The sequence below is a fragment of the Natator depressus genome, chromosome 5 (assembly GCF_965152275.1).
Source record: "Natator depressus isolate rNatDep1 chromosome 5, rNatDep2.hap1, whole genome shotgun sequence".
NCBI lineage: Eukaryota > Metazoa > Chordata > Testudines > Cheloniidae > Natator > Natator depressus.
The window spans coordinates 105,749,869-105,821,957 of record NC_134238.1 but is presented as its reverse complement, the minus strand read 5'-3'; positions in this window follow the sequence as shown (position 1 = coordinate 105,821,957).

Below are 72,089 nucleotides of genomic sequence, written 5' to 3'. Positions count from 1 at the left end.
TGAATTTATTTTAAATTTTTTTTTTTAGAGATACACCCAGTCAAAGGTATGGATATTGTCTGAAGAAACTCCGCTTCCTGAAAACAGTTGCTTTAATACTACAATGCCATTTATGAAATTTAAACTAGCCAAAAAAAGAAGTGTGAGTATGGCTATTTTGATTGCATGGAAATTAAAAGGGTAGTTTCAGGAAATAAAATACCTGAAAACCGACTCTCACTGTTGAATATTCCCCTCCTTTCCATGTGCATATGAAAATAGCCATTCTAATCACATTCTCCCCTGTGTTGTAAGGTAGCCAACATTTATGACAAACCATTCAGCAAATGTCTGGCAAAATGTTTCAGTAACAGGGCTTATAAAACTGCTGGCTGTTTCATTAATCAGAAGAGGAGCTGTGCAGATATTGAAATAACTCCTCAAAAAATGGCTAACATGCCATGCTGCAACATCATTCCTAGAAACAGTGCCTCTAGGACTGATGATAGAGCACCAGGAAATTACTTGCTTCTGGCACTGAAAGACTGTGGGTAGAAGCACCATTTCTCAGAAGCTGTGCTCTCAGGGTTCCTAGACAGTCTCCATCACCAAAAAGGCATTTCCTTTCCAAACAATACCATCTTGAAGCCAATCCCTTCTCTTCCCTCCATATGCAGGCCCATTAACCTAACTAGGGGCATCCTGAACCTTGGGTCTTTTCTTTTGCTCCCCTGATAGCCTCCTCTAATGTTATACTGGTTCCCACCAGGCAGGTTCAGATGGGGTAATGAATGAAAAGGGGTGGGGGAAAAGCAAAGCAAGAAAAACAAAATCCAAACTTTTTCTAACACCAAATATCATTAATAATTTTCTTGCTAACAATTTTTGTTCTAGGTACTGTATTGATTATGCCTCCAATCACCCTGGTGTCTAAGCACCTCATATATGTTAATGAATTAACCCCACAACACCAGTGCAAGGTAGGGAAGTACTATCTCCATTTTACAGTAAGAGGAACTGAGATACAGAAAGATTAGATGGCTTGCCACAAGAAGTCTGTGGCAGTATGGGGAATTGATCCCAAGCTCTTCTGAGAAACAGTCTAACGCTTTAACTTCAAGACCGTCTTTCCTCTAATTTGTGGAACTAACCAGTAGTTTTAGAGTGTCATATTTCTGTTTCTCACACAGGAAAAATGTTCTTTGATGTTAAGGAGAGCTCAGAATCAGCCCCAGAGTGTTGCTCAGAAACACTCAATCCAAGACAGTTTGCTCCAGGGAGGATGAAAATGAACAAAACATGAGCAAAACTATCAGAGGATTGTTATCTCACTAAAAACATGATATCTGCTAGCAGGTAATCCAACAAGGAAATCCTAAGAAACAGAAAAGTTGTCAGTTTTTAAGCAATTGTTACTTACCATATGCAGGTAGGCAGAATCTAGGATGCCTTTGGTAATTTAATATAGGCCCAAACTCTTTCCTGTGCTTCCCAAGGTAGAGGGGGCTTTAATCAGACAGATTTCCCCTGAGAGCCATCAAAGGGGGGACAAGTGCTATCTGTGTAGCACCATGTTATCTGAACCCCACTTGCTGTAACCCCATGGAGGCTTTTTCTACTAGAGCTCTGTGGGGCTAGGCTCTACAGGAGATAGGGGTAGCAGGAACAAGAGGGGCAGGGGCCTCTCTTCATGGCATTCTACCCCCACCAGATGTGTGAATTAACATATGGAAACATACACTTAAATGAAGGCTACTTCCATAAACTATATCTTCCATATCTGTGTCCTCACCTGGAGACGTACTTGTAGAGGAAAAGTGAGCCTGAGGCCAGACCACCTCATGACTGCAGCACTCTTCTCTTGAAATCACAGTTACATTTCTTGTCCATCCAACCCCTCTAATCCAAAGTGATATTCTGTAGCAAACTCCACATGGTCAATCTCAAACAGGTTTTTAGCCCTATGTGCCCCATCCTTTGCCAAGCCATCCACAGGAAGGAGACAGTTTAGTCCATAATAAATTAGAAAAGATATGCACTGTCTGGGTTCTTTTTTTTTAGAGGGGAGAGATACATCTGTATAATAGATACTTGGCTGAGTTTGTGAGGATGATTTTTCTTCCAAAACTAAATATTTTCTTACCACAACCGAAAAATGGGGGGGGCAGGGAGGAAAGAAGGGTAAGAGCTTACTATCACTTCATGGAGTGATGAAGCAGTTTCTTAGGTTGGATGTTTCTGCCTTAATCTTTTTTTTGCCCTGATCGTGGGAGATCAGTGAACATACTATGTTATCACTGTTTTCAAAAAGAAGAGAAAGAAAGGTGGGTGCATAAATCAGTTCAGATTAAATGCAAACGTGCAATTATACCAGACACTGGAACATGTTTTCCACAACAGCATTGCTCTGTGGCAGATTTCATTCCTGGGGTCTCAAAATGAACTATAAAAGTGGCCAAACTTGGGAAGATAAAGCATTCTTTTGTCCGGATTGACATTTTTACAACCATATTCGTGAATCAATCAATCTATGTGAGTCTTATGTGTCCTGCAACTGCTGAAGTAGTTCCTTCTGTGAAAAGGATGGTAGGTTCATATGTTCAAATGTACCCTGGGATAAATGTTGAGTATAAAAGTAATGCAGCCAAGAGGAACAATAAATAGAAGTTTGATACCTCTAACAAAGAGCAATTGTCAATGCTGGAATGTATAAAGTAACAGTAACTTGAAGCCACATTGTTGTGAATATAGACCAAATTGGAAACTACTATATAGAATAATGTAGCTTTTGCTTCATTAATATTATTCCCCCCTGTACTTTATAGGATCCCCAGAAACAAGTTTTTTCTATATTGGTGGAAAATGTATAAGAAGTTGCTTTTTCACTTAGGGCCTGATCCAACTCAAATTGAAGTCTGTGGAAAACTCCCATCAGGCCCTTACACCACCGTGGATAAAGATCAGAGTATGCATATGTATAAAAGAAGCAAGCAATGATACAAAATTAAATCTGGCTTAATATGAACTTCCCCCAGCTGGCTTGCTCACAACGGGTAGCAGATGCTTGGGGTGTCTGCAGCATACCTGTTTTTTTGCAAAGAATAATGTATGGCTTGGACTATCAAGTGGATAATTAATGTCAGAGTAATTCCTTTTCCTCCTAGAAGCATCTTGAAGAAGCACAAGTGAAATTATCCTGAGTTCAGCATCACACATCAGCTCCTTCTTGCACTGCTAACAGACCAAAGTTCTTAAATGTTATTGCAGGTAAATCTACCATTAATATTGCCTCAGATATGCTGATTCACTGGGCTTGTAGCTTACTTAAATACAAAGCAGTGTTCACATAGCCATGACATTGGGCTGATGAACTCCTTTTGTAGCTGACCGTTGTCGTATGACTGTCACTGTCTGAGTAACTCAGAGCTAGTGGAGGTAAAATGCTCAAATAACAGAACTTAAGAGAAAAATAAGTTGTTGGGTTTTTTTTTCCCGTTTCCCCGATTTCTAAGCACACAAAGACTCTGTTACTTCATGAAGTGAGCTTTTTCTTCCTTTTTTTTTTTTTTTAATGGAGCCTCCTGTCCAGCCTCCTAACTATTTGGAGCTCTTACCTTACCTCTGCTGCCGCTGCAGGGCTTTTAAACTGCAGAATTACCATACTGCCTTAGGCCCATATCCTCTAAGGTATTTAGGCACCTAACTCCCATTGATTTCAATAGGTGTTAAGTGCCAAAACACCTTTGAGGCTCTGGGCCATAATGCCTGCTTGCTGGTTAGTGTTGCACCTGTGGCTCCTAAAATTAGCAACTGGTGGGCTGGCTGGAGCCTAAGGCAGCCTTTTTTCTGAAAGTAGCTGATGAACTCATTCTCACTGTGGATCAGGCTGGAGAGTGAAACAGTATTGCCAACTCATGTGATATATGGTGCTTTTCTAAAAGCCCCTGCTCCTGGAGCCCTGGGATTTCTTGAGACTCTTGGCTTTCATGAACAAAATAGTTTGGAGCTCTTCTGTTCACAGGGAAAACCTTGAAAACATGAGTCCTAAAAGCTCAAAACCAGAAGACAAATAAAAATAAAGCAAAGTTTATTGTTTTTTAAACTCTCATAAATGTATGCGTCCTGGCTCATAATTTTTGAAGACTTAGGGATGGCAATGCTGTAATCTACTATCCTGCTCCCAACCCCAAATCAGCTAGTAGCCTCTACTTTGACTTAAGACTCAAGGAAGAAAGAAACCTAGAGACTCTTTTTTTTCTTTGGCAAATACTAGCCTCACCTCCAAAATGTAGAGAGCTGCACCAATACGATGTAATAATTTAGGGATCTTTAAGACACAAGATTGTTCCTCTAGTGATACAAATTCCTAGGGGGAAATGTAAGACAGCAGCTAAGGGTTTGGATTGGGTGGGGTTAACTGTTCTGGGCTTTTAGCAGTTACAGTTGCCTTTGTATCCTCTACTAAATATAAACTAGATTGTTAAATTAAGCCAGACTTCGTTTTTTATTATTTGAAGTATTTACCACTGCAAAGAATAATGAAACACGGCACCATGCAGTTTATTCCTTAAACAGAGAAGATATAAATAAAGTATTTCCTTTCTGAACAGGGGAAGGGCTAGAAATGCAGAACACTGCAGTGAAAGGAAGGCAGGAGGTACAAGAGGACTAGTAAAACGTTTTTCATGTATCATCAATGTCATATGAACTTGCACACACTAGAAAAGAACAAATTCACAGCACCGAAGGGACTAAAATGTAAGTGGGGGATGTCCTTGGGTGATTGAAGTTGTGAAGGAATGGAGATCCTGTCTCCTGACCAACCCCCTTGAAAGCTTTACTTCATGGGGACTGTGAAGAAGCAACTACAAAGTAAAATTAAAACAAAAATCCAAAGTGAAAAGGGGTGCATGTGTGCTAGGAAACTCATTCTCTGGTATGCAGATATGCACTAGCTCTTCCCCTCCCCATTGCAGAAAGGGTTGGGGAGCAATTTTAAATTGGTAATTTATGTGTTGCAGCAGCATTCATGACAAAATCAGTTGTGGGGTCTGCTTGGCTTCTTAAGAGGTATGAGAAGGTGAGACTATTGACAAGAAAAAGACAGTGAAAGTATGGGAGAAATAGAAGTTGGGGTGTAAAGCAGGAGAGAGAAAGGGGTGTGGGGAAGAAGTCAAAGGGCAGGGTTTATATGGTATTTTCCTTGTTTCTCCTCTGGTCTTCCCTTTTCTACCACATTATTTACCTTCAAAAATGTCCCCTCTTTTATCTCCTTTTCCCTTTCCCCAAAGGCGGTGGGGAGGAAATCAGGGCCCTTCAGCCTTTCACACTAATCCATGGAGCTGGCCATCCATAGAGAGGGGAGCAGACTGTATAATCCCAAGAAACAGTGCAGCATGCAGGACTCTACTGAACACTGGGACCCTGGGAGGAGATAGTTCCTCTGGAAGGTGCTGGTGGGAAGCAGTTGGCTCAAACGCAGTGATGATACTCGCTTTAGCAAAACACACTAAAGTTTGTAATTAGTACAGCATTACAAATACTTAATATCTTAGAGCTGGACCAAGTCTGCATCTAAAATGCGTATACAGCCAGCCAAGTCCATTCTTCTACACTTCCTTTTTTAAGCCAGGACTGAAAGTGGAAATCACGAGAGAGGCTTTCCTCAGGAAATGTTTTGACCTGGCACGAACCAGGAAGTATGGGATGTATCACGAGAGAGTATGATCTTATTAAATAGTCTAGGTCACTTTCAGGTGCTGGGGGCTCTGGAGAAGCATCCAGATTTCTGGATGATAATCCAGGCCAAAGCTCTGAACCTGTTAGGATTCACCCGTTGCAAGGCAATATTCCAGATTGCATTGTATGTAGAACAAGTCTGAGAGGCACTAAAATACTGGAAAAAAGCCTGTATATTTCAAGGGGGGTGGACTGATGGGACCTGATGATGAATCATATCACATTTTGTAATGGCAAAACCAAACAGACACAGAAACTGAAAATAACAAGGAATAACTGACAGTTCCTTTCTTTTTAATGAAACATTAGTGGTGTCTCTTTAACCAGATGCAAAACTTGGGTGGCAGAGATGAAAATAACAGGAACAGGTTTCACAGCTTGTTCTCCCATGGTTATAGCCTCTAGACTGCAGTCCTGACTTCAGGCAAAGCTCTCTATGAAGCATGGTTTTCTGCCTGAGTAGAAACTGTGGGATTTAGCCATGTCCAGCAATGGAAGAGCATTTTGGGAGTTCTCTTGCCTATTGGCAAGATAGTGTCATTCCTCTATTGTGTTCAAAATAACATCAATCATTAGTGTGTACTGTGGTATCAAACCACTACACCTTCTAGTGAGAGGAACTAGCATGTAACTACAGATTCCACAGACCAAACCCTCAGGATTCAGGAGAGAAATGCTGTGGGAAGAACAAGGTATCAGAGTACAGCTAGTGAGGAATAGAACTAGTTAGGTGAATAGGTATTGTTGTGTTGGAAAACCACAATAACATTTGCTAACTACAACTGTGTGATCGTTATCAGACGTGAGTGTTACATTTTGTGCTGTGACTATGGCTGTTATTTTCACCAGCAATTTTTCTGATGGTGGCTTTTCCCTGGTAATGCTACTTTGAAGCCTGTATTAGTGGAAATGAGTGGTCAATTGTAGGAAAGATCAACTGGTTTGTCACCGTGCTTTTGCCTTTACAAAGCTTGTCCTAGTGACTGGAGTAATGTAAAACAATCCCCTCTGAATGTATTTCAGCCACTAGATTTCTTGTGTAGCTTCAACAGTGCCGTGTAACACCTGGGGAAATATGTCAATTTATTTTGTACAGCCTGAAGTCCAAGCCTTAAATTCTAAAAATCTATGTCACATGTGTAAAACTTAGAATTAAAACTAGTTTGTACTTTTTAGCATCTCTCTTTTGAAAATCTCAAAACACTTTATAAACATTAAAACACACAACATCCCTATGGATTAGTTATTATTTATAAAAAGGCCCAGTTATAACAATTTCCAAGGAATGACACCCAGTGGCCTTACAATTTAAATCATTTTTATTTTCTTCCTCTCTATGACACACTCCACTGCCAGGATAAAAATAATATAGTATACACACTAATATATGTACCTGAGTATCTTACATCCCAGATTTTTTTAGTTTCTAGTAGTAACTTAGATTTTGAACATCCGCACATTTATTTGGGGGCATTCAGATATAGGGTTTTGGCTCGGACCATAAAAAGATAAGAACAATTTCTAAAGTTTAGATCCAGCTCCAGGTTCTGATTTCAAACCTCCTAAATATTCAGGTGCGTTCAGAACTAGGTTTGGAGCCCCTCTGTGTTTAACTTTCTTTTCCTAAAGCGGTTACATAAACCTGCAATGTCTGGGTTGAAAGCACTGTGAGGAATATTTCATTCAAATATCAAAACTATGTCGATTTTTATTTTAAATTCCTTGAAATCAGTTTCTGTTAATTTTTTTTGTAAAACCTTTTATATTTTTTTAAACAAAAGCTGGTTTTTGTATCTAAACTACCTTTAACCAATAAATACTGAGTTCAGGCTTAGTCAAAATGTAGGCAAAGAACTTTCTTCCTCTCTCCTTGTACAGGTTCTGGTACTGTATAAAGGGCTAGTAGTAACAGCTGTTTTTTATCATGTTAGGAAATATGAAGTGCACCAAAAGTGGGGCAGGGAAAACTGTTGACTAGATAATTTCAGGACTGGCCTGGCAGGAAGGCAAGAGCATGTGATGAAGTCAGAATATAGAGGATGGTTATGCCCTGTGGCTGTGCTTAAGGCAATGGTGCTTGGAAGAGAGTTTAAAGGGTTAGCGTGCAAATTAAGCTGCAAAAAATAAACTAGGATCTGCAAATCCAGATTTACCTTTTCTCAGATTTATTTTTAAACTCTGTTAAAATGCACTGTGGGTTTTAACTGAGCTGAAGATTTTTTTTCTCTGTTGCTTATTTACGAACACAGCCTGTCCCTCGGTAAGTTGCCAGAACAGTAAACAATAGTATCTGCTTAGGCAAGACAACTAGTAGTTTAAAGTATAATAAGTCTATTGTCTAATTTTACAAAAATGGCAAACTGGGATTTGGGGGGCAGGGTTGTTTTATTGAAAAAACAAACACCAAAGTAAAAAAAATGAAAACTGTGATAAGAGAGAATTGGAAAGAAAATGTCAAGAAGCAAATAAAACTTGAATGTTCTTTAATCATTCTTAGCTTTTGGGGCTAGGGCACTCCTGGTGTGGTCAACTGTTGAGCAGACCAAATTATCTCAAAGATTATATAACGAGCTGAGTCTGTGGTAACGACAGGATTCCCGCTCAGCTGTAGCTAGCACCCTTTGCTGATGGGACATGGGGTGAGGTTTGGATGTGAATTATTTGTTTTAATGTTCATATTAAAATGTTTCTAAAATAGGGCGGATGTATCCAGTGGAACTAGAGTCAGAGGGCCCGTTTTCCCTGGAGAGGCAGTTATTGATGGGTCACTAGTAGAAACAGGGAACAAGGGGAGTTAGGCTGGAAGCAACTCAGCCACAGGACAGAGCAGTTCATAGAGTTTAATTAAAATTCCACATGTTCAGCTTAACCTTCATTAGCAAAGAGTGATGCTGAATGAAACAGTCTCTATCCTCAGTAGTGAATTACAAAACGGCAGACTCCTGGCAAGGTCAGGAAGGGATTGTGTCTGCTTGAGCTACTCAAGATATGGAGTCATGTGCAGGTTACACCATGGTTCCCTGTTGTGTTCAGCTTATTTAGAGAGTTAGTGTGGAGGGGATGGGGCCAGAGCACCGTAGCCTCCTCTTAATTACCTCCAATAACATGCACAACTGCCTGCACAGGGACTGTGATTGTCCCTGGTTCTTGTAAAGGCCTTGCATATGCCAAGGGGAAGACTCCTTGCAACATTTTCCTTCCCCATTCACAGTTGCAGCTGAGACAGTCTGGCCCTTAGTGTATATAGAACTTTTATCTTCAAAGACAAACATTAGCTAATTAATACCCATAACATTGCTGTGAGGCAGGTAAATCAGTATTAGCATCCCCATTTATTCCTGGGAAACTGAGGCAGAGAGAAAATGAATCACCAAAAGCCACAGAAGTACCATTGTGCCCACTCTTCCAAGTGGCGTTCAAGCCAAGCAGATGTACACATTTTTGTGTGAACTGGTTTGTCAGCTCTGAAGGTCAGTAATTTTGATCAAATGAATCTGCATTTCCCACGGTCAAATTCTGTAACCACTCAGAGTCCTGGCTCAGATTTAGCGTGTTCTTCATTCTCACTGGTTCACCATGTGAACAAAACCACTCCTACCCCTACCCAGCATGCCCCTTCAAAATATGCAGTGCTATCAGTTATGTCCCAGTAATTCAGCCAAGATACACAACTCCCCAATGATGACCCCCCCAAATCCATCACTTCTTATACACAAACACACACATCTATTAGATATACATACATGAATTTTAACAGTTTTGAACCTAGACAATGCTCTCTCTCTCAGTAACAACAAAGAAAAAAATGAGAAGAACATAGTATGAGGCTGGTTAATATGTAGTGTTATTTTCTGTCCTGGGAAGCTGTTTCCTTAGCTCAGAAGGGAATCTTGGATCATGACATCAAACTGTCTTCAAATTTGGATGCAGAAAATGATATGCTATGAACCTCAATCTGTCCTTGGATGATACCAGTGTAACTCAGTAGTCAACCCATTGAAGTCCATGTTATTACACTGGAGAGTGTTGAGGACAACTTCCTGGTGCAAGTGCTGGAGGAACCAACTAGTGGCTATGCTTCTCTTGACCTGCTGCTCACAAACAGGGAAGAATTGGTAGGGGAAGTAGAAGTGGGTGGCAACCTGGGCAGCAGTGACCATGCGATGGTTGACCTCAGGATCCTGAGAAAAGGAAGAAAGGAGAGCAGCAGAATATGGACCCTAGACTTCAGAAAAGCAGACTTTGACTCCCTCAGGAAACTGATGGGCAGGATCCCCTGGGAGGCTAATATGAGAGGGAAAGGAGTCCAGGAAAGCTGGCTGTATTTTAAAGAAGCCTGATTGATGGCGCAGGAACAAATCATCCTGATGTGCAGAAAGAATAGCAAACAAGGTAGGCGACCAGCTTGGCTTAACAGAGAAATCTTTGGTGAACTTAAACACAAAAAGGGAAGCTTACAGGAAGTGGAAACTTGGACAGATGACTAGGGAGGAGTATAAAAATATTGCTTGAGCACGCAGGGGTATAATCAGGAAGGCCAAAGCACAATTTGAGTTGCAGATAGCAAGGAATGTGAAGGGTAACAAAAAGGGTTTCTACAGGTATGTTAGCAACAAAAAGAAGGTTGGGACGCTTACTGAATGGGGGAGACAACCTAGTGACAGATTATGTGGAAAAAGCTGAAGTACTCATTGCTTTTTTTGCCTCGGTCTTCACAGACTGGGCAGCACAGTATGGGGAGAAGGTGAACAGCCCTCAGTGGTGAAGAACAGGTTAAGGAGTATTTAGAAAAGCTGGATATGCACAAGTCCATGGGGCCGGATGCAATGCATCCGAGGGTGCTGAGGGAGTTGTCTGATGTGATTGCAGAGCCATTGGCCATTATCTTTGTAAACTCGTGGTGGTCAGGGGAGGTCCTGGACTACTGGAAAAAGGCAAAGATAGTGTCCATCTTTAAAAAAGGGAAGAAGAAGAATCCGGGGACCTACAGACCGGTCAGTCTCATCTCAGTCCCAGGAAAAATCATGGAGCAGGTCCTCAAGGAATCCATTCTGAAGCACTTGGAGGAGAGGAAGGTGATCAGGAACAGTCAACATGGATTCACCAAGGGCAAGTCATGCCTGACCAACCTGATTATCTTCTATGATGAGATAACTGGCTCTATGGATAAGGGGAAAGAGGTGGATGTGATATACCTTGACTTTAGTAAAGCTTTTGATATGGTCTCCCACAATATTCTTGCCAGCAAGTTAAAGAAGTATGGATTGGATGAATGGACTATATGGTGGATAGAAAGCTGGCTAGATCATCGGGGTCAATGGGTAGTGATCAACGGCTCGATGTCTAGTTGGCAGCCAGTATCAAGCACTATCAAGGGGTTGGTCCTGGGGCCAGTTTTGTTGAACATCTTCATTAATGATCTGTATGATGGGATGGATTGCACCCTCAGCAAGTTCGCAGATGACACTAAGCTGAGGGGACAGGTAGATACACTGGAGGGAAGGTAGAGGATCTAGAGTGACTTAAAGAAATTGGAGAAACTGGGCCAAAAGAAATCTGATGAGGTTCAACAAGGACACGTGCACAGTCCTGCACTTAAGACAGAAGAATCCTATGCACTTCTACAGGCTAAGGACTGACTGGCTAAGCGGCAGTGCATCTGTAAGGGACCTGCGGATTATAGTGCATGAGAAGCTGGGTATCAGTCAACAGTGTACCCTTGTTACCAAGAAGTCTAACGGCATATTGGGCTGCATTAGTAGGAGCATTGCCAGCAGATCTAGGAAAGTGAATATTCCCCTCTCTTTGGCACTAGTGAGGCCACATCTGGAATATTGAGTCCAGTTTTGGGCCCCCCAGTATAGAACAGATGTGGCCAAATTGGAGACAGTCCACCGGAGGAAATGATTAGGGAGCTGGGGCACATGACTTATGAGGAGAGGCTGAGGAAAATGTGCTAGTTTAGTCTGCAGAAAAGAGTGAGGGTGGATTTGATAGCAGCCTTCAACTACCTGAAGGGGGGGTTCCAAAGAGGATGGAGCTCGGCTGTTCTCAGTGGTGGCAGATGACAGAACATGGAGCAATGGTCTCAAGTTGCAGTAGGGGAGGTCTAGGTTGGATATCAGGAAACACTATTTCACTAGGAGGGTGGTGAAGCACTGAAATGGGTTACCTAGGGAAGTGGTGGAATCTCCATCCTTAGAGGTTTTTTAGGCCCGGCTTCTCAAAGCCCTGGCTGGGATGATTTAGTTGGGGTTTGGTTCTGCTTTGAGCAGAGGATTGGACTAGATGACCTCCTGGGGGTCTCTTCCAATCCTAATCTTCTATGATTCTACACCAGTGTAGACGAGAATCAGGCTGCATGTGACTGAAATGGTTCCATTCAGGCTAATCGCTGTGACTATGTATGGATAGAAAGAATAAGTGCAATAATTGAAAAGCATGAATACCAAGTTTGAGCAAGGGTGCACACATTTCATAAAAGTCCAGGAATGACCATTCCTTTTATTTCTTACATGTTTCAGTGTTTGAGAGATTGCTTAGTGAAAAGTGGAAGAAGGTCACTGTTTAGGCTGCTCAACACACTTGTTTTTCTCTCCCAGGTTTGCAGCCAGCCATAGCAACATTCTTTTCCTTTGATGATTTTTTCTCTGCATATTTCCTTAGTAACACAGTGGATGCAGCATCAGGAACTGTAGTGCATACCTCCAGCTCAGGTATGATTGATGACCTGGAAAGTGACTGCATGTACCATCATTAAGCTGGCAGTCCTAGCCAGAAATACACACTTTAAAAACAATATAATTATTATTCTTATCAGTTACACTACACTAGAGCCACATTCATTATTCCTCCTTCCTCTCAGTTATGGAAACACAATTTTCATTTTCTGTGCTTTTTTATTGTAGCTGGACTAGCCAAAATCCTGTAACCAAAGAGATATGAACTTCAAAGAACAGGGTGATCTCTGCACCAAAAGGGTTGTGCGTGTCAGCCATTGGTGCAACAGTTTAATGACTTTAGAAAACAAAAGTTAGTGGTAAGGAAATTTCCACCAGTCACTTTCTACGACCACGTACTGGTGAACAAGAGTGGTGATCTATTCTAAAAACATATATTCTGAGAACAAGAATAGCCAGTGTTGCAGTTGTCACAGGTTTTGAAATACATGTGCAATACATTTTATCCAACTAATAAGAGACCATGTCTTTTATGTTTATACAACACTAAGTACATCACTGGCACTCAATAAATAATGAAGTCTATTACAATCTAGTTTGTGACTTGGACAATGTGCCCATTCAGAGGAGTAAGAACCCCCTAACTCCATATACCCTGACTACCTGGACCTTGAGTCTAGATGCACAATAATAAGTGAACTATGAACTATTCCTGCCCCCCTGGAATAGGTGGGAGGGCAATGGCAGGCAGTGGGTAGAGATTTGGCTCTGCTCCCCGACTTGCCAGGTTGTACATCGGACCTTATGTATGGTGTATCAGAATTTGCTAGTGGTATAGGCCACCCTCAGATTACTGCAACCACCACCCTAGAGCAAGGGAGAAACAGAGGAGAACAAAAGAGAATCAGTGTTTTGTTATCTTTACATGAAGCTACTATTAAATGTATAAGTTTAAAAAAAAAAAAAAGGAAAGAGTTCCAAGGAAATGTCATGGCTTCTAGAGTCCTCACATTCTCTCATTATGTCTAGTGGGAGGTGTATGGGCTCTTACAGACTCTCATAAGTTTTCTGTCAACTTCCTGTTACTTTTAATGGACACACTCTTCACTGCACATAATTTTATGCTACTGTAGGAGGGTATCTGTTTGATTAAGGGTCTGACCTCGAACCTGGCACTGAAATAACACACTATCTGGGGCACAGTGGGCATGAGGGTCTGGATCTTTTTATTATTATTACTGTGTCACAGTAGTTCATGGAGGCCACACCTGAAACTGGGGCCTCATTTTGCAAGGCACTCTACAGATTGAGCATGTTGAGCGGCCAGTAGGAGCACTGTGTGCTCACTGCTCAGCACGTTTGAAAGCCAACACACTTATTTAAGTGCCTAAATATGGGCTTGGAAGCCTAATTTTAGGCACTGATTTTTAAAGAAATCTTAGATGCTATATCTGTATTCCTTTCTTGACTTGACACTTGTCATCCTGCTTGAAGGAAGGTTGCCATACTGCATTCATTACAGAAGTATCCAAACACTCAGGGCCATCCTTACCCATAAGCAAAGTACACAGCTGCATAGGGCACCAGGAAATTTGGGGCATCAAATTTCCTGGTGCCCTGCACAGTTGCGTGCTGCTCCAGCCCCTGCTCTGGCTCTTCCCCAGGGCTGTCCCCCGGCTCCACCTCTCACCGCTCCGGCCCCTGAGGAGCGCAGCAGGGCCGGGCCTGCACTCACTGGCGGCGGGAGTGCAGTGACCGGGCCCCAGCAGCGCCGCTGGTGAGTGCTGGGGGGTGGTTCCCCCCTGTCCCCCAACCAGCCCTGCCCCACCCTCTGCAGAGGCCTGGGGCCTGCTCCTCCCCCATGGAGGCCTGGAGCCTGCTCCTCCCCCACCATGGAGGCCTGGGGCCTGCCCGCCTGTTCTCCCCCACAGAGGTCTGGGGCCCACCACACGTCCCCCACCGGGGGGTTGCGTAGGGCCCCAGAATAGCTAGGAATGGCCCTGCAAACACTTGTCAGGAATGTCTAGAAACACTTAGTCCTGCCATGAGTGCTGGGACATGGACTAGATGACCTCTCAAGGTCCCTTCCAGTCCTATGATTCTATGATTCCGGTTAGTTCTTGTTAGCCAAGACAGACAGGAGTACATATGAACTGCAGCCCTGGTTTGTATGTACGTACTTTGGTTCTTGTTCAAGACATCCAAGGAATTTTTCACCACTGATGAATTCTAAAGACTTCAGGGTACGTCAAAAAGGCAAGCTTTGTACAGACAGTGGGTTCAGAACACTGGGGAGAACTTCCATGTGCCTATAGGCACATTTACTGGCCCAAAGAGATAGCTAATGAACAAAGCCCCCTGGGGACTAACCAATCGGAAGGATATTTTAAAATCAGATTGGACCAGTGAAAGATAGTGGGTTGCAATAAAAACTGAAACTTTCCAGGGATTGAACTGATACAGCACAAGCAGCAGTAGTGCAATGATCTCTCATGTGAATTGGCTAATGTGCCTTGAAGTAAAAGAAGAGTTCATTCTTTGTCTTCCCCGCCGGCAGTACAGGGGCCAAATGCAGTGCAATGCAGTGTGTGTAGGTGTGAGGATCATGTGGATGCCTTTCCAGGGGGAACTGGATGGAGATTACCCAGTTTATTGACCAGAGGCATCCATAAGGTTATTGATAATTGACAATTTTCCATCACAATGTTTTTTCAGTGGAAAAGGGAGTTTCTGAGAAAAAAAATCCTCTTTGAGCCAGAGTCTTGGGCTGAACTACATCTCCTGTCTCGTTGAACTGCCACTGTCCATCATGGGAGTCCCATGATCATGGTGCATCATGGGAAAGTTAGTCTGGCCATGGGGCTAGGCCCAGAAAGGAGCAAAAGAGGGCATGTGGCATTATGGCAGCTCAGGTGGACACAGATTAATGTAAGACTGACTCAAAATGAAACAATATTTTTCATTTTGCAAACCAAAATGTTTTGATTTGGTTTGATCTGACTCAAAACAAAATGTTTAGTTTGGATTTTCTTGGTGAAAAATTGAAAGATTTTGGCAAAATTGAAATTGTTCTGGGGGACATAGTTCAATGTTGAACCTAAATCCCACAGCTCAACATTTATTAATCAAATGTTTTTGGACCTTTTAATTCCATTAAAATGTGGATATTTCAGTCGTGTGTGTCTCTTAATTTAGGATGGAAACAAATGTTGAAATATTGGAATTTCCAGTGGGCCTGGAATTCTGCTTTTTGACCAGCTCTAGTTATTGGGAGTTGCCAAATGGTCTTACTAGCTCTGTTTATCTGACTGTGGTATAAAGGAGCTAGATTTTGAAATATTCCTTAATGTCAGCTGTGACACAGTTTATTTTTAGAAGCTGAGCATGCCGTGCAAAAAAAATCTGTTCTGCCTTAGAACAATCTCTCTGACTGATTGTTTTCATAGGTGTTGAGCTGTTGGCTAGAACTTACAGCTATGCAAGCAAACAGACATATTACATAGTGCGAAAACATGGCAGCCACTGATTGTCCATCATATGGTCACAATGTTTAGTAAGTACTGACCTGGTTAAATTCTAACCAGTTCCCTAGATGTGAAAGGTATTGCCTATTACCCTGGAGCCTTCCAGTCCTTAAAGCAAAAAGAGTTAAATAAAAAAACACATCTTTGACCTGAGCACCATAGACCATGATCCACAATGAATGAAGAAAATACTCTAGTATAATCAAAAATGTACAAATGAAAATATCTTTCATTAATTCTAAAGAGTAGAATTTACCTGGTCTCTATCTTTTAATTCTTGTGCATTAATAGTTACACGCATACACTTAAGGTCAGAGCCTACTTAGACAGTGATGGCAATTTAGTGCTTTGTGTGAAAATGGAAAATATCTGTGCCTCAATATAAATATATTTGTAAAAGATCCATATGGTTGTACTCACTTTACTGATCAACTCTCACAGTTTGTGCTTTGTGCATCATTGTTCCTGTCTAGCTGTATTGCAGGGAAGCATATACTGGAAACCTTGTTAAAGACATTCAACTTCTGAATCACATTCAATTCAACCAGTAGTCCTATTAGAATAACACAATTACCATAAATTTAGTACTAGAGTCCCAGTTCTTTTTTGAGGTGATAGACTTGACATTCTTGTTCAAATATATGTTTTTCTTTAAAACCATCAGAAATTCTTGGTAGCTTGCTGTGCTTCATTGTGATGTCATGAAGGACAAGGATTCTGGGCTTTTTTTTTTTTAATTGCTTTTAAATACACTAGAGTGGTAAAAGGCACTGGCTATGTTTTGCAGACAGAAATATATTCTTTATTTGGCATATTTCAACCTCCAACTTCAGTGTTATACTAAAATAGAATACAGTAATGATCTATTGTAATCAGCAGTTAAAGCCTTAAAATATGTGATTTGAAACTCAGTTTCTCTTCTCTTCTAGCCTTCCAAAAATAGCAGCTTTTGCAAATAGTTACACTGCATCATTTTCTTCTCTGTAAAGTACTTCATTTAAAAAAAATCTAGTCATACTCAGGTAATGGCAATTACTTGCATACTTCTTTTAAAAGGCTGTCTGTAAGAATCCCATCCTCAAATTGCCCTGGGCTATTTGAAACAAGCAGCATACCAGAAATGTGTGAAAGGCAGGTTGCACTTCCTCTTCCTCTAGAGGACACCAGATGGCGCTCCTACATTTTTAATCAACTTTGATCATTCTGACCCTCTTTTTTCCCTTTAGCATGAACCCTAGACACAGGTTTAACTTACACACAAATGTGTTTTCTCTTAAATAATTTTTAGTGGATAGATTTCTTCTGTTGATCTAAGTGTGTGGCCCATAAAAGAGCATTTCTCATTGGTTTTTCCCATGAGAGGTTGTGCTTAATGCATACTGTGTTTTATGAGGTATACAGATTTTAGTCCCTAATATCTACCAGGAATTTCCCATGTGATACCCAAAGGGCCTGCTTCAGCACCCAGGGAAGTCAAAAGTCAAACTCCCATTTCAATTCACATCAACTACTCACTCCTGTGAATTCAGATTATTTATGAATGTGCTTTGTAACCCCAAGGATTCACTGCTTTCATAGTAATGAGTGGTGGTGGTAACATTTTCAGGATGCACAATAATATAAAAATCTACGGACAAGACAGTTGAACTACAAAGAGGCCCTTCCATCCAGATATCCAATCCACCTATAAATGAACCTTTCAATTATATGACAGGGAGACCGTGACATTATTCTACAGTTATGAAATAAAACCGTGGCAAGTAATGGACTCCACTCTTTCTAATTTTGGATTTCTACTATTGTATTTCACTCTCCTTTTCAAATTTTTTTCTATATCTTGGTTTCCAAATATAAGGAACCCACTAAAACTGATTGCTCTAGTTAATACAACAAAAACTACTTTGCTCTTTATAGCACTTGTAACCGACTAAGTTTCTAGATGATGATGTTATAAAAATAGTCTTTGGTGTGTTGTCATCATGGCTTTATTCAAAGACCTTTCCTAGACTGTGTAAGCCTCTTGCAATAGTCTGTTCCTACCAACTGGGAAATATGAATTTACCTACTAACTCTAAGGCTCCACTTTATTTAAATAGAAAGTTTTATTTTCTCACACAGATTGTGTAACCTTAAGCCTTCAAGTGGTACCAGCAAAACTCAGAAATATTGAAAAGCCTGCTTTTCTCAATATTTTATTCTATCTCAATGGGGCATAGGAAAAAGAAGAGGAACAAAACATTGCCACAGAATAAGTAGCTGAAATGTAGCAGTTTGAGCTTAGGTTACTGATGAAAGCACGAAGTTCTGACATGATCTCACCATTTAGCCGAGCAACCTAAGACATTTTTGACTATAAAAGACCAAACAACTGCCATTTTCACTGCCAAAAGACAAAGAATCCCCTTCATGTCAATAGATCTCGTAATTATTTTTTTTACTCGCAACTGTAAAGATTTCCCCCCTGTTAATGGATCAGAAAGATATTGACCTACAACTCACTGATTATTTTGTTATGGTAACCCCAGTTGTGTAAGAATTAAGCACAGATGTACCCTGAATGAGATGCAGCAAGAGTTTTTGACTAGCTCTAGATAAAAAAAACAGAAGAAAGAATAAGCACTTCTCACATATATAGTACATATAATATTAGTGAAATAGGTGTAGTGATGACTTCTAATGCACACATATACAGAGCACACATATACCTGATTCTGGTAACACATTTGCAGGCTTGATGTTTACCTATTTCAGTGGCATTACTCACTGAGGTAAATGTCAAGCCTATGAATATGTGTTGCAGGATTAGATCCTCTGTGGGTATTGGCTGTGTAATGCATGTTTGTACTCTTGACCCCCTAATTTCAGTATAGATGAAAGAACCTGTGATTTATAGTTCACAGATTCCCAAAGAAGTGCTGGTCTGATGAATCTGGTGACTAAAATCCTTCAGATCTGTGGGACAATTGCCATGAACCCATTAAGAAGAGCAAGTCAGATGCTGCCAATCTTGACTGGTCTGTGGGAACAGTGGTCTGACTCAGTATGGCAATTCCTGTGATCCACCATGTGGTGGAATTTAATCCCTTAGTTGACACTTTTCTGTCATCTAGGTCATGTGGTAGGTTTAAGGTTCAGTACCTCACAACCCATGAGAAGGGAGGGGGTTAGATATGAGAGATTTATAGCACTGTAAAGGGGAAATTGATGACTTGGGGGGGGGGGAGGGTACACGATACTTGCTATTAGCCTTGGGAGATCTTGAGATATTAAACTTTAAAACTAAGATTATTAAGTATAGAAACAAATAATTTTAGTGCTTTCCAAAACTGTATCAGTTATAATTCATTCTTCCCCCTCTTGAGAAGCTATTGAGGCTATCGGGGAAAAAAAAAAACTCTGTAAAATATTCCTAAAATTATATTTCCCTGCACTATGTCAAAGAGGAGGGCTGGCTTTTTGGTTAAGGCACTGGACTCGGACACTAGAGATTTGGATTCTAGTTCTCCCACTGGTTTCCTGTGTGACCTTGGGCAAGTCACTTAATCTTTCTGTGCCTCAGATCCCCATATTTAAATCTGGGAATAGTACTATTTCCTTTCTCTCACTCTTTTTCAGTCTTGATACTTTAGATTACAAGCTCTGTGGGGCAAGGACTGTCTCTGACTATTAGTATGTACAACCCTTAGCACCATGAGGCCTTGATGCCAGTTGGGGCCTCTAGGTACTAACGATATAAAATATTATTAATTATTATTTTATTAATAATATATTACACATACAGAATATATGATATGATATGGCTGTGACTCAAAGCATGCATGCATTCACACTCTACACACTATTGTGATAGTCTTTCTATAAACTACAACTTGTGAGGTATCATTTAAAAATGAATAACTTTCTAGTCAACAATACTCTAGTGAAATGTATGTGGCAACATTATATGTAAAATTATGAATTCCCCCATATGGTATTACTAAAACATGTTAAAAACCATATGAGTGTTCAATAGGTCTGTCCTAAACAAAGGAAAGTGAGTTTGCCTCAATGTACATATAAGCAGTAAACAGGAACAACAAGACAGTAGGGGGAGGAGATCATAGCAAACAGAACAAGTTACATATTGGCACACACCAGCAGGAGAGCACGAAGCTTCCTTCACCACCGGACTCCATGTCACCACCTTTACGGCTTGAACAAACTTTATTTTGAGAGGTGACCCTCAGACAGATGCATTTCAAAGGTTTACTGGTCTGTAAAGATGGGCAAGTGGGGCTGAATCTCAAGTGATAAGTAAGTGAATCAACTGTATACAATATTTCTATTGTTATAAAAGTGTATAGATTGGTCTTGTCTGAAAGCTAATGACACACTGGTGATTAAGATCACTGTGAAATGTATTAACACTGCATGAGAAAATGTGGGTAGTTAATATCATGCTTTAAAGTCTGTGGCCAAATAGGAAGAAACAAGTTCCTCTCCAGACAAGAGAAAACCTACTTATCTATGTTAATTAAGCATGGTGGAATCCAAATAACAGAAGCTTCATTTACACACAGGGGGATCGAAAGTCCACAGTAAGGGTAGAAAAGCATGAAGTCATCCTGCCTCTTGAAACAAAGTAATTGAACTTTGGAAGATATAAGCATGAACAGAAGCCATTTTTGGCTGACATCACTAGGCAGACACATGCCAGAGCTCTTGCAAGCTGAGGAAGATGGGTCTTTCAACCAAGAGGGGGGATGAAGTATTTGGAAATTTAAGCTAGATGATAAACCTGCTTAGGCAAAGATCTTTTACCCAGGAAGACAAGGAGAGACAACATCTTGTATGTCGGTGGAAGATCCTGACTGAGGTAATATCAGCCATGGCTGGGAAGAAGAATGAGTGGTGAGAGAAACCGTGTTGAACAAAGTTAGATTGTGTTTTAGACTTTTAGGTACATGTTCTCACTTTTATTTGCTTATAACCCTTTCTAACTTTATTCCTTTTACTTGGCATCACTTAACCTATGTCCTGTTGTTAAAACATTTGTTTTATTTTCATTATAAACTAACTCATTGCTGTATTTGACGGGAAGGGTGTATTTACACAGTTAATAAGCTGTGATGAGTTTTTTGTCCCTTTAAAGGAACAAACTAACCTCATTATTTCTCTGAGCTGCCCAGAAGAGGGCTGGACATTGCAGAGCCAGTGGTTTTGGAAACATTTGGGACTGGAAGCTTGTGGATATCACTTTGCTGGTTGTAACCAAGGCTGGTGGAAGCCACTATGGGGCTGTAGACAGACAGGCTGTTGGTGTTAGAGCTGCTGAACCAGTGTTGTCCAGCACACAAACACTCAGGCTGTGACTTGTATGCTTGCTGCTGGCATCCAGGTTATGAGACACATCAGCAGGGAATTTCAGACACCCAGAGTTACAGGGCAGGTGGTGACACAAGTGCTCCCTAATCTGGCTTGCCCAAGACCATGATAGCTGTCCAGAGATTTTATTAGCTCTCATTTAGGATGACTTGCATAACTCTTTCATGGCGTTGCCACTTATGGTTAGTGAGGCTATCCCAAATCTTACATGAGAAAGTTCTCAAACAACAGGAAGTACTTAAGTCAAGTTGTTGTTTATATCACGCACTAATTTTAATACTGTAATGATCTCCAGTCAGGAACGGATGATTTATCTTGGATATTAAGTAAAAACAAATCCTATTTCAGGGAGAAACATTATTGAGGGTATAGGTGCAACAATTTTTGATATAATGGATTCAGAGGCACAAAAGCAATGGATTAAATTTTCAGCTACCACTAATGTTTTGGGGTGCCTAAATTTTTGAGTGTCCAACATGGGACATGTTAAATGTTCCTGGCTTTCAGAAGACAGGTAATCATTTTTGAGAATGGCCCCTTTAAGATATCTCACATTGGTCACCCAGAAACTGAGGCACTTAAACCCACTGGTCACCTTTGAAGCATAAGGCCTCTGTGCTTAAATAGAATATGTACCAGACAGCTTCATGACACTTTTCCTTTTCTTCTCTGATGTTATTTTTATTAATTGTATTATGGTAGACCCCTGAGACTCCAGTTAGGATCAGGGCCCCATTTTGGTAGCTGCTATATGAACTCATTAAAAGACAATTGCTGCCCTAAAGAGCTTACAGTCTAAATTATCAATTTTCCATCCTCGCTTTGGGTCAGTAACCTCTAACTCTGGAGATCTCCTGATGCTTGGACTGTCTTTTCCTGCTGTGAGACTTCCTGTTTATAGTTTAAGAAGGAAATGCTTTATAGCAGGATACATTTTATCCATTTTTCTAATCTTCTCTGTCCTCTTCTGCTCTCCTCTTTCTGCTTTTTGTTACTGATTTCCACTCTTCCATCTCTCTCCCTCTCTATCCCCCCTTCTGCTTTTTCATGTTCAGCTCCCCCTCCTTTTCCCTGTTTTTCTGTCCCCTGACCATTTTAGACTGCTGATGCCCTCACACACTCTGCCAAAATGCTTTATATGGAAATGGTGCCTTCTGGAGTGATTGTTTCTTATTCAGCACAGCCTGTTACTGATTCTGATTGACAGGAGTCAAGCCAAATAGCTCTCAAGTGGTGATCAGCAAGATTGGAGTTATCTGGATGGGGTTTTATGAGACTGACGTTTCCCATGTGCTAATATTCCCATACATTTCGCTCTTCTTACATCTTTCAGCTCTAAAGTGAAGCGATATCAGCTCTAACATGATTAGCAAACTTTTCTGGTAATCTAGCTGTTATTTCCAGCTGCTTTGCCTCTCCTCTTCTCAACTCATAAGTGCTGAATGATATGATTCCTCAGTACAAAGTATGGTGTGAAGGGAAGAGAAAAAGAAGTCATCCCAATAACAGCTCCCATGTGGATACAGCTGTTTCAGCTTGGTGCTCAGGGCCAGCCCACAACATTTTGGCACCTGAGGAGGGGAGCTCAAATGATGCCCCCATGCCCCTTCGCTTGGGCCAAAATTTTGAAAGGTCTCAATTCTGCCTTCTTCCTGTTCTACTCCTCTCATGGTACCGCTTTGCTACCTACCCTAATAAAGGAGAAATAACAACTTAAAAGGCCTTGTTCAAAAATTTTAAGTAACACTTAACTTTCAAACACCTGAACACCAAATGTAACTTATCTTGTCCTCATAGTAAACACTGGCATTTTTCTCTGTTTGAATAATCAAAGTGGTGCTTTCCGTGCCTCCTTGGTTCCAAAGATTTGAACTGCTTCCTGAAGGTCCACAGTCTGGGCCAGCTCATGCTCTATTGAGATGGTTGCAAGGCCGACCAGCCTCTCCTGTGTCATTGTGGAGCGTAAAGGAGTTTTTAGTAACTTCAGCTTGGAGAAGCTGCGTTCTCCACTGGCAACTGTTACAGGAAGTTTTAGAAGTATGCGCAGAGCAACAAAAGCATTTGGAAAGAGGGTGGTAATCTTATTTCTGCACATATATTCCAGAACAGCCTTTGGAGTTGACCGTGCTGAAATGTATCTTGAAAGGGATTTCAGTTCATCACCTAAATCACTCGCATCAATATCGCGCATGTCATCATGTGCAAACACTGTCTCTAGTGCCCTGCATTGCTGGTGTAGGTCTTCTTCAGGTATAGTGAGGAGTTTTGGAATATCACACAACATCCCAAATATACTGCTGTGTTCCTTGAGCTGCATGAAACATTCTTCAACTGACTGTATTGCACAATCTAGCACCTGGTTAAAGAATTCAACTTTGAATTGTTGTTTGGGGTCTCTTATGGGATTATCCCGTGCCTCATAATCAAAATGTCGTCTTCTTCGGTGACTCTTGTATCTGGAATGGGTGGGAAAATAGCTTCAGTGTGAAGTTCCTCTGCCAACTTCTGTGCACTCTTCAGAATGTTTTGAAATCTCTCATCTGACCGGTAAGACTGTAGGTATGACTTTGCTTTGTCCAGTTGTTTCATTGCTCCAGATATATCAAGGTCAACACCTTGGAGTCTCTTGCTTACAACATTTATTTCAAACAGTATGTCATGCCACAACACTAAGCCACACAGAAATTTGAAGTTATGTATGTTTCCGATGCTTCCATTTCCCTCTGCCACTGTTCTCCCATGAACACTTCCTGTCATAACATTATCCTCCATAATGGCAACTATGGCATCATCTGTCTTCCCAATTTGGTGTTTGATAGGCTTTATCGCCTCCACTTGGCTTTCCCATCGTGTGGCACTCAGTTGTTTCAGTGTCAGAGAAGATGTTCCCAGATATTGCTTCGAAATTTGCCATCGATGAGTTGATGCAGACAAAAATACATAGATGCTTTGAATTACATTAAAAAATTCAGCAGCCTCACGAGAAGCTGATGCTGCATCACCGATCACCAAGTTCAATGAATGAGAACTACATGGGACAAAAAAAGGGCGAGGGTTTAACTGTCAGATCCGTGTCTCCATTCCTCTGTTCTTTCCTCTCATGTTGGCACCATTATCGTAGTCCTGACCTCTCATGTTAGCTATTGCAATTCCCGTATCTTCCAGCTTTTTAAGAAGCACATTTGTCATACCAGCTCCTGTAGTATCATCAATGTCAATAAATTCTAGAAAATGCTCTCTGACAGTCGCCATTGCAGGGACATTTTCACTACGTTCTGTTGTTGTTACAAAACGCACAATTAAAGTCATTTGTTCCATATGGCTGATGTCAGGTGTGCAGTCCAGAATAACAGAGTAATATCTTGCTGACTTCAGATCTGCAACAATTTTCTGTTTCACTTTTGTTGCCAGTAACTGTATGATCTCATTTTGAATTGTTTTTCCAAGGTAGTGGTGTGTGTACATTTCTTGGGTGGTGACTCTTCTTCGATGTTCCTGGAGTACAGCATCAAACTCAGCCATCAGCTCCACAATTTTAAGGAAGTTTCCATTGTTTAGCACATACAGCTGATCTGAAGTGCCATGCAGTGCTAGGTTTTGGGTACCAAGCATTCTCACAATGGCAATGAGCCTTTTCAGAACATTTTGCCAATAAAGAGACTCTGATGCAATCTTCTCTTGATGCTGATCATCTATGGTGGCCTTTAACCTTAGTCTCATCTCAAGCTCTTTCCACCTATGGAATACTCTCTGGTGATTTGCTTCCTTCTCGTGGCATGCCAGATTTCTAGCCAGATTTTTCCAGTCCTTTGTTCCTGTAGAACCCAGTGTGGCTGGAACATTAGACTGGAAGAGTTTGCAACAAAAACAGTGTGCAGTATTCTGCGGGTTTGAGTACATAAACCTTGGCCTCTCCACTTTGTCACCATTGGGGATTTCACACCAGTAATGTGTTGTATGGAAACTTGTATTTTCATTGTTTTTGGGGAACATGAAGTTTTTCACTTGCTGTGGCCCATGAAGTACAAGGAAGTCCCTCAGGCTACTGCTCAAGTGGGTCCACAGTCCTGGATCATCTAGACATAAGGAACTAAACTCAGCAGCAGCTGCTTCTTGCACCTCCATCACACTCTTCTCTGATCTACACTTTTCTTCAGGAATGTGCATGGTTACATCCATTTGAGATGGAGATATGGATGCTGCAGTAGCTGCCAGGTCACCTGCGCTCTGACTAACTGGTAGATCTGGCATCTCGTCACCACTCACATCCTCCTCGGGGCCGGAAGGCTGACCGTGAACATTTGTGTCTATGTATCTCAGGAGAGCTCCTTCCTGCTTAGATAGAAAAGCTTCCCTTGCTTGCTTTCTTTTTCTGAATGCTGCCCCAGAGGGGCGTTTTCTTCTTTCAGTCATGACTGCTGTTCTGTGCCAGCTAACATGGCTCTCAACACTCAATTGAAGGGAACAAATAAGCAGGCTGGTAGCAGGGCCTGACTGATGGCAGATATCAGCATCTTAAAGGCCTAACTTGCTCCTATTACTTCAGTTGACTGCCTGTTCTCCTCAAGTGAGTTCAGGGAAGCAGCAGGAACAGGAAGCTCCCAGAGAAGCTGGTGTTAATCAGTCCAGGCTCCTGGGGATGCTAGAAAGGTACATAAGAGGCTCCTTCTCCTCTCTCTCCCTGCAGCTCCTGCTGCTTTCTGTTATTCCCTCTCACCTTTTCTCCTGCCTGCCTGTTATGTCTCTTGTGCCCTCCTTCCTCCAGCACAGCACTCCACCATCTCTGTGGATCTAGAGCAGAGAGAATACATATGCACCAGCAGCAGACACAATTTTCTACACTCTGGGTCCTAGTGGCACCCCCCACACAGTCAGGCATCTGAGGCGGCTGCCTCAGTTCGCCTCATGATAAGGCCAGCTCTGTTGGTGCTATGTCTTTGCAACAAGGAACTGTCAGCTAACTAAACAATCCACCATAGAAAACAAATGCTAGATCTCTGTTCCACACTTGCAGAACCCTAGATGGGGAGGTGTTACGAATATAAACATCCTCGGCCCCCTTATCCTCTTCACTCTTTGTCCTGTACTCTTCTTCCATGTCCGAATCTTCTCAGTTCTCTACACCCCTGCTCTCTTACTCTATTGCGATCCACCTATTCCTAATTCACTGAAGTAAACATTTCAGGGCCTTTTCTGATAAACTCCCTGATTCCATATTCACAATATGCTTTAGAGTGCTCCTTTTGAGGCTCTCTCCAGCGTGACACTCATGATACAAGCAGAGTGCAGACTGCAGGAAATGACATAGGATACAGATTTGTCCTACAGCATTAGAACAACATGACACACTTCATGAGCAGGTTGGGGTAGAGAGAGGTTTGGCATCTCACATTCATCCTCCAAAAATATCTGAATACCAGCCTGTGAAAGATGCCCTTGGGGTGACAGTACTGACAAGAAAATCAGTAGAGATGAGTTCAATTTCTGGCACCATCTCAGACTTTTGTGTGAACTTCTGCAATTCAGTAAACTTCTCCATTTCTCACCTATAAAGCTATTATAGTAATACATCCCTAGCTAATAGGGCTATTGTGAGGCTAAATCCATTGATAATTGTGAGGTGTTCAGATGCTATGGTGAGGAGTACTGTTGAAATGCCTATACATAAAAAAGATAATACCCCTGGGAACAATGTAGTGTATAAAAAAGCCCAAATTTAGGTTATAGCTCTTTCATGATATTGCTAGGATACTGTACTGGAATTACAATAGCAGAATCTCTTAATTTTGCTACCATTGGGAAATGTCTTAACGGCAGCCATCTATTTCATTGCAGGTTGTTGAAGTAAAAAAGCAATTTGTGAGACCTAAGTGAACATGACATCAAAACGTATGTGAAATTTGCAGCTGGCATAACCACTTACTATTTATTGGGAATGTACAAATAGGAAAATCACAGAAAAAGCTTATTCTCCACTCAGATTACTATGTCAACTATGTCAGCTCAAGAACTTTTTAGGAGTGATTTTCATCAGCAGAGATACACATAGGAAACTGAAATGGTTTGACAATAACAGTTTCCACTGTTCATGTCTAGTACATGATTGCTCCAGGATATGGAATCAGGAAATACAGCAAGAGAGGGAAATGGCAGAGGAACAGTTCTGAAGTAATATAGTAATGTTATAATTTTCACCAGTAAGATATCCTCATGTATAGCTGGGCAACAATGGGAAAATGACATTGTGAATGAAATCCACTAAATCTGACCTGTGGTTTGATCTCACCATATTTTCCATGAACACTGTTTTTTATTCCCATCAGTGTTTCAGGAGAAGTTTTTTTACTTTGCTCAAATGCAGGTGTTCATGTATGAACTATCACCACCCGCAGGTCAGGTACAGCAGGAGCAGCAACAAGAATCTCTCTCCCACTGGCTGGCATCGGCAGCCACCCACAATGCTATAGTTCTGTAGAATTAGGCATGTCACTTAATCTATCTTTGCCCAAAACTAGACACAATACTCCAGATGTGACTTCACAAATGCTGAATAGAGGGGAATAATCACTTCCCTCGATCTGCTGGCAATGCTCCTACTAATGCAGCCCAATATGCCGTTAGCCTTCTTGGCAACAAGGGCATACTGTTGACTCTTATCCAGCTTCTTGTCCACTGTAACCCCCAGATCTTTTTCTGCAGAACTGTCACTTAGCCAGTCAGTCCCCAGCCTGTAGCAGTGCATGGGATTCTTTCATCCTAAGTGTAGGACTCTGCCACTTGTTCTTGTTGAACCTCATCAAATTTCTTTTGGCCCAATCCTCCAATTTGTCTAAGTCATGCTGGACCCTAGCCTTAGCCCCCAGCCCTCTCCCCCTAGTTTTGTGTCACCTGCGAACTTTCTGAGAGTTCAATCCATCCCATCATCCAGATCATTAATGAAGATGTTGAACAAAACCAGCCCCAGGACCGACCCCTGGGGCACTCCGCTTGATACCGGCTGCCAACTAGACATCGAGCCATTGATCACTACCCACTGAGCCCGACGATCTAGCCACCTTATAGTCCATTCATCTAATCCATACTTCTTTACCTTGCTGGCAAGAATACTGTGGGAGACCTTATGAAAAGCTTTGCTAAAGTCAAGGTATATCACGTCCACTGCTTTCCCCATATCCACAGAGCCAGTTATTTCATCATAGAAGGCAATCAGGTTGCTCAGGCAAGACTTGCCCTTGGTGAATCCATGTTGACTGTTCCTGATTGCCTTCCACTCCTCCAAGTGCTTCAAAATGGATTCCTTGAGGACCTTAATTAGTCCTGCTGTGCTACACCTGTGCAGCAGTTGAGGGCTGACTGTAGAGAAAAGCCCAGCAGTGGAGGGCTGACCAGAGAGAAGAATGGGCAGACTTTTCTTACCTGGGGATAGGAAGTCTGGTTCAGGGCCAGGAACTTTCTGAGGATTGTGACTGGCCAGAATCCTGTGTAAGAGGGTTGGCTTTCACCTGATTGCTGGGTGGACCAGAGCCCAGGTAACTGTTGGTGGGTGTTAAGACAGTCTGCTGCAGCTGGCACCTCCCTGTAAAGAAGGGGGCTGGATGTTGAGCCTGGCTGGACTAAAGATTCCTTTGTTTTTGTTGGACTCTAAAGGGTTTTGTTAATTTAGAAGGGGTGAATCTCTTGAAAGTGGCTTGGTTGGAAGACTAAGTCCAAGACACCTTGACAGCTGGAGTAGGCTAATGATTGTTATGGGGATATGGAGGCAGAGCACTGGAATGCTGGGTCTTGCTGTGAAGGAGTGGTCTGAAATGGTGAGTCTTTCAACACTATTTTATCAGACATGTACCTATGAAGTGCCAACATTACAATGGAACTATGGTACTTCTAAGAACATTGTTGTGTTCTACTCCAGTGATGACAAGTAGCAAAAGTTTAACAGAGGAAGTATGGTTCCATTTTCAGAATACTAACTTAGAACCTTTTGTATTACTAAAGGCACATAGAGGCCTAGGGCCTGATCTAGTGACAAGTGAAATCAATGGGAGTCTTTCTTTTGGCTTCAGTGGGCCTGATTCAGAATATGCAAAAATTAGGTCAGATATCATCAGTACAGTGGTGGTCTGGCTGAGTGCAAAAATAGATGAACAAATCAAAAATGCTTTGCAGCCCAGTGAAGGAAGAGGGAAGGGAACCAGACTTTGAGGAAAAGATCTATTTAAGAAAACTTGTTTTCTGAAACTTAGTATCAGAAAGGCAAGAATTAGTTCAACTGGAAAAGAATGTTGTTGTTTCAGTTTGGCATTCATGGCTAAATGGGCAAGATTCTCATCTGCTTTAACTCAATTGACTTCAATGGAATTAAGCCAGTAGAGAATTTCCCCCTCCTGTGTCCAGCAATAACAGCTGGCTGAGTGAGGAATGTAAATTGTCTGACCTCAAATACTTACTCAAAGCATGTGATCGGTGCAGCTGTGACTGTCAGTGTGTACAGATCAGATGCATTATAGTTCAGAATGGATCATAGGTGTGAATCAGGTCAGATCTGCTAACTGTATTGCTTGAATCTGTTATACTATACTTTTTATTGACCACTGTCCTAACTCCTCTGACTGTAAGCAGTGTACAATCTTAAGAATCAGTAGTGCTTTCAGTATCCTGTGGGATCCAGGTTAGTAGCAGCTGCTGTTGAAAATGCTGTGTGCAGTTGTGTATATATACTTCCCTATCTAAACATTCTCTAGTTTTCAAAGGAACAGTGGCTGCTGACAGATGATCTTTATGTCTTGCCTGCCTGGCCTAAATTCTATTGTATTCCCCTCCATGTCTCTTGTGCTTAACTTAAAGGTGGCAAAAATGTAGGCACAGTTTACAGCCATTCTCATTTGTTGGCTTGGCAGAGCTGCATGAGTAAGACAATTCACCTAACAAACCAAAACCAAAAAGCATATGGATTAGAGGGTGCGTACCTGCTACCTCTCTTTGTGGGGTGTTGTTTACCTGCCCCTTGGGCCACTGACCAGTATCATAAAGCAGAGTCAAAGCCCTGCCCCTTGCCCTCTTGCCTTCGGGGCTGAATGTGCCTTCAGGATAATAGGAAAGGAGCAGCCCCTAGACTTCCCAGAACGGAGAGACACTGATTCTGCTTGGACTTCATTTGGGTAGTACAAAGGTGAGGGCAGGCTCTTTATACGCTCCTCAAACACACACTATACATCCATATAAGGGCCAGACGGAATATGACTCTGTATGAGTCTTCTAAAATAAAGCAATCCTGTGCTTTTTACTTACAACCCTTATAAATAGAAAAGGAGGACTTGTGGCACCTTAGAGACTAACAAATTTATTTGAGCATAAGCTTTCGTGAGCTACAGCTCACTTCATCGGATGCATTCAGTGGAAAATACAGTGGGGAGATTTATATACATAGAGAACATGAAACAATGGGTGTTACCATACACACTGTAATGAGAGTGATCATTTAAGGTGAGCTATTACCAGCAGGAGAGCGGGGGGAGGGGGGGAACCTTTTGTAGTGGTAATCAAGGTGGGCCATTTCCAGCAGCTGAGAAGAACATCTGAGGAACAGTGGGGGGTGGAGGGGGGGAATAAACATGGGTAAATAGTTTTACTTTGTGTAATGACCCATCCACTCCCAGTCTCTATTCAAGCCTAAATTAATTGTATCCAGTTTGCAAATTAATTCCATTTCAGCAGTCTCTTGTGGGAGTCTGGTTTTGAAGTTTTTCTGTTGAAGAATTTCAACTTTTAGGTCTGTAATCGAGTGACCAGAGAGATTGAAGTGTTCTCCAACTGGTTTTTGAATGTTATAATTCTTGATGTCTGATTTGTGTCCATTTATTCTTTTATGTAGAGACTGTCCAGTTTGACCAATGTACATGGCAGAGGGGCATTGCTAGTACATGATGGCATAGATCACATTGGTAGATGCGCAGGTGAACGAGCCTTTGATAGTCTGGCTGATGTGATTAGGCCCTATGATGGTGTCCCCTGGATAGATATGTGGACACAGTTGGCAACGGGCTTTGTTGCAAGGATAGGTTCCTGGGTTAGTGGTTCTGCTGTGTGGTGTGTGGTTGCTGGTGAGTATTTGCTTCAGGTGGGGGGGCTGTCTGTAAGCAAGGACTGGCCTGTCTCCCAAGATCTGTGAGAGTGATGTGTCATCCTTCAGGATAGGTTGTAGATCCTTGATGATGTGTTGGAGAGGTTTTAGTTGGGGGCTGAAGGTGATGGCTAGTGGCGTTCTGTTATTTTCTTTGTTGGGCCTGTCCTGTAGTAGGTGACTTCTGGGTACTCTTCTGGATCTATCAATCTGTTTCTTCACTTCAGCAGGTGGGTACTGTAGTTGTAAGAATGCTTGATAGAGATCTTGTAGGTGTTTGTCTCTGTCTGAGAGGTTGGAGCAAATGCGGTTGTATCGTAGAGCTTGGCTGTAGACAATGGATCGTGTGGTGTGGTCTGGATGAAAGCTAGAGGCATGTAGGTAGGAATAGCGGTCAGTAGGTTTCCGGTATAGGGTGGTGTTTATATGACCATCGCTTATTAGCACCACTGTGTCCAGGAAGTGGATCTCTTGTGTGGACTGGTCCAGGCTGAGGTTGATGGTGGGATGGAAATTGTTGAAATCATGGTGGAATTCCTCAAGGGCTTTTTTTCCATGGGTCCAGATGATGAAGATGTCATCAATGTAGCACAAGTAGAGTAGGGACATTAGGGGACAAGAGCTGAGGAAGCCTTGTTCTAAGTCAGCCATAAAAATGTTGGCATACCGTGGGGCCATGCGGGTACCCATAGCAGTGCCGCTGATTTGAAGGTATACGTTGTCCCCAAATGTGAAATAGTTACGGGGGAGGACAAAGTCACAAAGTTCAGCCACCAGGTTTGCCATGACTGCTGAATTGGAATTAATTTGCAAACTGGATACAATTAACTTAGGCTTCAATAGAGACTGGGAGTGGATGGGTCATTTTACAAAGTAAAACTATTTCCCCATGTTTATTTCCCCTTCCTCCCCCCTCCCCCCCGCAGCTGTTCCTCACACATTCTTGTCAACTGCTGGAAATGACCCACCTTGATTATCACTACAAAAGGTTCCCCTCCCACCCCCCGCTCTCCTGCTGGTAATAGCTCACCTTAAATGATCACTCTCATTACAGTGTGTATGGTAACACCCATTGTTTCATGTTCTCTATGTATATAAATCTCCCCACTGTATTTTCCACTGAATGCATCCGATGAAGTGAGCTGTAGCTCACGAAAGCTTATGCTCAAATAAATTTATTAGTCTCTAAGGTGTCACAAGTCCTCCTTTTCTTTTTGCGAATACAGACTAACACGGCTGCTATTCTGAACCCTTGTAAATGACATTGGACTGGCTTATGCCCAAAAGCTGTGTAGCAACAAGCAACACAGGACTGTGTAAGAGATTGTCTAAAAAATGTACTTTACTTAATCTACTTAGGGAACATTCACAGATCTCGAGTGCATGGTTGCAGTACATGTCTAGAGTCTTTGCGAGAGAGTGAGCTTTTCCAAATGCCAATGTTGAGAGGTCAGTGTTGGGGATATTTCATGCACATCTCTAACGAATAAAATAATCAGGATTTTTTAAAACACTTTGTCCTCAGAAGAAAATTATTTCTTAGAGATTAAAAAAAAATTGATAAAAGCTGATACTTGGCACTTGAAAATACCAGGAAAAGCATCTTGTTTTCATCAGGATGAAAATGTGCAGGTTTTTCCCATCTCTGTTCAAGGCTGAAATTAGTCACATTTGCAATCTGTCTTTACATTTTGTAAGTAATGATCTCTCTTAAGATGGTAAATATGTTGATTTTTAAGAAGTCACACTCCCCTGCAGAAAGTGCACTAGTTGGACAATAATTTAGATCTCAATTAAAACTGAAAATGAATTTCATATTTACATTTGATTGTTGAGTACATTTGATAAAAAAAGATTGCAGTGGAGAAAACTACTAGTTCTTTTGGCAATTATATCCTCCCCACACTCTCTAAATCCTTTGTTCTCCATTACAAATTGCTGCTATAGTCATGTCAATGAAAATCAAATACAGCACAACCCCTGCTGCTACTATTGTTGCTAGTGCTTGAAACGTTATTGCTGTGGATTGGAAAAGTCAGCGGATGTTATCAATAGAAAAAATGATAAAACCTGGGACACCCTAATGATGGAAAATAACTGGTATCAGGGGAAGAGTCGTACAATAGCTGCTCACAGGGTTTTGCTTTGTTAACTATGTTAAGATACTGAAGCATGTAAAGTGAACATTTTTGGCTAATTTAACATGGTATGAAAGCCTGCTATGGTTACATTATCAGCTTTTCCTTGTAAAAAATACTACATTATCATAGTGTTCAATCATAGACCAGAACATCGTGATAACTCGATTTTAAGTCGTTGTATAGAATATCTGATATAATAGACTCGTTGAACAGGGTGGCTGAATGAATGACAAATATTTTTCATGTTTCCATTGAGCTAGAATCTTGAAATTTGGTTTGTCCATTCCTTATGGTCTGTGATTTCAGGAAGGAAGAAAAAGGATTGTAATTGACCTGGTGTCATAAATATAAAGGGAAGGGTAAACCCCTTTAAAATCCCTCCTGGCCAGAGGAAATCTCCTCTCACCTGTAAAGGGTTAAGAAGCTAAAGGTAACCTCGCTGGCACCTGACCAAAATGACCAATGAGGAGACAAGATACTTTCAAAAGCTGGGACGAGGGAGAGAAACAAAGGGTATGTGTGTCTGTCTATATTCTGTCTTTGCCGGGGATAGACCAGGAATGAAGCCTTAGAACTTTTAGTAAGTAATCTAGCTAGGTACGTGTTAGATTATGATTTCTTTAAATGGCTGAGAAAAGAATTGTGCTGAATAGAATAACTATTTCTGTCTGTGTATCTTTTTTGTAACTTAAGGTTTTTGCCTAGAGGGGTTCTCTATGTTTTGAATCTAATTACCCTGTAAGGTATTTACCATCCTGATTTTACAGGGGGGATTTTCTTTTTATTTCTATTTACTTCTATTTCTATTAAAAGTCTTTTTGTAAGAAAACTGAATGCTTTTTCATTGTTCTCAGATCCAAGGGTTTGGGTCTGTGGTCACCTATGCAAATTGGTGAGGCTTTTTATCCAACATTTCCCTGGAAAGGGGGGGTGCAAGTGTTGGGAGGATTGTTCATCGTTCTTAAGATCCAAGGGTCTGGGTCTGTAGTCACCTAGGCAAATTGGTGAGGCTTTTTACCAAACCTTGTCCAGGAAGTGGGGTGCAAGGTTTTGGGAAGTATTTTGGGGGGAAAGACGTGTCCAAACAGCTCTTCCCCAGTAACCAGTATTTGTTTGGTGGTGGTAGCGGCCAATCCAAGGACAAAAGGGTGGAATATTTTGTACCTTGGGGAAGTTTTGACCTAAGCTGGTAAAGATAAGCTTAGGAGGTTTTTCATGCAGGTCCCCACATCTGTACCCTAGAGTTCAGAGTGGGGGAGGAACCTTGACACCTGGTCATCAGGGTTCATACATCTTACTGGATGTCAAATGTTCAAGTACCCTTTTGTGTTTAGTATCTCAAAAGTTGGTAGACTTATTCATAATAGACCATAAAGAAAATGCCCTACATACTGTTTTAAATATGATTTTTCCATAAGAGGTCACTGAAAGGTCATTTTGCCTTCTTATTGGAGTTCAGCCTTTCAAGTTCCTCTTATGAGCCGCAGTGGCAGTACATTCATGATATTCTGCTCATTACAGAAAAATAAAACTTGAAATCAGATATTTCTACATATGTCACCTGTCATCAGACAAAAGGCTTAAAAAATAGCAGGCCTCTCTGAGGTGGTGATGTTGGGTCTGAATGCTCCAATTTGGGGAAATTAGGTTCATCTGAGATCATCATTTGTGTAATGGATTCTAGCCTAGAAAACTGTGAAAAGGAGAGTGAATGTGTAACTGGCATCAAGTCTTTAGTTCTGTGGTATTGTTTTATAAGGGAGGTTAAAAAAGATGATCTTTCCTGGCTTGAGACTGTGTACAACTCATTCTGTAGCTTTTATTTATTTATTGTGACCTACAATTAAAAACAATAACATTTTAATCAAAAATGTCCACCATGCAATGCCCAGAGATGAAGCCTTCATGGAGCACATTTCTTGCACAGGTCAAGATACACTGACTAGCATTCTTTATATCATGTTAAAGAAGAAAATGTACATCCTGCTAATTATCTGACTTAAATATTTAGAGAAATGAACAAAAATTAAGGACATCCCTATTTTAAGACATCCCACTGTGCGGAGAGGCCTTTAAGCAGTAAATTATTTTACTCACTATGAGCTAGATCCTTCCCTCTGGTGCACTGGAGGAAAATGCTCTACTCCAACTGTGAGTGCAGCAGGTAAAATTTATCAAATCAATTTTTGTTAGGAATTATTCACTCAGCTCTGATGCTGTGCACCCTCAGCTCCCATTGACCACATTTAATCTTTTATTTATTATTTATTTAGATTTCCACTAGGCCTATTCTAACTTCTAAGAGCATATTTTTACCCTGTCCAGATGCAAAATATATCAACAGATCTTCATCAGTGGAACTTACATTTTAACAAGATAGAATTGCTAAAATAAATCCTCAGAAAACTCTTTGAAACCAACACCAAATTCTCTATTGTGGCCTTAATCATAACTCACCACTCTTCCCTCATCCCAGGAAAAGACTGGGAGAACAGGTAAGTCTTGCAGTTTGTCTTTAAGGTTCCCAGTTGTGGGCTTTGTTAACCAAAGTAGAAAATGAGTTCAGTGGGGATGCTTTGCAGTCAGCTGCTTTCTCTCATCGTATGAGGAAGAGGGTCAGTGAGTCGTTGTCTTGAGTGCCTCAGATATCTTAACTTCTGTGATATCAGACAGGAGAGGGGTAACCTCTTAGGCAGGTGGGACCAAAATCATCTAAGGCATTTTGGGTCAAAACTAAGACCCTAAACTTCATGTAGTACTTAACTGGTAACCATGCTGATCACAGAACATCAGTGTAATGTCTTCCCTGCATGAAATACAGTTTAACAAGTGGCACTAGTTTGAAGGCATATCCCATATGGAGCACATTCTATGCGTCTGAGTTTGAAATAACATATGACCTGTTGACTTCAGTGGGAGTTGATGATCCTCAACACCTTACACGAAGTTCCCAACACCATGTGTGATTGGGGTTCCTAGAGCAAGGCCCTGCCCATACAAGTATTTCCTGTTGTCCAAAACTACAATGTCTTGTTAGTTGCATCTTTTTCAGCTTAGCATTGCTAAGGTTTCATAGGAAAGCAGCATTAACATTCACTAAATTAGTGTCAATTGCTCTGGGATACCTAATGTGTGGAAAAGCTAGAGAAAGGAGAATAGAAACTGCTGCCAGTTATACAGCAAAGAAAAATGAAACATTTGTTCTAGTCTGTAATCAAGTAATTAACCTAAACTGTCATTAACTTTAAGCATACTAACCTGGTTGTAGTGCAAAGGTAAAAAACAAGAACAGATGCCTGTTGCTTCACATGTGGGTATTATTTGGCAGTTACTACTTCAGAGGCCAATCCTAGTCCCACTTGAAGTCAGTAGGAGTTTTGCCAATTACTTTAATCAGATCAAGATTTGGCCTTCACTTAAAAAGAAAGCATGAGTTAACTGCAGTGAGTATTGTAGGCAGAGAACAATCATGAGAGACACTCCTCACAAAGGTGGGTCTAAATCCTGCAGTTCTCATTCTGGCAAAATTCACAGTGAGCTAAATGAGCAGTGGATAAAGTGGAGGATGTGGCCCATAGAAATAAGTGATGAAGTGCAAATAATATATCTATGCACTCTCCCACTAACAGAGAGATGATGAGGAGACAGAGTATTACACAGAAAATGTTGGCAGACTTAATATAGAGTGTAGGTTGGTTACATGTACATTATTATTCAATTTATCTTCATTAGTCAGAGTGAGAGAGATGAGGGGGATGGCCAAATATAGAGTCTTTAGTATTTGAACAAGCAGACAGTCCACAGCAGCCTTACTGGCTTCAAGACTGAGCTTGACAAGTTTATGGAGGGGATGGTATGATGAGACTGCCTGCAATGGCATTTAGCCTATCTGCGAGTGCTAGCAGCAAACATCTCCAACAGCCAGTAATGGGACACTAGATGGGCAGGCCCCTGTGTTACTGCAGAGAATTCTTTCCCAGGTGTCTAGCTGGTGGGTCTTGCCCGTGCTCAGGGTCTAACTGATTGTCCTGTGAGGGATTGGGAAAGAATTTTTCCCTGGGTCAAGTAGCAGAGACCCTGAGGGATTTTCACCTTCCTCTGTAACACAGGGCACAAGTCACTTGCAGGTTTATATAGTGTAAATGGTGCATTCTCTGGAACTTGAAATCCTTAAAACATGATTTGAAGACTTCAGTAACGCAGCCAGAGGTTATGGTTCTATTACAGGAGTGGGTGGGTGAGGTTCTGTGCCTACCATATGCAGGAGGTCAGACTAGATAATCATGATCATCCCTTCTGGCCTTAAAGTCTATGAGTGTATGAGCCTTGGGCTTGTGTTTGGAATGGTAGCTGCTATAGACTTCCCAAAGCAGTGTGTTTGAAAGCCAGAGACTTTGTAAGGTCAAACTGATCCATTTCTTTAAAAGCAGCCTATGCAGTGGCTCTTATAACACTGGATCATTTTAAAGAATTGTAGGTATATTATCACTGTCCCATAGCCAGTAACTTATATGTCTGGATGCTGTGATTTGACATAATGACACTCTTTCCATGCAATCCCCGTTAAATGTTTGAATTGTAGATTTTCACCCTGTACCATAGTGGCACCACAGAATCAGTAATCACTATATGTACCATTCGAGGTCTCACAGTTTGAGAAGGGCAAGTTATGATCCAGCGCCTAAGGACTGAATCCATCTGCCCTGTGCTGTCTTGAAGACAATAAATATGTCTAAAATGAATTGACAACATCCACAAACCTATGAAGGTTGTTGGGGATACCAATACTATTGTTCTGTAGAGATTTTTATATGTTGCTCATCACTGTAGTATCTGAATGTTGGTTTGATGTGTTTTCAGTAGCCTGTGTTGCTGGGGAATTAGTTGGTGTTACCTGGGAATGAAGCCTTTAGCACATAGGAATGTTGCATTGCTGTAATCCAATCAAGAGATGATGAAGGCAAGAATTACTGAAGCAAGATCTTCATTCCCCAGGCTGAGTCAGTTTTGTAGATAAGCAGAGATGGTAGAGATTGATGTTCGTAGATGCTGTTATGTGAGAGATCAGCGTCAGCGAGGAATCGAAGAACACTCCTAGACTGTGGACTAGACTGACCCATTATGGGTGTGTATCTTCAACCCGTGGAGACTTACCATGGCTGCAAGCTCTTTAAAGTACTTTCCTTTGCCCACTATCATCACCTCTGTCTTGCTTGGGTTTAGGTTCAGCCAGCTCTTGTTCATCCAAGAGCTGATCTGTTCCATGCACCGGGCCAACTTCCTAGTAGTAGTGTGGTTGTATATGGTGAAGGATAGGAAGAGCTGTGTGTCATCTGCATATTGCTGGCCCTTGAGTCCATGTTGTCTGACCAGTTCACCTACTGGCTACATGTAGATGTAGAAAAGGACTGGAAGGAGAATTGATCCTTATGGAACTAGTGAGAGTCTAGTGGTGGAGGTGCAGTTTGCCATCACTAATCACTGGGTATGTCCCTCCGGGACGTACTTTATATCATTACCTTGGAACCTTGCCTCCTCAGGTGAGATAGCAGAATCTCATGATCAACAGTGTTGAATGCTGCAGAAATGTCCAGAAGGATGAGAATGGATCCATTGACAGGAAGAGATCATCCATCCATGCTACTAAGACAATTTAAGTTCCATGTCCTGGCTTGAATCCAGACTGTGTGGGTCTAGAAATGTTAACACCAGTTAGATGAGCTTGTATTTGGCCTTTTGTAAGCTCCTCTATGAGGTTGCTCAGAAATGACTGGTTTGACATTGGGCAATAGCTAGCTACGAATAAAGTATCCAGGAGGGTGTTCTTCAGTATTGGTCAGATTACTGTGTGTTTGAAAGAGGAAGGAAAGATTGCTTCCCTGAATGAGGTGTTGGTTATTTCAGTCAGGAGTGGCACTGGTTGTTCATGACTTTTTCACAAGCCAGAAAGGGCATGGGTTGGATTCACAAGATTCCTTTGCGGTGCTCAGAACTTCTTCATGAGTTAATGTTTAGAACTTCGGGAATGCAGGGGGGCTGTTCGTTGTTGGTTGATGGGTCCATGCTGCGTGGATCCATGCTGTTCTTTTCTGAGGAGTGGAATGATAGTTCTTCATAGCACTTGGTACTCAGCTCTGATTCAGGTTATACCTGCTCAGGATATACAAAGTGGTTTGCCACCCTGGATTACTCCTTGGGTCAGGAATTGGCATCCTCATTGAAGGCTTATAGGAGGGTTCTCTTGGGCTGTAATACAGCCTCAACATAGGCTTTGAGAAATTAGTTTTGTTTCCTCCTGAATCAGTCTTTGTTTTCCTCCGTCATTACTCAAGTTTCTGCCCCCTCTCTTCATCTGTCTCCGGGCATCAGAAAACCAAGGAGATCTGTATGGGTGATGCAGATGAAGGGGATGCTTGAGGTTCCGCATATCAATGACCGAGGTCTGTGTAGAATGGCAATGACTCACCAGGTCCTCAGCTCTTCATTTTGTGGGTGGGGTGATGGTGTTCATTAGCAGGCTTTCGAATATGTTGGCATCCATAAATCATTACAATCAAATCAGGATTATTGCTCTGTCTTATTGCTAGGGTGCTTGAAGGTTTCTGGCCACTGTCCTAATGACGCGATGATCTGTCTGAGACAGTTAGAAAGAGTAATACAACAAAAAGTGATAGAAATTCCTTCAATGAAGAGGTTTGTCGTCAGCCAGAACATCGCTGTTGTTACTTTGCTGCACATCCCAGCCATTTGGAATTTCCAAGTGACAGCGGGGATGGGATCCATATTTCCTGCTCCAAAAGCACAGATCCTACCCATTTGAGAAAAGAAAAATCTCTAAGTTTTATAAACTCTATTACTTAGAACTGATTAGTTCTTAATCTCTTCAGTAGAAGGGAGTGGTATACATACACGCTAGCCTTAGCATACATTGTAATATCTCTAGTACCTCATGAAGTTATTGTGATTTTTTTTTTAAATTGTAAAATACTTTGAGATACTTAAATGAAGGGAGAGTTATATAAGTGTGACATATTACTGATTATCCGAAAATATGATAAGAAGTAGTCATGCATTGCCAGAAGATATCGTTGACCCCAAGAGCTTAGCAGGATTCAGAGAGGGATTTGGTTTTTATATGGATAAGAAGAATATCCATAGTTATAATGGTATGGATTTTTAAATAAGGTCTGAACCTCCGTTTGTATAGACTGGCTCATTTGCACCAGCAGATGATCTGGCCCTTGAACTTTTTAGAAGGGATAAAAAGTTTTATGCTTCTGGCCAAAAGCAAACCTCTAACAAAGAAAGGTTAGAAATTTTTTTCCCCTGTGGGCAGATGACACCATAACTGCCTGTTGAAGGTTTTCTTACAGTTTTCTTTAAAGTAGTTAGTGCTGGCCACTGCTAGAGGCAGAATACTGGAGAAGTACACCAGTCTGATCCGGTATGGCAACTCATGCATTCCTAATTAATATTTTTCATTTCTCCATCCTCCATTTCCCATCTGAGACTTCTATATTATGCAAGAATTGCCTCCACAGAGGTGATGAGTCAGTCTATATCTATTTTATTCTGTGACATACACAGGTGTCATACCGGTGTCAAAATCCATCTGTACAGAGTTTAGTTTAGTATTATATACACACAGTAAGAAAGCTATTCTGCTGTTAAGTCTGAGAGGACATTTCCATTCTAAAATGATATTTTCCGTCACTTAACTTATACAAATAGATATTATTACTATTACTGTAATGCTTAGGGGCCCTAGTTATAGACCAGGACCCAATTGTGCTAGGCACTGTACAAACACAGAACAAAAACACTGTGGGCAATGCGGACTGGCAATGCGGACTGGCATCGTGGTCCAATCAAGGGAAGCATTGACAGCTCTATAGCAAATGAGAGATGATAGCAAGCAGCTTATGTTTGAAGTGATAGAGAAGGGGGAGACCTGGAGGGATTCAAAAAAAGGGGTGATATAGTCAGAGTGACAGGCTAGGAAAATGATCTTTGTAGAAGCGTTCTGAATGGATATGAGTGGGGCAAAATTGCATTTGTCAAGGCCCGAGACAAGGTTTTTGCAATAACAGAGAAATTGTATGCGTGTATATATGTATGATTGGATATATATTAAAAAATTGCATATTGTTTAAGCCCAGAAATAACATTTTCTTATATGATCAATTTTAAATATTCATGTTTTATGAATAGGAATTACAAAACAATTTTTCAACTCATAAGAAAATTCTCCGGGATCCTAATTTGCACTCATGGAGTTCAAATGACTGAGTTAAAACTTAAAATTTGGCATACACGGACAAATAATAGTGAATAATGATAAATGCTTTTGCCATGGGGTGGGGAGGGGAGGAGGAAAATGGCTTAAATAAAATAATGGACATTTTTAAAATAGCATCTGAGACCAGATAGTTCACTCGTTGCCCTAATTTCAGAAAGACATGCCCGAATTTGCAGGTATTCGTTCTTGTACGTGCTCAGCAAATACATACTACTGAGCAATACAATACAAATGAAACATTGAATTTTTCAGTAACCTTGGAAACACTTATGTAGATCTTTGTGTGATTACTAAATGTACGTAGACAGAGTTAGTGAAATAACCTATTGCAGTGTACGTGCACAAGAGAGAGAGAAGGTAGATTTCAGGTTGCCGTGGGGAACTTTACATTTTTTAAATTTTTTCATGATTAAAATCTCAAGGACATACTGTGATTTTCAACTTGGTATGTTGTTTGCTACTTACACCAATACTCCTGTGTAAGGGATCTCCATTAGCTTTACCAGTCTTGTAGGTCCTTGCAAATCTTCATTTAATATTGTTATTGACAGAGGCAGGACAGGGTTAAGGCATAGAGACTATAGGCCCCAGAACCTGGAGTCACTTGATGAGGTCAGAATAAATTTTTTAAATAATTTGTTTCTAATCCCCTTGGATGTGAAGAAAAGCTTAAAAACATTACCTGAGTGTAACTGACTTTGTGGCATTTGCCTGAGTTGCTGACATTTTGAAACTATTGATCCAAGCGGTGTGAATTGTCCTGCTCTTAACCCTGAAACCTGCATGACCCCAAAGAGGGCCAGGGCACTGGTGTTATGAGAGGCACACTTTTGTGCAAACGGCCAATTCAGTGTGGACTGGAAGTCTGGAGGTTATGACAGAGGCCTACAAAATTCACAGTTTTACAGTATTGGGGATAGGTATCTATATTCCCTATTTATCCTGGCCCTCAGAAATGGAGGTAACAGTAACTACATTGCCCTCCAAGGGGAACCTGAGGGACAGAATATCCCTTTAGTGGAGAATCTTACCTCTCAACCCCTGGAGACTGGTATGTAGGATGGTGACCCTCAAAATGAGGGGCACACAGCTTGAAATGTGGGACATCCGATATTTTTATTGAACTCACTTTTATTTAAGAAAAAAGTACAAGGATGCAAATAGCCTAGAACTTAATCAGAATGAAACGAAGCAATGGTTCTGGGTAATAAAACCATACTTTATGTTGAAAGCCACTATTTGCAATAAAATAGAGTCCATTTGCTCTAATGCTTATTTTATCATGCACAGTTATTCATGCATAGCTGAGGTGGAAGTAGGGGGGGTGAGACATCTTATTCCTTTTATATCCGTTTACTGAAGCCCAAGGAACAAGCGACTGCAGAAAGGGAATGGGAATCATTAGGAGTGAATACAGAGATACCTTTCATTGTGTTGCTACTGCAGCAGCCTCTAGCCTTTGGCCTCCACAGCTGCTGCTGAGCAATCTGTGCTGGGAGCGCACCACTGCCAGCTGCCAATCAGTGCAGTGTGCATGAAATGCAAACCTTTCCCAAATGATCCAGCTGGGATTGTGTAAGCTTGCGATGTACCATCCTAGATTCCTGCTTGAAACGGGGTTATTAGTTAGTTATTCCCCCCTCCTAGACACTGTGCACTAGATTAGGCCACCACGTAGCTGGGAATAATAGCAACCGATGTGGAGGAGGTGAAGTAACCCCCCACAACAACAGTCTGGTGCTGTGACTTTGCAATAGGAATGTGGAACTGCAAGACAGCTTTAAAACTCTGGGCCAGATGCCGGATGTCTACACAACGTGAAACACTTGAGAGGTATGTGGAGAAATAGACTGTTCCAGCACTGAAATATTGCAGCAGAGTTTTTTGTTGCTTTCTCTGAGCTGGGATTGTCTTCTTCCTGTACTTCTCCTTGACCCTTCTGCACACTTCCATACTTGAGAGGAGCTTGTTTAGAAGGTAGATACCCGAAAAAACTCCTCTTGGGTTCCCCGCAAAGATCCAAACTGGTTGATTATTTAAATTAAAATATAATTCTGAGATTAAGCCTTATCAATTCTATCTACAGCATTTCACTGTCCTTCTCATCTTCACACTAACTTATCAACTAACATTGCTCCAGGCACACTAAAAAGTATTCTAGTGCATTTTCTAGTATAAAAGACTAAACAATTCCAGTTCCAGTCTCAGCTTGCATATTGCAGCTCAGCATAATGCAGGGACTGATATATAAACTGTAAAAGGGTTTTTGACTGGAAAGCAGACTGAATTGGTGCCATAGTCTGAGGGTCTCATTGTATCTAAGGAACCTTGAGAACCAGGGCGTCCCTCCATCTAGGGGGAAATAACAGGTATCCAGAGTTGAAAACAGTCAGCTAAGTGTTTTCATAGCAGGTTTGCTTTTAATATTTCCAGTTTTAGAGGGGAAGATTCTGTTAAGATGTATGGGAGGGCAAAGGGAAGGTAGTAAAAGAGTTTATCATCTTAATAGTTGGCTGAAATATAGCAAAACTCTCTCATATGCTTTGAGAGACTATAGGAAACTCATACATAATTTCAATCAATTACATGCCCTACTAAAATATGCATGGTAGACTGCCCTAAGAGAGAAATAATTTGGCACATGTCACTGCACAAAAAAAATTAATGAGTGGCTTGGACATCTGTGTTTGGGCTGTCTTTACTGTTGTTTGCCGTAGAGGTTTCTAAGTCCTCTTTAGTGATGGCAGACGATAATTAAGTTCTTCCAGCTTTTTCCATACTTTGCCTCTGAGATCCTTCCTGTAGTCATTGTGATCTCTCATATACTTCTCTGATTGTTCTAGGGGACAGCCATCTATCTATTTCTACAGAGGATTCACCTTCCAGGCTTCAGCATCTGAGAATGACAGTGTGCTGTGACCTTTTTACACTAGCACTTCAGTCTCATGTGAAATACAATTACATTTTTCTCTCTTTGGCATGTGAGGCCCCTCAAGATTTTTCACAGCTGAAGATCTGTGGAAGCTTTCCTCTGAGCAACAGAAACATCGTTGCCCAGATGAACAGCAGCTGTGTACTCAAAGGCAGCATTAGTTCCTCATGTGAGTCAATGCTGAAGATCTTTCCTGGAAAACATCAGAATATTGAAATATTCAAAAATGAATAAGGCATTGATTTAACAATTAATTACTCACAACGCTTACAGAAGAGAGAGTCCATCGTTAGAAAAATTTCCTTGCTCCTATTTTAATTGGATAAAAAAAATACAGATCGCTTGACCTCTAAAATTATGAACTGCAGGAGTGTTATTTGCCACATGCTAGGAGAAGTGTCTTAAAGAAATGAACTCTTGGAAGTAAAATTGATATAGCTGAGGTATGGAGATATCAAACCCAGGGTAAAATGAGAAGAGTATGGTCAATGTTGAGCCAACCTCAGAAGAAATTCAGTTCAGATAGGTACTCATAAATTAGGATGCTTATTCTCACATTGCTCAACCTTTTCAAATCTGTTTGAAATAAAATTGGACTAAAAATCTCAATTTGTGCTTCTTGATAATTCCTGTTTACAGAGATAGGCCAGAAATATTGCAAGAATACCTGCATGGCAAGAGGAGCTGAGTGCTTACTTTGGATTCTGACTCACAGAGATGCAATGATCCAACTCACCCATGCACAGTGGACCTGTAACTCCAAAGTAAGGACTCCCGTTATAGGAGAGATCAGAGCTACTTCTCCCTGAGCTTTTCATATCACCAGGTATAGAAGATGGCAGCTGCTCTTTGAAGCCTATGTGGCAGATCTCTAGAACCCTTGGGCTAGTCATCAGGCAGTACTATTGCAGATAGCCCTTTCCAGATCTGCTTATCTGGATGTACAGGAGTTAAATCTTTGAAAAAATGTTTATCAAACCCAAATTTCCAAGATTTCAAGACATTACACGAAGCATCTCCAACATCCATTAATGCTCCACACCTAATAAGATTGGGCCCTTATTGGCGAAAATCATGGAAGACCTTATTTCTAAAAAAACCCGAGGTGTCCTTGTGGCATCTTAGAGACTAACAGATTTATTTGGGCATAAGCTTTCGTGGGCTAAAACCCACTTCATCAGATGCATGGAGTGGAACATACAGTAGGAAGGTATAAATACATAGCATATGAAAAGATAGGAGTTGCCTTACCAAGTGTGTGTGGGGGGGGTCAGATTTTCAACTGTTGAGAATAAACTACTTCGACCTTAGTTGAATTGGCTCATTAGCACTGACCTCCCACTTGGTAAGGCAACTCCCATCTTTTCATATGTTGTATATTTATAGCTCCCTACTGTATGTTCCACTCCATGCAACTGATGAAGTGGGTTTTAGCCCATGAAAGCTTATGCCCAAATAAATTTGTTAGTCTCTAAGATGCCACAAGGACTCTTCATTGTTTTTGCTGATACAGACTAACATAGCTACCACTCTGAAACTTATTTCTAAAAGTCAGCATAATATTTATAAATAACAGACAAATAGTAAGATAACTCTGTTTTACTGAACAGGTTTGCTGCTCTGCTGTTGAGTTTAAAATATATTGAATCTTCTGGTACATTACCATTTAAGTTGAGAAACATAAGGCAATCTTAAAATTTAAGGACAAATTCATTACTTTGAAGCATCATTATTTCATGTTTTACCTATGTGATTTTTGGACTTCACAGTTCAAACTTTCAAAATGTGGCTCCATTCTTGCACGCACAACACTTACCTGCTTGGTGTTTAGCACTATCACCTCTTTGTGCAAGTGACAGAAAGTAAAAAATATGAATGCACATATTGCACATGCAAAACTGTGCATTAACAAATGGAAGCTACATACAGTTCTTTGAAAATCTGACCATATATTTAAATAGAAATATTTTAAATTGTAAGTACCTGTACTGGGAAATCCTTAGAGACAGAGACCTGAGATTTTTTTCTAACCAGTCACCTCTGTACAGAAATCTAGATAATTAATTTTTTGTTCTAGTGTGTTTCTCTGACTCCTAAAAACTTCACTTTTAAAAGAAAAGTTCAAAATCTGTAATTTGGATGCTCATCTCTTCTTTACTACATGATTATATCCTCATTTTTAACACACTTTTTTGTGTGGCTGTATAGTTGGCATAGCATTCAAGAACTAAAATACAGAAAGCCAGGTCTAGAGTTTGACCATGTGCTTTAAAGTATAGAGGGAAGCATTTTATTTTGGCTGAAAGTTACCAGTTGTCTTAATTCTGACCGTAAAACTTGCTCTTCTCCTCGTAGACCTATATTATGGTTGGTTGAACTTGTTATATATAATTTTGAACCCAGTTCACTGTGGGTTCCTAATTTTAATTGGAACTCTAGAGTTGCTGGGTTTATTACTTGCAGCTTGGGAGACACTCTGAAAAATGAAAAGTTGGAAGGGGGCGGATAGAAAATAAGATAATGAGAAGTAGGGTGAAAATGGAACAGAAATCAGGCAGAGTGAAATACTAATATAGGAAGACTGTGGAATATGGCCCAAGATAAAACTTTTAATAAACAATTACAAAGCTTATATTTTCAGGGAAGCAGGAATCTTCTATCCCTAATATTGTACACAGTACAGGCTTCCCTTTAGCTGGTGACAACACACTGATTAAAATATGTTTTTCCCTGAGGGGAAAAACAAATTAGTTGAAATCACAAGAAAAAAGTTTCATTAATTCTGTTGTGTGAGCTCCACTAAGTTTGTTGATTGTAATTGATACAGTGAGCCAATTTCTATCCTCACTTATTCTTCTGCAAACTCATTGAAATCAGTGGGATTGCTTGTGAAAAACTGAGGTCAGAGTTTAGCTCACAGTTTTTAAAATGCTTTTGGATCCTTCAGTATAATGAATGCTATACAAATGTAAGATTATTATGTAGAAAAAGAATTATGAACTTGCAAGCAATTAAAAAGGACAATGTAGAAATTATCAGGACCATGAACAGAATAACAAAGGGTAAAGTATCTTTTACCAAAGTTCCAAAATGCAAATAAATGACAATGTTTATTAATAAACTAGTATTAGTGTAGGTTCTGATGTGTTGGATGATATGGTGTGTTTTGAAAGAAAAGAAACTAATTACTGTAGCGGCTAAATCAAAAGGTCTCAGCCTACATAGTTTGGGAGAATTCCAAGAATGTGACTGAGAATCTGCAGAGTTAAAGATATCCAAGGGAAGAATGGGCATTTGATCCAAAAGGTTTAGGTCAGTCTAAGCATTAGCATGAAATGTTACTTCAATAGGATTGAGTTAACTTTCATTAGAAGGAAATGGCATCTAAGCCCTCGATGGAAAATAAAAGCAGCAGTAATATGTTTTAATTAATATATTAATTATGAAATGTGAAATGAACATGAGGTTTAACTGAAGGTAGAAATGGGCCTGTGCCTACTTCAAATGAAGATGACCTGATAAGAGTAAAAAATTATAGATATATATTTACTTTTACAAATCCAGATATTAGGGCTATGCGCAGAAGTAGATATTTGTTTGGACTTCTTGTAGCTTGATTTGACTGATTTTCTATTTTTAAAAAACATAGAAATCTTAGTTGCACAGAAGCTCCTCTCTCCCACTCAGCAAAAAACCCACCTTGTTATATTAGGCTTTCCGTATCAGACTTAGAGTTGATGGCTCCATGTTGCCCTAGGTGAAGTCCTTTTTTTGGCTTTGAAACCTTCCCCTTCCCTACCCTCCAAAAAACACCTACCTTCTTAAAACTTTTATTATGTGGCTCTTGTCACTCCCTCCCTGCCAAGGGAGGGCAGTGTGCCAGATGAGTCCAATCTGGTTCCTCTGACACTCTCCTTCAAACTATTATGTCTTGTTACTATTGTAATTAGAACTTTCCAGTTAGGGTTACATATGGGCTCACACTGAAAAACATGTTGAAGAATATATTGTAATAAATTTAAATAAAATGCAACTATGGAAAATAACTGAGTGAGGATTCTCTAAACAAATGACATCTTTCTTTCAGGCCTCAATTTTAATATAATTCTATAGCAGCCCTTGCACCAGTCCCATATCCTACCTGGCATGTGGGTCCAATCCAAACTCAGAATTCATCTAATAGCTAATGGAGCTTCACAGGTCCAGGTCTTTTAAGAGAGCAGCTGGGGCAGTTGGGCCAAGAGATCCACCATCTGTGCTATCTTCCTCAAAAAAACAATGATTAATGCAAATTAGCTGTCGAGTAAGGGTGGTCACTGGTTGAATAACCTCTGACATCACAATGGTCTAGCCCTCTTTTTTTCATGGCACAGTTACATGCCTTACTGTAGCTTACATGGCAGGGGTGTAATTCGTAAAGTCACAATGACTGAAAACTTAAAAAATGGATGGTAAAAGACAGTGAATCCCAGTAATGATTGAATCTGGTGACATTTTGAAGAAAAAGAGCTCTTAACTGTGCTTGTACCTGTTTCCATTGCTTCAGTGGACATTCTAGGCTTCAGATTGATACACAAATAGAGTGGCAATCCTGGAATCTTATTATATAGATAACACTGCCTCTTGACCTTTTACATATTCCAGGTATTACTCACATAGACATTCACCTGTAGTTAGCTTTCATTCAGTCAATTTGGAGTGATCAGGTGGGAGTTTACTACAATTATCTTCAGTCATTAGGTAGGTTGCAACCAAAAGCAAAAACAAAGAACAAACAAATTACCTTTGTATTTAAATAAAGTGGTGTTTTTATGTATAACATATATCTCCAGAGTACCTACAAACAAGAAATCAACACCTGTTAATTTACACCATCATTACTGCAGATGAAAAAAAACAAACCTTTCCTATACAATGACATGCAGATACCCCCAAATCAAAGGAATATAAAAGACAGGGGAAAATAATCAAGAGGAAAATATAAATTAGCAAGTGTTCAATAAGGCCCCTATTCAGCCAGATCCTTAAGCACACACCTAAGATGTGACACCGCAGTTTTAAATAATTTTATTTTTCTATTTCTTTTAGAAGTCAAATGTCGGGGATACCTTTAGACATGAGCTAGATAGATCCATTCCCAACTCTGTACTGCAGTAAAGTTCCCATTGACTTCAATACAAGTTTCCCCACACCTATGCATGTAAAATATGGTTACCAAAGCTTAGACAGTTGAATTGAAATTAAAGGTTGGTTTAAAAAATCATCAGCAGGAACTACTGTAGAGCTGAAAGTATATCAGGAAGTGCTCAAGTATATACAGCAGTTGCTGATAAAGAATTTCAATTACACCGACACTGATTGTAATAAGAAATGATGACTGATTAAAAGGGAGGGACAGTTTCTGTGGAGCTTGTTAGGACTGATTCTCTCTCATTTAATAAGAAACCAATAAGATCAGACAGAGTTCAAAAATCAAACTAGAGATGATAAAAACAAGGTTGTTTTTTTTTTAAAAGGGAGGGGGGAGCATGGAATTTCAATGCCATTGTGTGTAAAGTAGTTGCACAACAAAAGATTAACCTATAGAGAATTGGTTTTAAGATAATGTGTGAGGAAAATATTGGAATCAATTATTGTCTAAAAATATAGAATGGGAAAAAGTGAAATGTCAGTACATTTATATGAAAGATAATGATGAAACAATCTGTGACCTTTCTAATAAGATCCAATTGTCAGAAAATGGGGGGGAAAGGTTTTAGTTCATACTTAGTAGGTAACAGCATCAAGAAGCAGTATTTTTTAAAGATCTGACAGATGAGAGAAAAGGGATATTTTTATAATTTTATAAAGAAGGTCAAGCAACTATAAAATATAACTGTCACCAACTAGCCACTAATACTAAAAGTTTTAGTCTATTTGAAGCCTATAGAGTGTAGTACAAATTCTGTGGCATGATTGTTCCTTCAGAACATATTCCTGTAATGTGTTGAGCATTCTTGTGACATGCTCAGAGCCCTTAAGTTCCCACTGACTTCACAGAAGTGCTCAGCAACTTCCAGGACAGATCCCTCAGCTAAGGACATTACTAGCTCTCATTTATATTAATGGACTGATTTTTCAGACATGCTGAGCACCTGCAGTTCTTATTGACTTCAACAGCAGTTGGTTGTTTCATCACTTGTGAAAAATTCTGCCTGCGCTGAATCCCAAGACATCGTGATCTGATTCTTAGATTTAGAAGTGTACCCAAACTTTTGTGTTGGCACGTGGAAATGGAGCATGCAAACTTGCCTAAATGGGAAAACAGATGTCAAGGTAACAAACAAACAAACAAAAACAGTGGGATTAGGGTGAGGAAAGTACAAATAACCAGAGCTGTGTAAATCCCTTGGTTTTTGTTTGAGAACATTTTTCAGTTACACTGCCACTTTGGTATAATTTATTATATTTTTTTACCCAATTTCATCAACTTTGCAAATTTTACACATTTTTTTAAATGTTGAAAATGGAAAACAAAAATGTTTTGTTTTATAGAGGCTATTTATACAGCAGCACTTGGGGGATAAATGGGGGAAATCAAGTATCTGTCACTTTTCACATCCTCTCACCGTAGAGACAAAATTACTGGTGGTAAAGCGGGCAGTAAAAGACCACTTGAACCCCTCCCTGGGAATGTGAATGGAACAGCTGTGGTAGTATAAAAAGGTCTCTGCACTGAGTCTGTGTGAAGGATAGTGAGGGTGGTAGCCAGAGCAGGCCTGGGAAGGGGCCATGGGATCCATGTTTACCCTGGGCCCAATACCAATAGTGCAAGTGGTACTGTGGGCGCTATTCCAAACTGTTGGAGGAGGGGCTGTGCTGTAATCCTCCCCAGGACTCTCTCGCAGGATTTATAGATGTTTATCAGGTGGGTTGGGCACTGAATCCTGGTTACAGTGGTTTTATACCAATGAACTGAATGAACCATAGAGAAGACTGGATGAATAGTTAAATTCACATATCTCACTTTTGCTTAAATTCGTCTTATTAATAAAGATCACAGAAACAAAAGGAAGATGATCTGAGGGACCAGATTCTATAAACATTTAGGCCTCTGAGTGACTTTGATCACATGTGTTGGCCCAGGTCATTGGGACCACTCATATCAGTAAAGATACTCGAGTTCCAAAAAAACCTGTATTGCCATTTTACACTGATGCCCATTTACGCACCTCTGGCACTGTGGAATCGTTTAACAATGAGTTCTAGCACTGCTATATGGTCAGCAATTCACAGGGAGAGTTTCCTGTACATAAGGACTACAGCACTTCAAATATGCCCATCAGTGTTATATGTGAGTTTGCATGAGGAGATGTAATCCAATTAAAAATCACAATCACTTTCTCACTGAACTCAAATAAAAAAAAATTGGCTGTAAAGAATCCAGTTAATGCCAGACTATTAGAGCAATAACTTTTATCTATTGTTTACTCGAGAGTGTTTTATCTTAATTTATGTTTGGTTCCAAATTTCTCTTTTGCGTATGTCATCACTGCAGAGTTAATTTTGGTGATTGTCCCTTGACTTGCCACACTGCAAAGCCAGATTCCAGTGCATCCACTCATTTGCATCCACACTAATGCTGCACTCACTTGAATGTGGCTCTGATGAGGTGTCCAACACGCAGAGGACTGGAAGGGGTTAAGAAGGCCAGGTTGGCCAATTAACTCCAGAGGCTGCACCTGGAGGAGGAGCCAGGGAATTGATAGAAGAGGCTCAGCTGGGCAGAAATAGACAGTGCCTGTTTGAGCTGTGAGGCTGGTAACAGAAGGGGGCTACAGGGAAGTAGGCTGCAGTCACTCCCTCAGAGGAGGGAGTTGGGAAGCTGGTGAACCCAGAGAGGTGGGAAGCCAGGAAGGTCAGAGAAGACAGAAAAGCAGCAAGATAGGATAGTGCAGGCCTTGGCTGCTGATTGGAGGATCCCTGAGCTGGAACCCAGAGTAGAAGGCTGCTCTGGGGTCCCATTCCAGCCACTGTGTATGTCACCCAGGCCAGGCAGAGGACAGCAGACTGCCTGGGATGGTTTGTTGAGGAAAGACTTTGTTTCATCACCCCCAGAAGGGGAAAGTGTATGGTGACCCAGTCGGAGGGCTAAGTCCTAAAGAAGAGGCTGTGGTTCCTGGAGTGAGAGGGATCCACAGGGTGAGAGGACAATAGGAGAGAGACCCCAAGAGGTAGGTGCGATGCCTGGCCAGAGCTGATCCCAGGATGGCCAGGAGAAGGCACCACTAAAGGTGACAGTTGTCCTAGGACTTCTGGGGGCATATCCCAGGGTACTTAGTGGAACAATAAAATGAGACACATTGTGATTCTTTACTAGTGAAGAACTTGTCTGTCCTTGTGGGAACACGGGAGAAATTGTGGGACGGCACTGGAGGACTATCTGCACTTCAGTGGTTTAGCTTGTGTCCTCTCTGCAAAGTGTGTGGATTGCCAGCCCAAGTGAAAGCAGAACCTGAGCTTTAGCCTATACCCCAGAATGGGCCATCCAACCTCCTTGTAAAGCCCTACAACACTAGGGTGAGACTATTTTTGTGCCCAATTCCAAAAGGAAAGATTCAGCCTCTTTTGGAGATGGCTAAAGGTCATTCTTCAAATGCATTTTTTGCTAGAGCTAATTTACCTATCCGTGTCTTTGATAAAGATTGCTATTCTTTAGGTGAATAAGAAAAGCATGATCAGTTGGTAAAATATATACAACGCTACATTCATATTGGCATTGCCACCATGAAACAGATGACACTTTTTCAAAACTCAGAATGTGTCACCTTCCTCCTGCCGCATGTGATCTTATATAAAACAATATTAAATTATTTTGCTGAGAGAAATTTTCATTTCCCATCAACATACATTTTCAAATGCAGTAGTAACAATATCCCCAGCTTTCTCATGCTCTCATTATTAGTCTCTGAGGTGTGGAGTATTCTATTTAGCTATCCTACACTGCGTTATAATATGTCTCATCTCAATGATATATATATATATTTTTTACCTTCATTTGTGAAAGACTGTAAGGTTCTCCTTCATGCCTGAGAGTCTGGTCCTACTACACTAGTATGGTCAATTTCCCTGTTCTTCTCTAGATTTTTTTCTGTACCTGATTTTTATCATTTCCTGGAGCATCTCAAGGTACAATGGAAATTCATGAAAAAATGTTTACTATTCTGTGGAATTACATCCTTAGATTTGACAGGAAATCTATGGAATATTTGATCCATTATAATACTGAAAATCAATTTTTTAAAATGAGGTCATAATTTGTGTGTTCGCATCACTTACCTGTGCAGTACTTGTGCACTGTCCCTTGTCCAGGACTAACTGAGTGCAAAAGTATAGGCTTTAATTGTGTGCCAAAGCAACAGTGTGCCAGCAGTGCACATGCAGAGCCAGGCAAAGTTCTGTTTACTTTGAAAATATGTCTGGCAGCATAAAATGATCAAGCTCTGACTCAGCACTGGACAGTCACCAGCATGCTGGTATCACAGTAGGGAGGAAGAGATGTCAGCATCACAACCACCAGTTAACTGGTGGGACAGCCTGCAGGTGTCATATGCCATGTCCCTGACTTAGTGTGTGGCTGATTATTGCTCATACTTCTACAGTCTCAGCTCTACGGGCCAAACACTGTAATTGAGTCCTGAGATGAGGTAGTGATGCTGCTACTTCCCCCTCTTTAATGGGGAAGCTTCAACAGCAGGATTTTCAGGAAAATCTAATGTTTGGGTGAACACCTGAGGGAACAAAGCCTGGAGAAGGGCGCTGCTGCATAACACTAATTACACCCCAGCTGCAATCTGGGGACAGCAGAGGCAACTGCAGAATCAGGACCACAAACATTAATAAGAGACAATTTTGAAATTGTGATTAAGAAGACCATTGAAATTGATGGACTCGTATGTTTTATATGGCCCTAAATATTGCCTCTCTATCACTAGGCTGTAATGATGGGGAGGTGGCTTGTTTTTCTCTACAGCTTGCCAGGACAAAGGCTTAGTGATGAAATGCCTCTAGCTACCCTAATGCTTTTGTTTCTCTTTCTCTCTGAACTACTGTTCTTTTTGCCACTGTAGTGGACTTTTCAGACTCCAATGTTCTTCTGTCAGTGAAAGAGACAATCACCTTAAAGTGTTTTTCTGTTTTATAAGATTTCAAACAGTTTAGTTCTCAAAAATTCTCTGTCCAAGGTTGTCTACCTTTAAAACACCATACCAACCCATCGATTCTTTCAAAAAGGGCTTTACTTAATTAGTTGCTCAAGTAAGTGTTTCAAGACTGAAAGTCATGTAAGCTTTCTTTTTTTTTTCACTTGAACTATTTGATCCATGGCAAGAGAAATAGATAAAATAGATCAAAAAAGCATGAATAATAACATAGTTATGTACGTTCATTTTTTGCAATCCAAAATATTGTGAGTTACTATGGCAAAAAACATGATCTCTTAGACTTTGTCTAGACAGAAAGGATTTAAAAAGGAGTTAGCGCACGTGGTTTAAGTTCTGCTCCAAAACCTGTTAGCACTTAGACCTGGTCTACACTGGGCGGGGGGGGCGGATACATTTAAGATATGCAACTTCAGCTACGAGAATAGCATAGCTGAAGTCGACGTATCTTAAATTGACTTAGAATCACTTACTTCATGTCCTTGCGGCACGGGATCGACGGCCGCCGCTCCCCTGTCAGCTCCGCTTCTGCCTCTCCCCCTGGTGGAGTTCTGGAGTCGACAGCAGAGCGATCGGGGATCAATTTATCACGTCTACACTAGACACGATAAATCGATCCCCGATAGATCAATCACTACCTGCCGATCCGGCGGGTAGTGTGGACATGGCCTTCGTGTAGACAGGTTTTAGCATCTTTAACTATGAGATAGCTGGAAAGCTTTAGGACCAAAAGACCTCTGGGGAAATAGTATGAAATTTAGGAGAAGGAGGCTGGGGGGTTAATGATCAACACCTTGGCTCAATTAAAGGGGTGGGGCGGGAGAGAAGAAAGGTAGGAGAATAGGCTAAATTTTGCCTTTAGTTACACCCTGTCTTCAGGCTGCTGGGGTGCAATGGAGGGTAGATTTTTATCCCACAGACAGCTTTACTAGACTCACATAAGGAGTTTGAAGGGGGAGCTTCCAAAGATGGGATGGGCGAACCGGTCCAGAAGAAATAAGAATCTTCTTTCTCCCCACCTTGCCAATGAACTTGTGCCCATGTCTAGATCCAAACCAGAAACAAATTTTTTATTAAAGATTCTGAAATTCTTGGTTAACATTTTCCCACATTATTTTTAATTTTAGCTAGGATGTGTCCAAAGTTTCTAGCTGGAATCACAGCCATAAGTGCTGAGATAGTATCAGAGAGGATGTTCTCTAGTCAAGCCAGAAACAAGGCATGACAATAATCTTGCAAGAAAGCTTGGTACCTTGAGACTTCCAGCCAAATTTTTTAGACTGTTGATGATTGGCTAAGCTTCCAAATCTTTGAGTGGTTATTCAAATCAAACCTGAACTGCAAACTATTTTAAGCTACTATTCTGTGGCTTCCTCTGATTGTACAATGAAAATAATGGGTCAGCTCTTTGGCTCTAACTAAACATCATCTGGACTGCTCTAGCAATGCCACAGTCACTTAAAGGCGCATCAAGCAGACAAATAAGGATTTAAGCTACCCTTTCCCCCATTAGCATGGGGGAGGAGGAGGAAGGAAAGAGGGCTTGCCATACACAGAAGAGAGTGTGGGGCTGGAGCGTACAGCATTCTGGCCTATCCTCAAACAGCAGAATGGTCCTATGGGACCTTTCTAGCTGACGTTACCTAGAATAAAGAGATGATATGGGTGAGGTAATATCTTTAATTGGACCAACTTCTGCTGGTGATATAAGAGAAGCTTTTGAGCCACACTGAGCTGCTCTTCAGCTCTGGGAAAGGTACTCTTAGGATCACATCAAAATGCAAGGTGGAACAGATTATTTAGTATAAGTAGTTAGCACATATTGTAAGAGACCATTCAAGGTAAAGTGGCCCACTAACACCTCTGAAGTCATAGGACAAAAAGAGGGGGTTAGTCGGTTACAGATTGTTGTAATAAACCATAAATCCAGTGTCTCTGTTCAGGCCATGATTTTTAGTGTCTAGCAGAGTTATGAATTTAAGCTCCCAGGATGATCTTCTGAAAGTGTTGTGTAGGTTTCCTTTGAGAATTAGGACTGCTAGGTTAAACACAGGGTGATCGCTTTGTGAAAAGTGTTCACCCACAGCTAGGGTTGCCAACGTTGTACTCCACGCAAAAATGGGACTGTTTTCTTAACACCCCCGCACGTGTCCTCCCAATATTATTATTATTATTGTCATCATTTTGATCAATAATGGTAAGCAGTACTCCCCTACATTCACCAGGGGTATTTCTCGCTGCTTTTTTGCAGCACTGAGAAACTCCTGATCTTGTTGTGCAGAGAAGAAAAAATAAGGGACATCCCCTGTAATAAGGGACTGTTGGTAAGGGAGTGTTTTGTCTTTTATCATTTTCCTTTGTGAATTCATTTGAGAGCATAGTGATTGTCTGGTTTCACCCACATAGTTGTTATTGGGGTGTTTAGCACACTGGATAAGGTATACCACATGTTGTGATAGGCATGTGTAGGACCCACGGATCTTGAAAAGTGTGTTGGGTGGGGGCTGTTGATCATTGTAGCAGTGGAGATATGTCTGCAGGTTGTGTGTCTGTTGTTCTGCCAGGGTCCGGTGCTGTTTGTTGTCGGTAGCTACCGGTGTGGTGCTCTGCTCTTGTTCGATGATGATAACAGTCAGCTGTGTGTGTGCTGCCCCAGCTCTGCGCAGATAGCTGACACAGCAGACCCCGAGAGAACCCCCAAAGACCACAGACTCTAGTAAGGTACGAAGGCACCTGGCCAGGTTTATTGTCAAACGAAGGACAGTAATAGTTTCCTATAGACTCGATAGGGTATACTACGAATATGTGCCCCTTGGCAATGGACACAGCTCAGCCAGTGGGATGCTCCACTGCCCCCTAGCCTGGACAAAGATATGTGCTCTGGGACCTATTTTTATACAGTTATAGGACAGATTACTCATCTCTACTGACGTATTGAGGTACAGCCCCTTGACTCATTAGGGTGCTGTCTCCCCCTTTGATCATGTTTGTTCAAACAAACAGATCTGTCCATCATGCTATCCTTTTGACCCTGTCTTTGGGATGCACCTGGCTGTTCCTTGTTATCTCTGTGAAGTGTCCTCGTGTTGGGATGTCCAGGTGCCATCTTGCACACGTTCGTCTTATTACTACTTATATCATTAGCGTGTGCTTTCCAGGAGCCCTTTTCTTGCAAAGTTCTGCAATTAGGGCCTGCCACTGGCTCACAGCTCAGCTTTGCTTAGCAATGCCTGGAAGTACTTTGGTTCAAGCTTTAGGCCTCAGACCAGGCCTCTGATACAAGGGTTTATATTTCAGGGCCTCTTACTACGTTTCTTTGAGTTGGTGTGTCCTGTTCTGTGGGGTGCTTGCTTCTGATGATGAGCTTGGAGAGATTTGGGGGTTGTTATACATATACCAATGGAAGTTCTCTAGAATAGTCCTGTTCTAAATGATACCCCAGAGGTTCCAGGACTGGGGAAATAGAAAGGTCTTTTTAGAACCACCTCCTCATCCATGTCTTAGCTGCATGGAACATGAGCTTGACACAGTTTATGATCTAGTGCAATACCTTTGTCCTGGCTGAGTTACAGTAGTAGCAGCAGCTCTGTCTCCCATATAGGATTATAGAAGCTAAATGCCTCATAGGCAATACTGAAATTGACGAATGGCTGCTGGAGATGGAATCATGGTGTTTCTCCTGAAACACCAAGAAACAAAATTTTAATGCGTGTTGTATTATATTATACTTAAAAACACTGTAACTCCTAAAATATCAGTATAACAGTGTATGTGATTGGGGATAAAGGGTAGGAGATCATGCTAATATTTTGGAACACTATCTCACTGAAAACAGATATGCAGATTTTGACACATCTATGAAACCAACAAGCAAAATAAAATTTGCCAGTTTTCCTGTGATTAAAACTATTTGACTAATTCCTCTTCAGAGAAATCATACTTTGAAAAAGTCTCTATTCTTGTACAATAATTCAGAGCACTACCAGCAGCCTATCATTTGCTGCTGCAGACACGGTTTTTTGTCAAATAAAATATTCACAGTTTTATTTTTCATGAATTAACTAGTTCAATCGATAGCAGAATGATATTCAGCAAGCAATTTGTTTTATGGTATTTTTCCATCAGTGATGGAATAGATTACCCATGGGTACATGTTTTCATTATTCTAGTTCTATTTGTTATACAGCTTGTTTGGTGGGGGTGGATAGAAAAAAAGGGGTAAACCTTTTGCTATACGTGCAGCAATGATGTATGTGTCCTTATTTGCACTCCCTTGTGAACTATTTTGGATATGGAGCATTCCGCTTCAGCCACAGTAACTGCTGCGTGGTAAAGTAATCATATAATTGCAGCTCTCAACGTTTTTCCCTTAAATGTCTTTTTCTTGAAAGGAAAAACACAATTACACATAATGAAAGAAGGTAATTATTAAACTTTGTCAGGTGCTTTCTCTTTTACACACCAAGGTACTACACTGTTTCTAAAGAAATGAATAGAGAAATTCAATGTTTTGACCATTACTGGAGATTTTCTCTGGATTATAATTATACAAGATTGTGGGTTGTTTCAAAGTACTGTTTCTCTGAAGCTCCTGCAGAGTGCATGCTTGCAAAACTCTGCTTGGAGTTTTCTCTACTCAGTCCTGTATCATACTGTGGGATGATGAGGGCTTTCAAATTATTTAAACAAGGGAGGTTTGTGAGGTTTATTGCTTGCTCTGCTAATCTTCTCAATATATGTGTACATGCAAGATATGATTTGTAAGCCATGTGTGAGGCTCTCTGGTGGATAGCTTTGATCTGATGGAACTCTGGGAAGCTACTTTGTCACTGATCAAATGTATCATTTATGGAAAGATGCAGACTTCAAATACTGATAAAGGAAATGTAAAGCTGATTATAGTATTTGATTATAGCAAAACACAGGGCAGGATGCTCAGGTGGTATAAATTGGCATAGTTACATTAAACTGACTGGAAGTACATGGATTTACACCAGCTGAGGTTCTGGCCCACAGTTTGCACATTTTTCATATAAATACAGGAAAAATATCTTTCTACAAATCCATTTCAAGACTAGACACCTGTATTTCCTGGGATCATGTTTGGTTCATTTTACTCTATTGCTATATGCATTTTTAAATCACATTTTACTAAAGCTCAGCATTATCTCCAATAAAGCATCACTATTTGAAGATATAAGTCAAATATTTAGTCAGAAACCGGACCATTACAAACATATTGCCCACAGAAAATCATTCTCATTTTCTCCTCAAATGACAGTGCAGTTATTAGACTCTGCTAACATGCCTACAAGCAAATTTAATTAGTCGGTTAAATGAAACTGTCAGAAATTTAGGAAACATTTTTGTAGTAAATTATAGCCCTAGGTATTTCTTAATTTGCTTTCTGTAACTTCAACTGGAAAGTCTGTTTATAATATTCTATTTGTTCAGCATGGATGAAGGTCGCTTCACATTTACTTTCATCTTCATGCTGTCTGGCCATTTCACAGCTGTTTGAATTTTAATAAGAGGGAAAGTGTTTGGAGAGATCTAGGGTTTAAAAACAAAAAGTGTTTGGCATTTGCTAGCTTTATAATAAATCTTATCTTGCCAGCAAAAGAATGAGGCTGATGTTTTTGTTTCAAATAATAGATTATGGAAATGAATTCTACAGACAAAATTAATAGGTGTAAAATTATGGTAATAATAGTCATGGTAACCAGATTTCCTGTGCATTAGGCGGTAGGGACCGTGGTATAGTACTGTAGGTCAGGAACCGAGTCGCTGAATCACAACGTGTCCGCTTACAGTAACCCTTTTTTATTAAGCATATTTAAGTGCTCTATTAAGATTAGAAGAAGGGCTTCAGAATTAACAAATGACCCTGGGATTGGGAAAAAAAGCTTAGCAGGACAGACGAAATACAGTAAGTAATTATTAAAATGTCTGTTGCCTTTCAAATTCATTGCATATTTACTGGCTTAAAACATGTAGAAGTTTCTTTTATTTTGAATCTCTATTTTAAAACAGAGCTGTGGGATCCATTTGAACACTTCTTGGTCAAACATTTTGCACTGGGTATATGTCAACTCAAGAAGGGATGTAAGGATAAAATTTCTCGACACCATTAATGACTGCTTCTGGGAGCAGCTTGTCCTGGACTCCACAAGGGGAAAGGCAATTCTTGACTGAGTCTTAAGTGGAGCACAGGATCTGGTCCTTGAGACAACTATAGCTGAACCTCTTGGTAATAGTGACCGTAATGTAATTAAATTTAAATATCTTTGTAGGGGACAAAATGCCAAGATACCCACCACAGTAGCATTTAACTTCAAAAAGGGGAAATACACAAAAAATGAAGAAGCTAGTTAAACAGAAATTGAAAGGAACAGTCATATAGGTGAAATGCCTACAAACTGCATGGAGACTATCTAAAAACACCATAAGGCTAAAAACATCATGAGGCCAAACTAAATGTATATTCTTATCCCCCAAAATGTAAGAGAACCAAAAAATGCCACTATGGCTTAACAGCAGAGTAAAAGTGGCAGTTAGAGGCAAAAAGAGAAATATAATCAGACAGGCCAAAAAAGAATTTGAAGATGAACTAGCAAAAGAAATGAACAGCAAATTATTTTAAAGTACATCAGAAGTCAGAAGCCTGCCAAACAATCAGTGGGACCACTGGATGCTTGAGTTGCTAGGGGAACACTCACAGAAGACCAGGCCACTTAGGAGAAACTGAATGAATTCTTTGTGTCAGTCTTCGTTGTAGAGGTTGTGTGGAAGATTCCCACCTGAGCCATTTTTTTAGGTGACAAATCTGAGGAACTGTTGCAGATTGAGGTGTCAATAGAGGAGGTTTTTTGAATATCTTGATAAACAATAAGAAGTCACTAGCACTAGATGATTATCATCCTAGAATTCTGAAGGAACTCAGATTTGAAATTGCAGAACTATGAACTGTGGTGAGTAGCCTATCATTTAAACCAGCCTCTGCACTAGATAACTGATTTAATCTAATGCTGATTTAAAAAACAAACCAAAAAACGAACAAACAAAAAAAAGGGCCCCAGAGGCAATCCTGGCAATTACAGGCTGCTAAGTCTAACTTCAGTACCAGGCAAATGGATTGAAGCTATAGTAAAGAACAGACTTATCAACACATTGATAAACATGCTGTATTGGGGAAGAGTCAAGATGGCTTTTGTAAAGGGAAATCATCTCACCAATTCATTGGAGTTCTTTGAGGGTGCCATATAGGATATGTTTTGAGATAGTATACTGGGACTTTCAGAAAGCCTTTGACAAAGTCCCTCACCAAAGGGTATAAAGCAAAGTAAGGATTCATGGGGTAAAAAGGAAGGTCTTCTCATGAATCGGTAACTAGTTAAAACATAGAAAACAAAGGGTGGGAGTAAATTTTCAGTTTTCATAATGGAGAGAGGTAAATAATGGTGTCCCCCAAGGGTCTGTATTGGGACCATATTAATAAATGATCTAGAAAAAGGGATAAACAGTGAGATGGCAAAATTTGCAGATGATACAAGACACTCAGGATAGTTACGTCTAAAACCAAAGAATTACAAAGGGATCACACTAAAGTGACAAAATGGCAAACACAATTCAATGTTGACAAGTGCAATGTAATTCACTTTGGAAAAAAATAATTGCAGCTATACATACAAAATGATGGGGTCTAAATCAGCTGTTACCACTCAAGAAAGAGATCTTGTAGTCATTGTGGGCTGTTCTCTGAACACAACCACTCAACTTGCCGCTTCAGTCAAAAAGATAATAGAATATTAGGAACCTTTAGGAAAAGGATAGATAATAAGACAGAAAATATCATAATCCACTGTATAAATCCATGGTTCGCCCACATCTTGAATACTGAGTACAGTTCTGGTGATTGGATCTCAGAAAAGATATATATTAGAATTGGAAAAGATTAGCTGAATGGAACTGCTTCTATGTGAGGAGAGGATTAAAAAGACTGGGACTATTCAGCATAGGAAAGAGACAATGAAGGGGATATGAGAGATGTCTATAAAATCATGACTGACGAGGAGAAAGTGAATTGGGAAGTGTTTACCCCTTCACCTAACACAAGAACCTGGGGTAACCCCATGAAATTAATAGGCAACAAGTTAAAAAAAAACATAAGGGAGTACTTCTTCACACAACACACAGTCAACCTATGAAACTTATTGCCATGCGATGTTATGAAGGACAAAAGTATAACTGGGTTCACAAAAGAATTCAGTAAGTTCAAGGATTATAGGTCCATCAATAAGTATTAGCCAAGATGGTCAGCGACACAACCCCATGCTCCAGGTGTTCCTAAACCTCCAACTGTCAGAAGCTGGTGCTGGATGATATGGAATGGATCACTCCAAATTGCCCTCTTCTATTCATTCCCTCTGAAACATCTGGCACTGGCCACTGTCAGAAGATTGGGATAGATGGACCATTGGGCTGAGCTAGTATGGCCATTCTTATGTTCTATAACATTTGAGTCTGTAGGGTCTCTTCCAGTGTAAGCAGAATTGTAAGCAAGAGAGCACTGGCGATCACAGAATAGCAACTGTGTTAACCAAATCAGGGTGCTTAAAGATAGGATCTATTTGGAAAACCAATGATGTAAACATTGCTTTCCCAAGTACCATAAGCTCCTCCCACACAGATTTTTAGAAAATTATAGGAAAGGCAGGTATGTTTCTTCAGATCTATGTACTAAAAGAGGCAAGATTCTAATGACCACAGATGCAACAACAAGATTTATTAATTGGAAAAGAAAGAGCTGTAGCTCACGAAAGCTCATGCTCAAATAAATTGGTTAGTCTCTAAGGTGCCACAAGTACTCCTTTTCTTTTTGCAAATACAGACTAACACGGCTGTTACTCTGAAACCTATTAAACTATCGTTATTGTCTACTTCATAAGTGCCTGGTTTTGTGTGTTGTGGAGCCTAAATATCACATGTTGTCACCAATTCTTGGGAAAGGTAGACTCAATGGCAATGAAGGTACCCAGTATGCTGACAGTCAGGGGAAGGGAGCTCCACAAGCAGCAGTAAGCTGAAGAGAGACAAGAGACTCTGACTGGGATTTTTAAGGAGACCTAAGGAAGTTAGGCACCCAATCCCATTGAATTTCCGTGGAAGACTGGCACCAAATTCCCGTAGGCTCTTTTGAAAATCCCATCTTCTACCTCGCTAATTCAAAATAAAGTAAATATATATTGTGTGGGCAGGAGAACTGACACTCAAAGATCCAGGGTTAGGTAGGGACAGAAGCATTTTGTTGAGGTATAATATCCGTCTGGGAGAAGACACCCTGCCAAATGCAGAGCTGCTCAGGGGAAACTGCCTGTGCTTTCACACAGCCAGAATCAAAGCACACAGGAGGGTTATGACAGGTTTCAGAGTAGCAGCCGTGTTAGTCTGTATTCACAAAAAGAAAAGGAGGACTTGTGGCACCTTAGAGACTAACAAATTTATTTGAGCACAAACTTTCGTGAGCTACAGCTCACTTCATCGGATGCATTCGGAAGTGAGTCTCTGAAAACAACAGACACCCAAACAAGTTGCACAACTAGACTGACCTTACAATAATATCACTGGCCTGGAGCCATATGCAACTGCATTTGGAATTTATTCCAGCTGTAGGGCTATTGTGATCCCTGTGAGCTACATTTTCACAGGTCGATGAAAGGAAGAAGGGTCTGAAGAGCTGAAATTTGTAAAGGATTAAAGAACAGAAGCTTATTTGAATGAGTTCAATCCCTTGGTAGCCCTTAAATTCTTCCCAGAAGAACTGTTTGGGGTAATCATGTCAGTCCATCTTCTCTCTTGGGTCAGGCAGCTTACCACAGAATCAGCATCTGCATTGTGTGCCTCTGCTGTGGGGGAGGGAGCTGTTAACATACTTTCCTGGATTGAACCCTATTTCCCACCCGCAGGATAACAGCGTTTCACTTTATTAGTATTCAAACCAGGCATTTTCCCCAGAGATAGCCTCCTTGAGTTCATGATTTGAATATCTCTCAGTTCTTTTTTTTATCTTGTACTTTTTGATGTTTGTAACACATCCTAGATAATTTCATCCATGGATGTAATTAATGTGGTGTTCGCACCATCTTCCTGATAACTAATAAAGAAGTTAGTGAAAACCAGACCTTACAACAATCCTTGTGGTACCACACTGAATACTTCACCTTAACATGATGTTTTAACTCCTTGGGGTCCTTACTGCCCTTCAGTACAGCTGCCAGTGTCCATCTGCAAAGGAATTTGAATAAACTTTCTGTTTGCTATACAAAAGCCAGGAGCCAAATCCTGATTACCCTACTCATGTGAGTAATCCCATTCAAGTTGGCGCTTGGAGACATACTGATGAAAAGCGCTATGAAAGAGTCAGTGAGTATCACTTATTGATCCACACTGTTGTAGCTCATAGTTCAGTTATCATAGTTCAGTTATCCATTAACTGCTCAAGGCTTCTCCTTCTTTATATTTGTTTCATTATTTTAATTCTCTTTCTGGTTTTTGTGTGTGTGTGTGTGTGCGCGCACTCAAAAGCACAGTTGGTTGAATTGCAAGCACTGCAATGGAATGTTTTTAAGTAAAAAAAACCTGTTTTCGTTGGCTGTTTTAAAAAAAATCGATTAAAGTATTTAATCAATTATATAAAACTTATGTTTAAAATTGTGTTTAAACTGTCTGACTGTATGTTTTGCAGTATATATTTGACTTGTGGAACTCATTGCTGCAAAATATCATTTTGGTCGATATCTTAATCAGTTTTAAAAAACAAGGATGAGACATTAGGACAATTAGAGCATCCATGCTTACATCAGAACTAAATACAGGCATCTATCTAATGTAACTACAATGTCCTAATTATCTATATATATGTCTAATCTTTTTTGAATCCTATTAAGTGTATTTGGCCTCAAGGTCATCTTATGGCACCACTTATGTTATATTTGAGCCATTTTTAGAAGCCTCGTGCTGGCTCTCCACACAAGGGTGACTTTCGTTCCATGAGAGCCCATGATAAATACAATAAGGCAGTCCACACAGAACCAAGCTAAAGTAAAAATCCAGTGCTGGAGGAACAACCAGTATTTCTGAGTTGATTATGATAAGTGTTAGCTGAAACTTTAAAAAATCCAACCCAGGCCCACAGCCCTTTTGTTCCCATACAAACAACCACTTCTCAGAAGGCTGTACAATAGCCCCTTTCCCCAACAGTTCCCAATTTAATTTCTCTACCTTATGTTGTCATCTTGGGGAAAGGTCAATGTCCTTGTCCTTTATATCAATGTCTTTGAAGGCTGGCAGTCCTGTTTTAGTGAACAATGTCTTTGGGAGACTGGGGGGCTCCAGGCGGGGACAATCAAGGATAGACTCAGGTGATAAGCAGCCATCTGGCTCTCAGTGAATCAGATATCAGTATAGAGTCATTGTCTCAACTTAAGTAACGTTACTTCAGGGATGTGTTTGACCTACAAAGGCAAGTTTAAAATATCTAAAACTACACCCACAATATTTGTGAGCACATGGGCATATATCAAAATCCACATGGACACGTGCAAAATGGACAATTGCATATGCAAGCGTCAAACTGCATGTTCAAGTAGCCATTGAGCATGCAGTATTTTTTTTATTTATGCAAATAGATGTGCCTGTAAATATTGTGGATGAAAATGTTATGCTTGTTTGTTCAAGAGAATAGAAGTGGAAATTTGATGCCTCTGAAAAGGGTGAATATACTAGTGCCCATCTATAAAAAAGGAAATAAGGACAACCCGGGAAATTACACACCAGTCAGCTTAACTTCTGTACGCAGAAAGATAATGGAGCAAATAATTAAGCAATCAATTTGCAAATACCTAGAAGATAATAAGGTGATAAATAACAGTCAGCATGGATTTGTCAAGAACCAGTCATGTCAAACCAACCTGATAGCTTTCTTTGGCAGGGTAACAAGCCTTGTAGATGGGGGGAAGTGGTAGATGTGGTATATTTTGACTTTAGTAAGGCTTTTGATACTGTCTCTCATGACCTTCTCATAAACAAACTAGGGAAATACAACCTAGATGGAGCTACTATAAGGTGGGTGCATAACTGATTGGAAAATCATTCCCAGAGAGTAGTTATCAGTGGTTCACAGTCATGCTGGAGGTACATAACGAGTGGGGTCCTGCAGGGATCAGTTCTGGGTCCGGTTCTGTTCAATATCTTTATCAATAATTTAGAGAATGGCATAGAGAGTACACTTACAAAGTTTTCAGATGATACCAAGCTGGGAGGGGTTGCAGTGATTTGGAGGATAGGATTACAAGTCAAAATGATCTGGACAAACTGGAGAAATGGTCGGAAGTAAATAGGAAGAAATTCAATAAGGACTAATGCAATGTACTTCACTTAGGAAGGAACAATCAGTTGCACACATACAAAATGGAAAATGACTGTCTAGGAAGGAGTACTGAGGAAAGGAATCTGGGGGTCACAGTGAATCACAAGCTAAATATGAGTCAACAGTGTAACACTGTTGCAAAAAAAGCAAACATCATTCTGGGATGTATTGTAAGCAAGACAGGAGAAGTAATTCTTCCACTCTACTCTGCGTTGATTAGGCCTCAACTGGAGTATTGTGTCCAGTTCTGGGCGCCACATTTCAGGAAAGATTTGGACAAATTGGAGAAAGTCCAGAGAGAAAAAACAAAAATGCTTAAAGGTCTAGAAAACATCACCAATGAGGGAAGATTGGAAAAATTGGGTTTGTTTAGACTGGAGAAGAGTGAGAGGGGACATGATAACAGTTTTCAAGTACATAAAAGGTTATTACAAGGAGGAGGGAGACAAATTATTCTTCTTAACCTCTGAGGAAAGGACAGGAAGTAATGGGCTTAAATTACAGCAAGGGCGGTTTAGGTTGTACATTAGGAAAAACTTCCTAATTGTCGGAGTGGTTAAGCACTGGAATAAATTGCCTAGGGAGGTTGTAGAATCTCCATCATTGGAGATTTTTGAGACCAGCTTGGACAAACACCTGTTAGGGATGGTCTAGATAATACTTAGTCCTTCGTTGAGTGCAGGGGTCTTGACTAGATGACCTCTCGAGGTCCCTTCCAGTTCTATGATTCTGTGATTTGCGCAGAAGATGTTTTGCTGCTACTAAAGGTAGAAACATTTAGTCGTTTTCAGCTTAATGCAGCATGTTTGTATATGACATATAGTTTTAAGGAGCCTACATTTCAAATGTATTTTACTGAATTTTGATCATAGTGTGCAATAACATTTTCCAGAAAATAACACAGTTCTAAGATGTCTTTTTGAAATGAAAGGGGTAGAGTTTTTTCCCTCCAGTGGGAAGATTGCAGAATGACATCTCTCTTATATTTGACTGACAGCATTGCTCTCAGTATGCAAAGAAATATAGGCATCTGAAAAACTAGAGCTAAGCAAATAATTGATGGTGAATTATCGACCAATTACATTATTTTTCAGTTCATAAAATGTCCATGAGTAGCTTGTGGGAAAGAATAATTGCTGTGAGTAATTCCTGAACTATAGATTGTGAGGAGTTCATTGGATGTATTTAATATACAAAAAATCAGTCCTATTTGTTACTTTTGATTGGCTGTATAAATCACATGGTATTGTTTCTGTTCCCCCAAATTAATGAGTGTAATTCTAAGTTTTCTGGAGCAAATACTTGCCTTTGTAAATTCAAAATTTGTTTGCCTTGAATATTATCAAATATTTATTTCAAATGTACTAATTCCATACAGTATTCATGTTTGCTAGAATACTGATGGAAAACAAATTCAAAATGGGTATTTTTACAATTCCATCTCCAAATTATCTAATGCAGCTAGATTTGAGATACTATATTAATAATATTTATACCTTTTAAAGAACTTTTTCATCAGTAGCTCTCAAAATATCTTTACAAAGGAAGGAAGCTATCCCTATTCCCATTTTACAGTTGAAGCAAAAAGAGATGAAGGGATCTGATGGTAAGCATGATAGGTGGGGTTTGAACCAGGTCTCCTGAGTCTGTCCAAAGCCTTGGTCCACTTGATCACACTCACTCCTATTCTAAAATGCTCTAGTGTCTAAAACGTGCTGAGATTATTTCACTTCTACGTTCATGGTGATTATTAAGCTTCAGTAAATATTTACAATATTGATGCAATAGTTTTCCCGGATAAGATATAATAGATCAGACAAAAGTTGGCAAGTAGCAATAGAATTTAATAAAGACGATATAGCTTGTGAAAGGACTTTGTTCAATGTTATGGGAAGGGGGTCTCCACAAGAATTTTCTTTTTGATAATGCTCCTTTTGTACCCTAATGAAGCTAGAAACAAAGCCAAAAGCCTAGCTCACATCAGCAGGAGTCTTTGAATTAGAGTTCTATCAAAAACAGCTGTTTGAAATAGCTTCTTTTTTAATTTGCTCCCTGGTCAGGCTACCTTCAGTAAACGACCTCATCAAGGAGTTATGTTCAATGCACTTGCTACTGGTGTGTGCACATTTTCAGGGTGAGTGTGAGGGGAACAAAGATTTAAAACCATTTTAAGGTTCACACTGCCATAGCAGTGTAGAGTGGCCTTAGTTTAAATAAGAATCAGGCCCATAGTACATAGCCAACTATTAGTCATACTTGTCTCTCTTGGGCTCAGCTCCTCCAGTACCATCTACCCTTGCCACTTCCTCACTGGCTTATCAGTGACAGGACTTGGGGAATCAAAAGACTCAGAGAATCTGAAGCGGAAGCAGGCAGAGGAGCTCATGTCTTGCTGGGGAGTTTATGGCGCTCCAAGACTTCCCGCCAGAAAGTAGAGCAGCACTGGCAGCTGATAGGAGAAGAATTGTTCAGGCTTGGAGTCCCCTGTGAGCTTCCTTTCATCCACAGCAAGCTTTGTCCCCCTGCCATTTCCCTCTCCTTGAAGGTAGAAGAGAGGGGCAGTAGGATAGCCTGAATCATGGTTTCATATTAAAGATCCAGGGAAGAGAAATAGAGGAAGCAGTTGACAGCATAATCATAGTATTTCAAACTGGAACTTTACCAAAGCTTTCATTAGCTCTTTAATCAGTTTATGAAGAATAATATAAACTTTGAATGTGAATATTTATTTGGAGGTAGTGTATAAGCTAGTTGATGCAGTAGGAATTATTATATCGCTTTAGGTGATGTATGGCTGTAGAGTTAAACAGTGATGAGAATATATTTGCTTAAGAATGAATTACCTGGATCAAAGTAGTACTTAATATCCCTGACTTTCCTAACTGGAAGATACATGTAACCTAAATCATATCGTCAGCTAATATTTTGGTTTGCTTCTGTGGGCATACTTTGTATGGCACTAGTTCTGCACCTAAGAAATTATTCTAATCGGGTAAGATCATGCAGTAAAAACACTTTTACTGGTAATATGCCACAGCTAACAACCAGTGTTTCTTGAAGATACATTCAGTTAAACAGAATTTGTGAGACTATCAGTATTAGTGCCATTGTATGCCTCCCAATAATAAGACAGCTGACAAAGGTCCAAATCCTAGAAAGTTCTGAGCACCTCCTGAGAGATTGTAAACGCTCTAAGCTTCCTCTGAAGTCCGTGGGTATTGAGGACACTGAACATTGCTCAAAAGGAGCTAAATGCTGTATACGATTAGGCTTTAAGGGGCCAGTCACAGTGTTAATTTCTTACCAGAAAGATAAAATGGATTTGCTAATTTCCAGTTCATTAGGTGGCACCTTAGAGACTAACAAATTTATTTGAGCATAAGCTCAGGTAAGGTGAGCTATTACCAACAGGAGAGCTGGGGGGGGGGGAACCTTTTGTAGTGATGATCCTGCTGGTAATAGCTCACCTTACCTGATCACTCTCGTTACAGTGTGTATGGTAACACCCATTGTTTCATGTTCTCTATGTATATAAATCTCCCCACTGTATTTTCCACTGAATGCATCCGATGAAGTGAGCTGTAGCTCACAAAAGCTTATGCTCAAATAAATTTGTTAGTCTCTAAGGTGCCACAAGTACTCCTTTTCTTGTCACATTTTTGTTATTCCGACCATTTCAGGTTACTTTTTTTTTAGTGATTTGTAAAAATGATATGTTTTCCCTAGAAAAACTTCATTTCCTGTGTTCTGTACCTCAAGGTATTTAATGATTAATCATTGATGTACGTACAAGCGTGTGTTCACAAGCATAGACATTCTAGGCAGTCAGTATCCTACTCTCTTTTGTACTTCCTCCCCAGTCCGTTCTTCAGCTCCAGGCTGTCTCCCCCCACCCCACCCCATCTCTGTAGCTTAAGCATTCCAAGAGTCTATCTGTCTAGATGCTTTATGGCCTTCACTGGTGCATGCCAAGAGTAAATTCATTTTTCAATTCTTGGTACTAATTGTTTACCATCAAATCTCTGTCATGGATCAAAATTCTAAGTAAAATCCCTTCACTCATGGAGTTGGTGTTCTGGGCATCTTCCAGCATACCAACAAAATCCTGCATATGCCACTCTTTTTGTTTAAATGACTGGATTCCCTATAGGCATTTGCTTTCATCAGTAAGGCTGAGACAATTAATCAAATCCACCTGCTCCAAGGCAACACATTGTCAAATGTAATGCTTTCTAAACCCTTCCCTGCATATAATACGGTAACCCAATCTGTAAAATAACAATGGCATAAAACATCGTTTTCCCCTGCAGGAAATTTACCCCCCCCCCCCAAAAAAAGTGGAGATGTTCCAGTAGCCAAATTCCCACTACGAGAGCTGTTGAAACTGATTGACTTGGAATACAAAGTACTGAGAATTGGCCCTGGGTAGCTCTAGATTCTCAAAATGAACTTCAAAGTGAACATTGAAAATGCCTGCAAACTTTTAAAACTATTTACCAGGCTCTGCTATTCACAGTGTCTTTTTAGTCTTTTTCATTGGCAAATGCTTTCATGGTGGTCAGGTTATAAGGTATTTTCCTCTATCCCTGATTGGCTGCCCCAACACATAGGAAACCACTTTAATTTGACATCTGAAAGAAGAGACATTGTAGTTCAGCTTTGTAATCCATCTTGCAAGCCTATTTTCT